A 72,089-nucleotide genomic window follows, 5' to 3' on the forward strand; every position below is an offset into this window, starting at 1 on the left:
TGGAAAAATCTCGGGATATAAAATAAATACTGATAAGTCAGAAGCCCTGAATCTAAGCCTGCCAGAGCCAGAGGTGCAACTCCTCAAACTAAATTTTAACTACCGTTGGAGCTCCTCTTGTATCAAATATTTGGGAGTCAAGATATCGAGGACCTACCAAACATTGTACCAGCATAACTATCCGGCGTTGTTCCAAAAAATAAAGCAAGACCTAGGGAAATGGGGAGGATACCAAATATCATGGATCGGGAGGATGATCTCAGTTAAAATGAATATTCTCCCTAGATTGTTATACTATTTCCAGACCCTCCCGGTCCACATCCCTGGCTCAGAATTGAAAAACATCCAAAAAATAATCTTCCAATTCATTTGGCAGGGTAAAAAACCCAGAGTCCCGAGAACAGTCCTCCTGGCTCCAAGGAGGAGAGGAGGAATGGGTGTCCCGGACATCACAAAGTACTATCTAGCCGCCCAATTGCGACAGGTGGTAGTCTGGAACGCGAGCCCACACCAATATGGCTGGCTAGACATAGAGACACAATATGCCGGGACGCCTTCACTGCCGGCCTGCCTTTGGTCACTGAGTAGAGAGGACATGCAGAATAGCAAATTCAAATTAGGCCCGATGAGACACACCTGGGAGACCTGGGCGAAATGCAAACTCAAATTTAAGCTCACCACACCCCAATCTCAACTAATACAAATTCACGAAAATCCAAAATTTCCTCCTGGATGTGAGCCCAGGCAATTCGACCAATTCAAAACCAAAAACATCAGGGCGGTAGCCGACCTCCTGAGCTTTGGGAAGTTCCTGAGATATGAAATGGTAGGATTAAATGTTTTTAAGTACCTACAAATTCGGCACTTTATCCAAACATTGTCCCCAACGTTGGAATTTCCCCCTCTCGAGGTCTAATAACACAAATTTGTATAGAACTGGAAAGGGCCACAGATCCCCCCACTCATGATTATATGCAGCATTGGGCTGCAGAATTGGATATAGTTATAGACCGAGAGGACTGGGAAAGTATTTGGGAAAATGCTCCAGGAACTTCCATATGTACTACAATCAAAGAAAATATATATAAAATACTGTTCCGCTGGTATCTTACTCCAGTTAGAATAAATCAAATCTACCCACTGGCATCCGACCTATGTTGGAGAGGCTGCGGTCAAAAGGGGGACATGGCCCACATATGGTGGTCATGTCCGGAAATTCAGAAATTCTGGGAAACAACACAAAAACTAATAGAGGAGGTCACAGACCTCACAATACCTATTGACCCGCTGACCTACTTGTTGGCCAGGCCCTTAGACTACCTGGACCGGCCAACGAGAAAATTAGTCTCCTTCATCCTAACGGCGGCTAGATGTGCGGTGGCTGCGGCCTGGAAGAAGGTGTCTCCTCCCTCAAAACAAATAATAATACAAAGAGTACAAACAGTAAAGGACATGGAAAGACTGTCAGCCTTCCTGAAAAGGTCTTCCTTCACATTTAATAAAATCTGGGACCCATGGGAAACCCATATGACTCTTTTACGTCGAACTCACCCATAATAACCCAGAAGTAGATAAAATGCCACGACACAGCCAAGATCCGACAAGGAGTAGGAGAGTAAGACCTGTCTTGGTCGTACCCCTTCCCCCCCCCCCTCCCCTCCCCTCCCCATCCCCTTTTTCTGTTTCTACACTCACGCCGCCCCGATGGACCAACTAAGGCCAGGGGGGACGTTGAGCCTTTCTTCTTTCCCTTCAGTTAAAAAAAGAAAAAAGATGTATTAGGCCCATACTCTGCATTACTGTATTGTCAACACTCTGTAAAAATATGATTGCCTAATAAAAAAAAAATTAAAAAAAAAAAAAAGATACATTTACTCTTCACAACACTGAAACCAAAGTCTAGAGATTGACCCCCACACGAACCTTAAGTGGATGCTTACGTAAAGGTTTCAGGGATAAACATTTTTTTTTAATGCCATAGTGGACAATCATTCCCGGGCAACAAATGTTTCCTCAGAAAATATGCAAAAGTAAAGACAGATGCTGCACACCATAAAAAAGAAAATAACAGCAAACGTTCCGACCTATAGGTCTTTCTCAAGTTAAAAAAAGTGGAATACTGTGATTGTCCAATAACGTCCTTCTTATAGCCCCCACCTTCCCATAGTGCCTTTTGTTGATTATACATGATCTTCTACACCTGTGCTAATGTAACTATAGTTCACCTATGTTATTCTCCTTCCGTGATTGGTACACGCAGCGTCATGCGTTGTCTCCTTGACACCCGACACATCACGCAATCCGAAGTCATCACGCATTTCCCACATGATGCCACTTTTTTCACTTAAGAAAGACCATAGGTCAAAATGTTGTGTATTGGCTGTAATAAATTAGATTAAGTAATCCATGCACATGCTTGGTCAAGTCTTTTTAATCTTGTTAACATCCCATATCATAGGATATGCTCTGCAATAATAAAAAAAGGATTAGAACGGAAACATGGTACAGTACCATATTCATGTATGCTTACTTGGCATGTGCAGAAACAAACTGTACAAAACAGAAGCTTTTCCTCCCACATCTAAAGGTCCAAAAGGTCTAAATTGGATCAACATTGGTCTGATATTAGATTCAGACACTTGTGATCCTGCTTGTGATTCAGACTATTCCTAAACTCTGCAACAGATCGTTCATCAATTTACATGCGAATCTCTTCCACCATCCGAATTATCTCACTGGGAAAATACAAAATGATAAAGATTAAAAAAAAAGAGTACAGAAGTATCTTGTGCTGTAGTGCTGTATGACAAACATACCAGATGAACAACAGTATATAGTAGTGTACTTACTTAGTTCTGACCTTACGGACCATCCTACAAACCTTTGTCTTCCCTTGGCCATGACACCTAATGCAGAGTAATATCACCTGGATGCCCCCTTGCCGCAGCCACTGTTGAATTATCATGTGGATTGTATAGTATGTCTTTATTTATATAGTGCCATTAATGTACATAGCGCTTCACAGTAGTAATACATGTGGTAATCAAATAAATAACAGATAATATTAATAACAGATCATGGGAATAAGTGCTTCAGACATAAAAGTAAAATTAAGGAAGAGGAGTCCCTGCTCAGAGGAGCTTACAGTCTAATTGGTTGGCAGGGAGAACGTACAGAGACAGTAGGAGGGAGTTCTGGTAAGTGCGTCTGCAGGGGGCTAAGCTTTATATCATGTGTCCAGTATTATCCACAGTGCTATTCATATGCTTGTTTAAGCAAGTGTACCTTAAGGTGGGTCTTAAAGGTGGATAGAGTGGGTGCTAGTCAGGTATTGAAGGGAAGGGCATTCCAGAGGTGTGGGGCAGTCAGTGAAAAAGGTTTAAGGCGGGAGAGGGCTTTAGATACAAAGGGAGTAGAAAGAAGACATCCTTGAGAAGAACGCAAGAGTCGGGATGGTGTATAACGAGAAATTAGGGCTGAGATGTAAGGCGGGGCAGAAGAGTGTAAAGCTTTGAAAGTGAGGAGGAGATTCGAGTGTGAGATGCGGGATTTGATCGGAACCCAGGAGAGGGATTTCAGGAGGTGAGACGCGGAGACAGATTTAGGAAAGAGCAGAACGATTCTGGCAGCAGCGTTTAGGATAGATTGTAGGGGAGACAGGTGAGAGGCAGGAAGGCCGGACAGCGGGAGGTTACAGTCATCAAGACGGGAGAGAATGAGGGCCTGAGTCAGAGTTTTAGCAGTCGAGCAACAGAGGAACGAGTGTATCTTAGTGATATTGCGGAGGAAAAAGCGACAGGGTTTAGAAACGTTTTGAATGTGAGAGGAGAATGGAAGAGAGGAGTCCAGTATGACACCTAAGCAGCGTTCTTGGGCTACTGGGAAATTGATCGTACTTCCAACAGTAATGTGGAAGGAGGTAGTAGGGCCAGATTTGGGAGGAAGTATGAGGAGTTCTGTTTTTGCCATGTTGAGTTTAATTCAACGGGGGGCCATCCAGGATGATATAGCAGAGAGACATTCAGAAACTTTGGTTTGTACCGCAGGTGTAAGGTCAGGTGTTGAAAAGTAAATTTGTGTGTCGTCAGCGTAGAGGTGATATTTAAACCCAAGAGATGTTATTACGTCACCTAGAGAGAGTGTGTACAGAGAAAAGAGAAGAGGTCCCAGGACAGAGCCCTGGGGTACCCCCACAGAGAGATCAATAGAGGAGGAGGTGGTGTTAGCAGAAGAGACACTGAAAGTACGATCGGAGAGGTAGGGTGAGATCCAGGATAGAGCTTTGTTCCGAATACCAAGAGTATGGAGACTGTGAAGGAGAAGAGGGTGGTCCACGGTGTCAAATACTGTGGAGAGGTCGAGTAATATGAGCAGAGTGTAATGACCTCTGTTTTTGGCAGCATGGAGGTCATCAGTTATTTTAGTGAGGGCTGTTTCCGTGGAGTGAGCAGTGCGGAAGCCAAATTGCAGAGGGTCTAGGACAGAATAGGTGTTGAGAAAATGAAGCAAGCGAAAGAATACAAGACGTTCAAAGAGTTTAGAGGCAAAAGGCAGGAGGGAGACAGATCGATAGTTAGACGGACAGGTAGGGTCAAGCTTGCTGTTTTTGAGTAATGGTATAATTGTTGCATGTTTGAAGAAGGAGGGAAAGGTACCAGAGTAGAGGGAGGAGTTAAAAATGTGTGTGAGCGTAGGGATTATAGTAGGAGCAAGAGGTTTTAGGATTTGGGAGGGAATGGGGTCAAGAGGGCAAGTGGTAGATGGAGAAGAGGAGAACAGGAGTGCTACATCCTCCTCTGTGATAGCGGAAAAAGAGTCAAGGAAGGCAGGAGGAGATTTAGGAAGAGGTGTAGGATCAGAGGAGGAAACAGGTGGGATGTTCTGATGTATGGATTTCACCTTTTCCTTAAAATAGTCAGCAAAGTCCTGAGCGTAGATGGAGGAAGAAGAGGCAGCTGAGGGTGGTTTGAGTAGAGCGTCAAAGACAGAGAAGAGTCGGCGTGGGTTAGACTTGTGCGTGTTGATTAGTGAAGAAAAGTAGGCTTGTTTAGCTTGCGAGAGGGCAGAGTTGAGACAGGATAGCATAAATTTGTAGTGAAGGAAGTCTGCGAGAGTGTGAGATTTCCTCCAGAGGAACGTAGCATGCGCATGTGGGAATTTAGCCAGGGTCTGGGGTTAGAAGGGCGAGGACGGCAAAGAGAAAGCGGGGCATGTAGATCAAGAGAGGAGGATAAGGCAGAGTTGTAGTTCCTGACCAGGTTGTCAGGGTCTGTAGAAGAGCTGGGAGAGGAGAGGGAGGAGCGTAAAGTGGACTCAAAGTCAGGTAGGTACAGGTTTCTGCAGAACCGGGGGGTAGATAAAGTTGGAGAAGGGGAGAAGCGAGAGAGAGAATGAGATGAGGTGATGGTCAGAGAGAGGAAAGGGGGAAATGGAGAAATCAGAGAGAGAGAAGTTTTTAGTGAAAACCAGGTCGAGGTAGTGGCCATCCTTGTGGGTGCTGGCTGCAGTCCACAGTTGAAGGCCAAAAGAAGAGGTTAGAGAGAGAAAGCGGGAAGCCCAAGGGAGAGAGGGGTCATCAATGTGGCAATTGAAGTCCCCAAGGAGAAGAACAGGGGAGTCAGCGGAGAGAAAAAAAGAGAGCCAGGATTCAAAGTGAGAGAGAAAGGCAGAAGGGGAATGAGTATAGGAAGGTGGGCGATAGATGACTGCCACGTGGACAGGGAGAGGAGAGAAGATCTGGACAATGTGAGCCTCAAAGGAGGGAAAAGCAAGAGAGGGAGGAATAGGAAGGGTTCGGTAATGGCAGAGAGAGGAGTGCAGGAGCCCCACACCTCCACCCCTGCCATCAGGGCGGGGAGTGTGGGAGAAAGAAAGGCCACCATAAGAGAGGTCAGCTTCCAGAGCAGAGCCAAACTGAGTGAGCCAGGTCTCAGTTATAGCAAATAGGAGCAGAGAGTGAGAGAGAAAGAAGTCATGCACAGAGAGGAACTTGTTAGAAAGGGAGCATGCATTCCAAAGAGCACAGGAGAAAGGGAGAGAGGAGGGAGGGTGGCAGGGGATGGGTATGAGGTTTGAGGGGTTGACACCAGGAGTAGAGGTTGCATTTGGCAGCCGAGGACGAGAGCATGTAGGAATAAGGCAGGGACCAGGATTGGGAGAAATATCCCCAGAAGCAAGGAGGAGAAGTATGGATAGAAAGAGAATGTGTGAAGATGATTTGTAGGGGTGTGATTTAGTGCAGGCAATATAGCTATGCAGTGTCAAAGGGCGCAGGTAAGAAAGGAGTTCATGTGAACTCAGAAGTGGTGAAGAAAGGAGAGATGGAGATATATGAATAGAGTTAGAGACATAATGAGCCTGGTAGAAGGAAGTGTATAATTTGAGAAGAAGTGAGGCCACAGCAAAAATAAATGGTAAAGGCAGCATCACAGCAATAGTTAAGTTCTGGGAAGTGCAGTTTGGGATAGATAATATCCTCCTTTCCAGCGTTGTTCAAATACAGGAATCAGGGCCAATAGGTGTTGTCCACTTCTTCTTCACTTCTTTTGTCCTTCCTTTTAAACTTCAGTTGTCCAGTCCTGCTACTTACAGTCGCGGCCCCTTTTATTCTCCAACATCACCGCATTTTTCCGGGATTTTTTTCAAATGCCACGCACTTCACCGCATTCATGCCGCATTCTGACCGCATTCATACCGCATTCATGTTGCAGATAATAACCGCAAAGGTAATTAAGGGGTTAAGCCACACTGGCCCGATGCCCACCCTTCACCCATGAATTTGTACAGTGGCTTCATCATGCAACTACAGTATATATACAGTATATATATATATATATACAGTGCTTGACAAATCACCCAAAAATCTACTCGCCGAACCAAAAAATCTACTCGCCACCTAGTCCCGCCCCTAGTCCCGCCCCCAACCCCGCCTCTAGTCCCGCCCCCTGCCACGCATTTTAAAAAAAGCCATAAATTAAATAAATTGAATAAATTCCTAGTAAGAACATTCGTTTTTGATATTAGTTTATTTATTGTATTACATTATACTACAATTAGTCCTTGGTGTGTGTGTGTGTGTGTGTGTGTGTGTGTGTGTGTGTGTGTGTGTGTGTGTGTGTGTGTGTGTGTGTGTGTGTGTGTGTGTGTGTGTGTGTGTGTGTGTGTGTGTGTGTGTGTGTGTGTGTGTGTGTATAAATGTCGAATCTAGAGAAAAAAAAGCCAGATGTGAATGACTACTGTAGTTTCCTGCACCCCTTAACTAGTGTCTGGATGCCCCCGCTTCACAATATTTAAAGCAGCAATCCCGTCTGGGATCTTACCTGATCCGCAGACCCTCAAAGTCCAGGTACCCTCATTCCCGCAATGTTATACATTGGAGGGGAGGTGTTCGTTACCTGTCTTCTGGGTTAGGGGGGGTCCGATGTCTTCCGTGTGAAGCTTGAGTCAGATCTGGAAGTAAGCAGTATAGGTTATTTCAGTGTAGTATAGGGCAGTTAAGATATCCTGATCCAGAGTGTGAGAGTGTGTGGGGGAGAGAGTGTGTGGGGGAGAGAGAGAGAGAGAGAGAGAGAGAGAGAGAGAGAGAGAGAGAGAGAGAGAGAGAGAGAGAGAGAGAGAGAGAGTGGGAGAGAGAGAGTGGGAGAAAGAGAGAGTGGGAGAGAGAGAGAGTGGGAGAGAGAGAGTGGGAGAGAGAGTGGGAGAGAGAGAGAGAGAGTGGGAGAGAGAGAGAGTGGGAGAGAGAGAGAGTGGGAGAGAGAGAGAGTGGGAGAGAGAGAGAGAGAGTGGGAGAGAGAGAGAGTGGGAGAGAGAGAGAGTGGGAGAGAGAGAGAGTGGGAGAGAGAGAGAGTGGGAGAGAGAGAGAGTGGGAGAGAGAGAGAGTGGGAGAGTGAGAGAGTGGAAGAGTGAGAGAGTGGGAGAGAGAGTGGAAGAGTGAGAGAGTGGGAGAGTGAGTGGGAGAGAGAGAGTGGGAGAGACAGAGAGAGAGTGGGAGAGACAGAGAGAGAGTGGGAGAGACAGAGAGAGACAGTGGGAGAGACAGAGAGAGAGTGGGAGAGACAGAGAAAGAGAGAGAGACAGAGAGAGAGACAGAGAGAGAGACAGAGACAGATAAAGAGACGTCAAGGCGCCGTGACGTTGACGCTGCTCCGCGCTGATTGGATGTTTTCAGCCGACAGTGCTCTGAAAAACAGCTTGGCTGTCGGCTGAAAAATCCAGCGCCTCAGCACGCCTGCGGACGCTCGCGTGAGCCCCCTCTCAAGGCATCCTCATTGAATATGCAGGGGCTCAGCGCGGCCTGTCCTTCTATGGACTCGGCCAGAGAGACAGATAGAGAAAGACAGATAGAGAGAGACAGATAGAGAGAGACAGATAGAGAGAGACAGATAGAGAGAGACAGACAGAGAGAGACAGATAGAGAGAGACAGACACACAGAAAAAGAGAGACACACACAGAAAAAGAGAGACACACACAGAAAAAGAGAGACACACAGAAAAAGAGAGACACACAGAAAAAGAGAGACACACAGAAAAAGAGAGACACACAGAAAAAGAGAGACACACACAGAAAAAGAGAGACACACACAGAAAAAGAGAGACACACAGAAAAAGAGAGACACACAGAAAAAGAGAGACACACAAAAATAGAGACACACAAAAATAGAGAGACACACAAAAATGAGAGACACACAAAAATGAGAGACACACAAAAATGAGACACACAAAAATGAGAGACACACAAAAATGAGAGACACACAAAAATGAGAGACAAAAAAAGAGAGACACAGAACACACACAGAGAGAATGAGAGACAAAGACAGAGAGAGGGCGAGGGCGACACAGGGAGAGGGCGACAGGGAGAAGGTGAGGGCGACACAGGGAGAGGGTGACACTCACAGACACACACTCACTCTCACTCACTCAGACACTCACAGACACGCAGAGACACACTCACGCACACACTCACGCAGACACTCACGCAGAGACACACTCACGCAGAAGACTCACAGACACACACTCAGAGACACTCACACACACACACACACACACAGACAGGCACACAGACACACAGACAGGCACACACACAGACACACAGACAGGCACACACACAGGCACACTGACAGGCACACTGACAGGCACACAGGCACACTGACAGACACACAGGCACACTCACAGACACACTGACAGACACACAGGCACACTGACAGACACACAGGCACACTCACAGACACACAGGCACACTCACAGACACACAGGCACACTCACAGACACACAGGCACACTCACAGACACACAGGCACACTGACAGACACACAGGCACACTGACAGACACACAGGCACACTGACAGACACACAGGCACACTGACAGACACACGGGCACACTGACAGACACACAGGCACACTCAGCCACACAGGCACACTCACAGACACACAGGCACACTCACAGACACACAGGCACACTCACAGACACACAGGCACACTGACAGACACACAGGCACACTGACAGACACACAGGCACACTGACAGACACACAGGCACACTGACAGACACACAGGCACACTGACAGACACACAGGCACACTGACAGACACACAGACACACAGGCACACTCACAGACACACAGGCACACTCACAGACACACAGGCACACTCACAGACACACAGGCACACTGACAGACACACAGGCACACTCACAGACACACAGGCACACTCACAGACAGACACACAGGCACACAGACAGACACATACACACAGGCACACTGACAGACACACAGGAACACTCACAGACACACAGGCACACTCACAGACAGACACACAGGCACACAGACAGACACACAGGCACACTGACAGACACACAGGCACATTGGCACACTGACACACTCACAGGCACACTCACAGACACACAGGCACACTCACAGACACACAGGCACACTCACAGACACTCAGTCTGTCACTCACACACTCACCGGGTCACACGTGGCAGCAGTGGGGTCTCCGCACGGCAGTGGGCCCTCCACATGGCTGGGGTGCCTCTCCAAGACATGGGACACACAGCGCAGCGTGGGCCTCAGCAGCAGCAGCAGCAGGTCCCCCCCCCCTCCGTCCCACGTGGGGAGCGGAGGGTGCGGGGGGGCTGGATCGCGCGCTTGTTTTGGGCTTCCCCCTCCGTCCCACGTGGGGAGCGGAGGGGGGAGGGTGTGGGGGGGGGGGGTGGCTGGATCGCGCGCTGCGCTTGTTTTGGGCTTCCCCCTCCGTCCCACGTGGGGAGCGGAGGGGGGGGGCTGGGTTGCGCGCGGGGCTTGGTTTGGGCTTCCCCCTCCGTCCCACGTGGGGAGCGGAGGGGGGGGGGCTGGGTTGCGCGCGGGGCTTGGTTTGGGCTTCCCCCTCCGTCCCACGTGGGGAGCGGAGGGGGGGGCTGGGTTGCGCGCGGGGCTTGGTTTGGGCTTCCCCCTCCGTCCCACGTGGGGAGTGGGGGGGGGAGGGATGCGGGGGATTCTGGGTTGCTGGGGGGAACAGGCAGCGCAAATGGCAGGACACTCTGCTTGCCCTGTGCACGCGCGCCGGGACCACAGGATTTGCCGCCATTTTTTTTAACTTTTTTTTTTAACCCAATCAGGGAGGGGGATTATTTATTTATTTAAAAAAAAAAAAAAATTGGCACGAGCAGGGGAATTCATTGAGCTGCAGCACGGGTCGCCAGCTGCCTAAATCCACATGCAACGGGCGACTGGTTATCATTATTTGTCGAGCACTGTATATATATATATATATATATATATACTTGTATATATATATATATATATATATATATATATATATACTTGTATATATATATATATATATATACTTGTATATATATATATATATATATATATATACAGAGATATATATATAAACAACAAGAAAAGAAAGCGCCCTATTCTAGTGCAACATGAAAAAAACACTTTTAATAAAATCAATTAGGTCCAACAAAAATACACTCACAAACAAATAAAAGGTAAAAGCATGTTATGAGTATACTCATTCGCCTCCACGTGCTGCTGTGGCTCCGTTTGTACACTGCTCCCTCTTGGGTGAAGTACCAGCTTCTCCAGCAATCTTTCAATCGGTGCAGGAACTGTGACAGCCTCTGGGACTCTGACCCGGAAGTCCAATAGGCCCCGTAGTATGAACCGGATGCCAGGTGGTGGGTATGCAACCCCGTTATTCGATATTGAACCGGCAATATTTCAGAGTCCTAAGAGTGTCCACATACAGAATTGACAGGCCGCTGTAGCTCCACTAGCAAACTGCTCTCCTCCTGGGTGAAGCACCGGCCTCTCCCGCAGTCCTCCGATAGGTATAGGAGTTGGGACAGCCTCTCGCACTCTGACCCGGAAGTCTAATCGCCCCCTCAGTGCGAACCGGATGCCAGGTAGTGGGTGTGCGACCCCGTTGTTGGATTATTTGGACCGGCACAGTATTAAAGTCCTAGTAATGTCCATAAGCAAAATGTAAAAGGCAGCGAACGAATATGTGTTCAATCTGGTCTGGATACCAAAAATAAATCCTCCCTACGCGTTTCTTCACTCTTAGGGTGATTTCATCAGGGGTTTTATGACGGAAGTGCGTCATGCTATTTATACATATGTGTGTCAATCAAATAATTAAATGCTTCTAATACAACACATGATTATATTTAATTGCTATTGCAAAGAGAAGGCATCAGTGGTCTAGATTATATATAGAGATTAAAACCATTTTTGAATTATAAATAATTATAAATTCATTACAGATATTATATTAAATCTCAAATGACATCTAATGATAGTATTTATCCATGTTTGCTTCGGATGGATTTACCTATGTTTACAATGTGTTAAATGAATACTAGATTATATTACTTTACTTATTTCCCATGTGTCTTTAATTAACTAATAGTACTGGGATATAAGTTGGTATTTTGTCCTTGCAGACCTGGATAAAGTTCATGTATGAATAACCACTAGTGAGGGTTAATGGTTGGAGGATGGGCGACAAAGGTGACCATTAAATTATGAAATTAATATATTTTGTTCATTAATGAATGAATGTAAAATCAATTTGGATCCTTAATGTCTGGGCAATGTTCCATCTAATATAGATGGTCATATGTACCCAAACATGGGCTATTTGGATCTAACAGTATGAATATATTCTGTCATAAATTGTAAGGAAGAAAAGGAAAAAGGATATACCCTTTAATGGTAATTAACCTTAAGATGTTATGATTAATTTTGTATTTGGATAAATGAGACACTGTTAGTAAAAAGGAGGAGATTGTATATTATATAGTGTGTAGTTGTTTTTAACCCTATGTCTCTTAATATTACAGGAAAGAACCGAAGACAGTAGCTCGCTTTAACTTTGTATCCCAAAGTCAACTTGTAAAACAAAATGAAAAGTAAATGCACCAACGGCCATGTGTCAACTACTGGAAAAGGAGTTCATTGTGATTTTTCTATAGTGTATTTTAATTTTATCAATAGTGATATTAAATATTTGTATTATTAATGCAAGTAATGTGTGAAAAATGTGTATTTTGTGACAGTTTTGTGTACTTGTATTTATTGTGCATTGGTGTGAAAAATAAAGTGATATTTAGAAGTTATATAAATTAATAAACATAAATATGATTCTAATTTAATTTGAAACATCTATAATTTAAATAATGTGTTTAGACTATATATAGTGTTATTATATGTGATATATATAAATGGTGATTATTAGTAAGATACAACTAAATATATATAAAGTAATTGTAAATGATCAATTAGAAAGGAACAGACTTAAGAGGACACCACTTTGGACAGATATAGAGGGAACAAGCCAAGCATGTTCTACCCAGACCTCTATATCGGAGCTTTTTGAAGTGTTTTTATATGACCGTACTAATATCTATGCAGTCATTTAATCCGGACGGACTTAGAGTATTTAAAACATAGATCCAGTAGGTTTCACGTAGGTTTAGGCTTTTATGCCTGTCACCACTCAATAGGGTAGAATTTATATGTTCTATGCCCATTATTTTAAGTGTTTTTGGATCTTGATTATGTTTTAGTTGGTAGTGTCGTGACAGACTATGAGTTTGTAGCCCATGTATGATATTCCTACGATGCTCCAGAAACCTAGTGCTCAAAGCTCTAGCTGTCCGGCCAATGTATTGTAGCCCACATGGGCATGTGATGGCATAAACCACAAAGCTGGTTAGACAATTTATATTACCCTGCACCGAGTGGATAAGTCCATTTGAAGCCGATGTGATGGAATTGGATGCATTGAGATGTTTACAAGTGATGCATCTGCTACGCTTACACTGAAAATTACCGTTTGAATGATTTTTATGCTCACTGGTAGTTTCTATGCTTTTTAATCTACTGGAAAGGTATAGAGGCTATTAACAAAGTCCTAGAGACAGACACCAAGTTAGATTATACACAAAGAGAGTTCATTCTGAAAGTCATCAGATTCATTTTAGAACACAATTATTTTTTATTTGAAGATCGATACTATCTGCAGATCTGTGGAACGGCCATGGGCACGAAGTTTGCCCCCAGTTACGCAAACCTATACATGGGGCTGTGGGAGAGCATCCATGTGTGGGGGAATGCGAGACTGGGGGCTGGACTCGTGTTCTATGGCCGTTTCATTGATGACCTGCTATTTGTGTGGGACGGTGCAGAACAAGAACTACTGGACATCTTTTCTACATTTAATGACAACAATATGGGTCTAAAATTTACATCTGAAATAAACAACACCACCATCACATTCCTAGATTTGGAACTTAGTGTGGAAAGTGAGAACAAGATCATTACAAAAACATTTTTTTTAAAAGTGGCTGCTAATGGATATATACATACAGTAAGAATAGTAACCATTATGGCAAGTGGCTGGAAAATATCCCCCGTGGCCAGTTTTTAAGGGTCCGAAGAAATTGTTCTTTGGACTCGGACTACCTGACCCAGGGGGATATTCTAGTCAATAAATTTATCAATAAAGGATATGACAAAGATATCATTAATAACACATTTAGACAGGTAGGAACAATAGAGAGAAATACACTACTGGACAAAAGTAAAGCCAAAATAGAGATCAATAAGATAGTAGAAAACAAGAGGGAACATCAATTTGAGGTACCATCATTCATTACTCAATATAATAATTCATTTTCTAAAATAAAATCCATTTTAAACTCTCATTGGAGTATATTGAGAAATGATCCCATAATTGGGAATCAGCTTCCCATGAGGACACCAGTGGTTTTCAAAAAAGCTAGAAACATTAAATCCATTCTAGCACCCAGTAGATTAAAAAGCATAGAAACTACCAGTGAGAATAAAAATCATTCAAACGGTAATTTTCAGTGTAAGCGTAGCAGATGCATCACTTGTAAACATCTCAATGCATCCAATTCCATCACATCGGCTTCAAATGGACTTATCCACTCGGTGCAGGGTAATATAAATTGTCTAACCAGCTTTGTGGTTTATGCCATCACATGCCCATGTGGGCTACAATACATTGGCCGGACAGCTAGAGCTTTGAGCACTAGGTTTCTGGAGCATCGTAGGAATATCATACATGGGCTACAAACTCATAGTCTGTCACGACACTACCAACTAAAACATAATCAAAATCCAAAAACACTTAAAATAATGGGCATAGAACATATAAATTCTACCCTATTGAGTGGTGACAGGCATAAAAGCCTAAACCTACGTGAAACCTACTGGATCTATGTTTTAAATACTCTAAGTCCGTCCGGATTAAATGACTGCATAGATATTAGTACGGTCATATAAAAACACTTCAAAAAGCTCCGATATAGAGGTCTGGGTAGAACATGCTTGGCTTGTTCCCTCTATATCTGTCCAAAGTGGTGTCCTCTTAAGTCTGTTCCTTTCTAATTGATCATTTACAATTACTTTATATATATTTAGTTGTATCTTACTAATAATCACCATTTATATATATATATCACATATAATAACACTATATATAGTCTAAACACATTATTTAAATTATAGATGTTTCAAATTAAATTAGAATCATATTTATGTTTATTAATTTATATAACTTCTAAATATCACTTTATTTTTCACACCAATGCACAATAAATACAAGTACACAAAACTGTCACAAAAGACACATTTTTTACACATTACTTGCATTAATAATACAAATATTTAATATCACTATTGATAAAATTAAAATACACTATAGAAAAATCACAATGAACTCCTTTTCCAGTAGTTGACACATGGCCGATGGTGCATTTACTTTTCATTTTGTTTTACAAGTTGACTTTGGGATACAAAGTTAAAGCGAGCTACTGTCTTCGGTTCTTTCCTGTAATATTAAGAGACATAGGGTTAAAAACAACTACACACTATATAATATACAATCTCCTCCTTTTTACTAACAGTGTCTCATTTATCCAAATACAAAATTAATCATAACATCTTAAGGTTAATTACCATGAAAGGGTATATCCTTTTTCCTTTTCTTCCTTACAATTTATGACAGAATATATTCATACTGTTAGATCCAAATAGCCCATGTTTGGGTACATATGACCATCTATATTAGATGGAACATTGCCCAGACATTAAGGATCCAAATTGATTTTACATTAATTCATTAATGAACAAAATATATTAATTTCATAATTTAATGGTCACCTTTGTCGCCCATCCTCCAACCATTAACCCTCACTAGTGGTTATTCATACATGACTTTTATCCAGGTCTGCAAGGACAAAATACCAATTTATATCCCAGTACTATTAGTTAATTAAAGACACATGGGAAATAAGTAAAGTAATATAATCTAGTATTCATTTAACACATTGTAAACATAGGTAAATCCATCCGAAGCAAACATGGATAAATACTATCATTAGATGTCATTTGAGATTTAATATAATATCTGTAATGAATTTATAATTATTTATAATTCAAAAATGGTTTTAATCTCTATATATAATCTAGACCACTGATGCCTTCTCTTTGCAATAGCAATTAAATATAATCATGTGTTGTATTAGAAGCATTTAATTATTTGATTGACACACATATGTATAAAAAGCATGACGCACTTCCGTCATATATCCCCTGATGAAATCACCCTAAGAGTGAAGAAACGCGTAGGGAGGATTTATTTTTGGTATCCAGACCAGATTGAACACATATTCGTTCGCTGACTTTTACATTTTGCTTATGGACATTACTAGGACTTTAATACTGTGCCGGTCCAAATAATCCAACAACGGGTTCGCACACCCACTACTTGGCATCCGGTTCGCACTGAGGGGGCGATTAGACTTCCGGGTCAGAGTGCGACAGGCTGTCCCAACTCCTATACCTATCGGAGCACTGCGGGAGAGGACGGTGCTTCACCCAGGAGGAGTGCAGTTTGCTAGTGGAGCTACAGCGGCCTGTCAATTCTGTATGTGGACACTCTTAGGACTCTGAAATATTGCCGGTTCAATATCGAATAACGGGGTTGCATACCCACCACCTGGCATCCGGTTCATACTACGGGGCCTATTGGACTTCCGGGTCAGAGTCCCAGAGGCTGTCACAGTTCCTGCACCGATTGAAAGATTGCTGGAGAAGCTGGTACTTCACCCAAGAGGGAGCAGTGTACAAACGGAGCCACAGCAGCACGTGGAGGCGAATGAGTATACTCATAACATGCTTTTACCTTTTATTTGTTTGTGAGTGTATTTTTGTTGGACCTAATTGATTTTATTAAAAGTGTTTTTTTCATGTTGCACTAGGATAGGGCGCTTTCTTTTCTTGTTGTTTGCAGATTCTTGGGAGGTCGTTGGTCCTTGTGGAGAGCTGCCAGATCCTATTTTTGAACCCTTTTTCATTTTTCATTTTTATTTTTATTTTTTATTTTGTATTTTTATATTTTTTCAACATTTTTCATTATATATGTATTTACATTTTTGATTTAGGGTTTTTAGCATTTTTAGCTTAATAATATACTGGTCCACAATTTACACCATTTTTTACATATGTTTAGCATGTACATAGATAACCAAAAATATATCAGCTATTGAATTATATTATTTAATATTTTTAGTTTGTAGTCGATCATTTATGCTAATCAATACTGTTTATAATATAGTACAACAATATTTTAGATTTCTAGGTACCTGATAGGCGCAGTCTTTTCTTTGTTTGTAAAGATATATATATATATATATATATATATATATATATAAATATATATATATATATATATATATATATATATATATATATATATATATATACAGTATATATACACACATGATGAACCAATATACAAATAAATGTAGAAGGGTTATCAAAACCATACTGTCCTACAAATAACACTTCTCCATACAGACACACTACATTACAATGAATTTCCTTTAATAATCCTAACTGATCTTACAATCTAAATCATCACATGACAATGAAACACCTCACATTCCAATCAATACATTGCATTTACATTGTATAAATGATGCATAAAATCTATGCACCATATACATTCTGCAAATGAATGTTAACAATATCATTGCAAGCTAAATACAAACACTTCCAAACAAGTCAACTATTTTAACCAATCAAGTAAACAAAAATCAATTAGCAATCATTATTTACATCCCTAAACAATTGACAGTCCATCCCGAACAATGAAACAATTAACTAATTCACGCCTCGAGCAGAACAATTCAGCATGTTAAAAAAATATACAAAGAGCCAACCGGAATACAAACTTTAAAACCAAGGCTAGCCCTGACCTCCCTAAAACACACAATACAGTACAATATCAACAATGACATCTATCTAATTTTAAAATACTTTAAACACACATTTAAGCATAGCTGCATAGTCAAATTAATTTAAAACACATCAAATCAAGCTTTTAAAACAACATAATTTCTTACCCTGTATGTATAAATCTCTCTAGACATATATACATACATACATACAGTGGCAAGAAATGATATACCACAAAAAAAAATACACATGTTAAAAAAGCTTTAAAAAAAATGAACAAGTTAAATAAAATACATTTCTTTAGTTCACTTACCATTACTTGCCCCCACCGACTCCCGTTGATCAGCTTACTCACGAACCAATCCACAAACAGGAACCCATAAAATAAAAAACCATAAAATAATAAAAATTAAACTAAAAATCCAAATCAATCCACGGGTCTTCTACTTGTAATCCATCTTTATCTTCATTTGTATTCTTCTTTCTTCTATCTTCTTCCGGGCGGGGCGGGGTCTTCTTTCTATCTGCGGCCACGCCCTGGTCTTCTTTCTTCCCCGGAGGTCCTTCCTCCGCGGCGTCTGGCTTCAAAATGAGACGACATAGGCTTTTAAAGGCCTATGACGTCACATTTTCGTCATATGGTTCCCACGGCCCTGATTGGGCCGTAAAAACCATGTGTTTTGGCCGATAAAAATAAAAATGATGACGTCACTTAAAGGCAATGAAAGCACAGCCAATCAGAATGGCTTTGCTTCAATTGCCTTTAAGATGACGTCATGAAAAGACACATGGCCGCCCTCACATGGTATGGTAGCCAATCAGAGCGTGGGCACTCCATCCTTACTCTGATTAGCTCTAGTATACCATGTGACAGAGGCTTGGGGGGGAAAAGGATGTGACGTACTACAGCCAATCAGAGTAGGGATGGAGTTCCCACGCTCTGATTGGCTCTAGTACCATGTGACAAGCTTTCAATGACGTCACATCCAACCGCTATGGTGATTAAGGGGTTAGGGGACATTACTTTGGATGTTTTAATTTTTGTGTCTGTTTTGCAGAAGCAGAGGGGCCATGGCCAGGATAGGGGGGTAACGGTATGTGGGTAGGGGGTGAGGGTGGTTAGACCTCACAGTATGCACATTGGGTCCACCCCCCCTCCCCACATTTACATACACTGCACTCACAGCAATACCGGCAGAGAGATTTAACATTAGGGGGGAGGGGGCTTTAAACAGATTACACTCAAGGCAGAGAGATTTAACAGAAACATTAGGGGGGAGGGGCTTTAAACAGATTACACTCAAGGCAGGGAGATACAGGGGATGTAATGTACTGTATGTTGTTTATTGCAATGCTTCAATGTGTGTACAGTATAATGTTTTTTACAATTAGATAGATGTAATCCTTGGTATTGTAAGGGTTAGCTTTGGTTTTAAATTGTGTTTTCTGGTTGGTACTTATATATTGATTTTTGTTTACTTGATTGGTTAAAATAGTTGAATTGTTTGGAGTTATTGTATTTGTATTTTGCTTGCAATGATATGTTCACATTCATTTGCAGAATGTATATCGTGCATAGATTTTATGCATCATAAATACAATGTAAATGCAATGTATGGATTGGAATGTGAGGTGTTTCTTTGTCATTTGATAATTTAGATTGTAAGATCAGTTAGGATTATTAAAGGAAATTCATTGTAATGTAGTGTGTCTGTATGGAGAAGTGTTATTTGTAGGACAGTATGGTTCATCATGTATGTGTATATACTGTATATATATATATTATATATATATATATATATATATATATATATATATATATATATATATATATATATATAGGGATTGTTGATATATATATATATATATATATACAGTATATATATATATATATATATATATATATATATATATATATATATATATATATACAGTATATATATATATATATATATTGTGACAGAAACTAGGGGATGGTAATAAATTCCGTATATAGGGCTCCCAGGATACTAGACAGTTTCTATCCTGTTTGGCCTGGGAGTGCAGCCTTATAATACATACACTCCATCCCACAGTTTGGCAAGCGCTGGAACTGAGGGATGAGAGATCCAGACCAGAGTTTGTCTGCTGCTTGATTTCTGTCACCTGTCATGCTAATTAGGAATCAGGTATGAAAGACTGATTTCCTGTTTGCTCTGGTCTCCCCACAAGAGCCAGGAGGCTGGAAGGCTGCTGAACTACAGAGGGGAGAAGCCTCTTCCCCAAACAGGTTCAATCTTTCTGTTCATTTGTGTAAGACTGCAAAAGTACCGTGTTTTGATGTTGGAAGTGGAAAAGCCACTTCCAACCCTGAGTCGGGGATATCTAAGTTAAGTTATCGCTCAGGTGAGCAGCTTTTGTTTTGATCTGTTTTCTGTTGTATGCACTGTGGCAGTCTCAGTGCCTGGGACTGAATAAACCAGGCATAGCCTGTTTAAAGGAACAGTACGTGACGCCTCATCATTTAACCTACCCTAAAAGACCGTGTTCTAAACAGTCCCGGACAAACGACGGAGCCCCGGAGTAAGCCGTTTGTCACATATGGTGGAGAATGCGGGCAGAGCACTAGGGGGTCTGCGGGTTGAAGAACTTTGAAAAAAAAAAAAAAAGTTTTTTTCATCCTCTGCAAACAAGATGGAAGACGTGGTGGGTGCGCTGGTACGCAATGTCGCTGCCCAGAAAGACGTGAATGAAACCCAGCAACAGCTGTTAATAGCCCAGCAAGAAACTAATGCAAACCAGCAGCAGACGAATGCAGCCCAGCAACAGCTGCTAATAGCCCAGCAAGAGATTAATGCCAACCAGCAACAGGCGAATGCCAACCAGCAACAGGCGAATGCAAACCAGCAACAGACGAATGAAGCCCTGCAAAACGCGAATGCAAACCAGCAAGAGACAAACCGCTTGCTGAGAGAGGAGCAACAGCGGTTCGCTCAGGGCTTACAGCAGGAACTCGAGATCCTGAGGGGGACTATCAGTAACCTTCCACTGGCAGCGGCAGCCCCAGTTCCGAAAATGACCAGGGCAAGCCACTACCTTCAGAAGATGGGACCCTCGGATGATGTGGAAGCCTATCTTCTCACGTTTGAACGCACGGCACAGAGAGAGGGATGGCCAGAAGCTGAGTGGGCTGGTCTAATCGCACCCTTCCTAAGCGGCGAACCCCAGAAGGCTTACTTTGATCTAGAGCCAGCCGAAGCTAACGTCTATGCAAAATTGAAGTTCGAGATCCTCGCCCGCCTCGGCGTAACCACGGCTGTTCGCGCCCAAAGGTTTCACGCATGGTCCTTCACGATGGATAAAGCCACCCGAAGCCAGATGTATGACCTCATCCACCTCGCCCGGAAGTGGCTACAACCCGAGATCAACTCAGCCAGCCACATCGTGGAACGGTTGGTCATGGACCAGTTCTTGAGGAAACTTCCCTCTGCCTTACGCCGTTGGGTCAGTCGGAGTGACCCCCACAATGCGGATGAGCTTGTGGCCCTCGTAGAAAGGTACAATGCAGCAGAAGAGCACCCGCAACCCACAGTCGTGGAGCAACCCCACTACCCGAGGTTCCAGGACTCTTCCAGAGACGGTAAAAGGGTACCGGGGTTAAGGGGCGCTGAAGAGCGGCGACCACCTTCACGCAGCACCAGCAACAGTGGTTCGCACACTAAGGGCAATAGCCAACATGGGGAGCCGGGAAAAGGCTCTAAGTGGGACACAGACTATGTACCTAAATGTGTAAATTGTCATGAGAGGGGCCACACAGCAAAAATCTGCCCACTAAATGATGAGCCCATGCAATGCAACAGCGTGGAACCTTATTCGCTGTTGTCCCAATGTATGGGCCCTAGCCCAGAGGACCCCTTGAATAACCATCTGTGGGCATTTGTAAAGGTTAATGGTAAGAGGGTTCGGGCACTTCTTGACTCTGGGAGCATGGTCACACTAGTGTCCGAATACCTCTTGCCCATTAAGAAGAAACAGGGAAACAGTTCACAAAGAGTGGCAATTTGTTGTATACATGGGGATAATCATGAATATTCCACTGTTGATGTTTTTTTTGAAACAGAGTTTGGTTCTTTAGATTTCAAGGTGGGTATTGTACCCAAACTGGCACATGATGTGTTAATAGGGACCGACTTTCCCCATTTTCTAAAAATGTGGTCCCCCGCTCAGAATAGCGCCCAGAGTTCAATAGCGGACCATAACGAAGTATTAGAAGAAACAAATCCTTTCCCTTTTTCAGAAATGGAGGTTGACGAGGGCCCAAATAAGAAGGGGGAAAAGGAGGAGTGCTGTAAAATTCCCTTCCCCATCACTACTTTGGTAGGGAATACCCCAAATCAAGATGTTGAGCAGACACTTACCACCCCAGAACCGGATAAGACCCTCGCTGACCTAGAGGTCAGTCCTGGGAGTTTTAAGAAGGCCCAGTGGGAGGACCCCACATTAGCGGTAGCAAGGGGAAATATACGGGACCAGAATAGTACTCCTGGCCAACCAGATAGGTCACTTGCTTACCCCTACTTCGAGGTAGAGAACGACCTAGTATATCGGGTTGATAAAAGGAAATCAGTTACAACTAAACAATTGTTGGTACCACGGACATTCCGTAACGTAGTATTACACCTCGCACATAGTCATCCATTGGGGGGACACCTAGGGGTGGAAAAGACAAAAGAAAAGGTTCTCCGAAGCTTCTATTGGCCTGGGGTTCTGGCAGAAATTACGAATTATTGTTCCTCATGCCCAGAATGTCAGATCACCGCCCCGTTCAAGACGTACCGCAGCCCATTGGTACCCCTTCCCATAATAGAGGTACCATTTGACCGGATTGCTATGGATCTAGTAGGACCCCTAATAAAGTCTGCTAGGGGACATCAGCATATATTGGTAATATTAGATTATGCCACCCGATATCCGGAGGCAGTTCCCCTACGTAGCACCTCAGCTAAAAACATAGCAAAAGAGTTAGTAGTTCTGTTTTCCCGGGTCGGGATTCCTAAGGAGATTCTATCTGACCAGGGAACACCATTTATGTCCCAAGTAACGAAAGAGCTATGTAAACTCCTAAAAATCAAGCATCTCAGAACCTCAGTCTATCATCCACAAACAGATGGTTTAGTGGAAAGGTTCAATAAAACCTTAAAGAGCATGTTACGGCGGGCGGTTGATAAAGATGGGAAAAACTGGGATTGTTTGTTACCGTACCTGTTATTTGCCATTAGGGAAGTTCCCCAATCATCCACAGGCTTCTCCCCGTTTGAACTATTGTATGGCCGACACCCAAGGGGCTTACTGGATATAGCCAAAGAGACTTGGGAACACGAGGTTACCCCTTACAGAAGTGTAATAGAGCATGTTGCCCAGATGCAGGACCGCATTGCTGCAGTCCTACCCATAGTGAGGGAACACATGGAGAAAGCTCAAGAAGCACAGAGGAATACATATAATAAGGGTGCTAGGGTCAGAATTTTTTCTCCAGGTGATAGGGTACTAGTTCTGGTTCCCACCGTGGAGAGTAAATTCCTTGCTAAATGGCATGGGCCATATGAGGTCTTGGAAAGAGTGGGAGAAGTAAATTATAAGGTAAGACAGCCAGGTAGGAGGAAACCTGAGCAAATTTACCATATAAACCTACTCAAGCCCTGGAAAGATAGAGAAGTCTTGTTAACCCTAGTACCCCCAGGTCCGTCAGAGAATCAAGAAACTGACCCAGAGGTTAGCATAGCTGAAACCCTGTCTGTTCATCAGAAACGAGAGGTTCAGAATTTAGTGAAAAGAAACAAAGAAATCTTCTCTATACGGCCAGGTAGAACTAGCGTAATTGAACATGACCTAGTCTCTGAACCGGGGGTCCGAGTTAACCTTAAACCGTACCGAATCCCAGAGGCCAAAAGAAAGGCTATAAGTTTAGAGGTTAAAAAAATGCTAAAACTAGGTGTAATTGAGGAATCCCAAAGTGGGTGGAACAGCCCTATAGTCTTAGTCCCAAAGCCAGATGGTACAACAAGGTTTTGTAATGACTACCGGAAACTAAACGCGGTGTCAAAATTTGATACTTATCCTATGCCCAGGGTAGATGAACTTGTAGAGAGACTGGGCAAAGCCCGATATCTCACAACCCTAGACCTAACAAAAGGGTACTGGCAGGTTCCCCTCACAGAAAGGGCAAAAGAAAAGACAGCCTTCTCAACCCCAGACGGCCTCTTTCAGTATAAGGTGTTGCCTTTTGGCTTACATGGAGCTCCCGCCACATTCCAAAGAATGATGGATAAAATTTTAAAACCACATGCTCGGTATGCTGCCGCCTACCTGGATGATGTGGTAATCCATAGTGAAGATTGGCAATCCCACCTTCCAAAGGTCCAAGCTGTGCTTGACGCAGTCCGGTCTGCTGGACTAACTGCTAACCCCGCTAAATGCACTATTGGTCTGGAGGAGGCCAAGTATCTGGGATATTCTATTGGCAGAGGTTTACTCAAACCCCAAACACTCAAAGTGGAGGCGATACAAAATTGGCCAAGGCCAGTTACAAAAAAACAAGTAAGGACCTTTTTGGGGTTAATTGGGTACTATAGAAGGTTTATTCCCAATTTTGCAACTAAGGCAACCCCACTAACTGACCTCACAAAAGCAAGAGGACCGCTAATGGTAAAGTGGTCCCCCGAAACCGAACAGGCCTTTAGATGCCTGAAAGAAGCTCTCTGTGCCCAACTAGTGTTGGTCACACCTGACTTCTCCAAAGAGTTCGTAGTCCAAACCGACGCATCTGAGGTAGGGCTGGGGGCGGTACTCTCCCAGGAGTCTCAAGGTGAGGAGCACCCCATCCTTTATTTAAGTAGGAAACTAAATCCCCAGGAGAAAAATTACTCCATAGTAGAGAAAGAGTGTCTCGCAATAAAGTGGGCTGTAGAGACGCTCAAATACTACCTGTTGGGGAGAAAATTCCGGTTGGTCACAGATCATGCACCCCTTACCTGGATGTGTCAAAACAGGGAAAAGAATGCTAGAGTGACCAGGTGGTTCCTAAGCCTACAACCCTTTAAATTTTCTGTGGAACACAGGTCAGGGCACAAACATGGCAATGCTGACGGGTTGTCAAGGATGCACTCCCTAATATCCATGGTCGCTCATCCCTCGAGGTCTGAGCTGGGGGGGAGGATATGTGACAGAAACCAGGGGATGGTAATAAATTCCGTATATAGGGCTCCCAGGATACTAGACAGTTTCTATCCTGTTTGGCCTGGGAGTGCAGCCTTATAATACATACACTCCATCCCACAGTTTGGCAAGCGCTGGAACTGAGGGATGAGAGATCCAGACCAGAGTTTGTCTGCTGCCTGATTTCTGCCACCTGTCATGCTAATTAGGAATCAGGTATGAAAGACTGATTTCCTGTTTGCTCTGGTCTCCCCACAAGAGCCAGGAGGCTGGAAGGCTGCTGAACTACAGAGGGGAGAAGCCTCTTCCCCAAACAGGTTCAATCTTTCTGTTCATTTGTGTAAGACTGCAAAAGTACCGTGTTTTGATGTTGGAAGTGGAAAAGCCACTTCCAACCCTGAGTCAGGGATATCTAAGTTAAGTTATCGCTCAGGTGAGCAGCTTTTGTTTTGATCTGTTTTCTGTTGTATGCACTGTGGCAGTCTCAGTGCCTGGGACTGAATAAACCAGGCATAGCCTGTTTAAAGGAACAGTACGTGACGCCTCATCATTTAACCTACCCTAAAAGACCGTGTTCTAAACAGTCCCGGACAAACGACGGAGCCCCGGAGTAAGCCGTTTGTCACAATATATATATATATATATATATATATATATATATATATATATATATATATATATATATATATATATATATATATATATATTTGTTTATCTTCATGTATTTATTTATTTATTTAGATTTATTTATTTACTGTGCTGCTGCTGTGTGTGAATTTTTTTCGTAGTGGGTAGTGGGTGTGGGTGTGGTTATTTACACGGGATCCCCCTCCCCACATTTACATACAGTACACTGCACTCAGAAACACAGGCAGGGAGATTTAACCGACACAATAGGGGGAGGGGGGCTTACGCAGATTAGTCAAAGCAGGGAAGTTTAGCAGACACAATAGAGGGAGGGGTTTTTACATAGATTACAGTCAAGGCAGGGAAGTTTAACACACACAATACGGGGGAGGGGGTTTTACATAGATTAGTCAAGGCAGGGAAGTTTAATACACACAATAGGGGGAGGGGGTCTTACACAGGTTACAGTCAAGGCAGGGAGGTTTAACACACACATTAAAAATATGTATTTAATGTATTTATTGTTTATTCTGCCATAACCCTTCATTGCCTTAGCGGCTATCAGCTATGGTAACGAAGCAGCATTTCTGTATTTTTAATAATATTGTGCAGGAGCAGGGGGTCCCCTGAGCATTAACCAACGCGGTTCAGCTCTGGAGACCCCCTGCACATGTACTCTATGTACACTATGAATAAAAATGTATTTTAAATGTATTTATTTATATTAATTTATTTATTTAGATTTATTTATTTATTTTTTGGGCGGCTGCTGTGTGTGAGTTTTTTTTATTGTGGGTTGTGGGGGTGGGTGAAGGGGGTATTAGCCCCAACGTTGGTTGTTTAGGGCTAGCGGGGGTCTAGCGGGAGGCCTTAACCCCTTCATGACCGTAGCGGTATTAACTGCTACGGCCGGGAAGGGGTTAAGTGCACCCGCAACCCCCCCGCAAGTCCTAAACTCACACCAAGGGCCAAATACCCCCTTCACCCACCCCTGCTACCCACAATAAAGCGGGCACGGTGGGTTAACCCCTTCATTGCCTTAGCGGCTATCAGCTATGGTAACGAAGCAGCATTTCTGTATTTTTAATAATATTGTGCAGGAGCAGGGGGTCCCCTGAGCATTAATTTCTGGCTCAGGGAACCCCCTGCTCACTGTACAATATTATTAAAAATACAGAAATGCTGCTTCGTTACCATAGCACATAGCCGCAAAGGTAAAGAACGATTCTTTATTGATGTGTGTGTTTTATTTATACTGTACATGTGCAGAGTGTCTCCGGAGCAGAAACGTTTTTGTTTTAAGTCCGGGGACCCCCTGCTTCCCGAGATACAGGCCCCTTTAGGGGGTGCCGGTATCCCTCTGCTTTGTTTACATGCCGCGGTCACGTGATCCGGACCTTTAAATGCAGAGGGATAACGGCACCTCGTAAAGGGGCCTGTATCTTGGGGAGCAGGGGGTCCCCGGACCTGAAACCAATGCAGTTCAGCTCCGGAGACCCCCTGCACATCTACACTATGAATAAAAATGTATTTTAAATAATTTTTAATGTGCCGATGTTTGCGCTGAGAGAGCAGCGGTTCTCTCTCTGCTGCAAACACATCTTGCCAGGGGACGGCCTATAGTATCATTGATGTGCATATACAGTACTGTATGTGTATGTTAGGGGTTATAGGGGTTGTTGTTATACAGTATATACTGTATATATACAGTATATACTGCATCACAATTCATGAATTTCTCTGCTTCAAAGACAACAGCTCGCAAACGCCCCCATGCGTTTTTACACGGCATTGCAGTATTGCAGCCAGCGGGAATAAACTGCTTAAATCACGGGCGCGATATAACGCTATATACCCCGGGAGAAAACGACACAAAACCGCAGATAACCGGGATACTCCGAAATTCGCGGAGCTAGCCAAGTAAGAATAAAGTTGGTCGGTAGTGTATATTGTTTATATTGCTGCATATTAATAGAACAATATATTGTGTAGATCTATCTCATTTTATAGTTATTTCGGTATATTTATATAACAACAGTATATATATTGTTTATATTGCTGCATATTAATAGAACAATATATTGTGTATATCTACTGTATCTAATTTTATAGTTATTTCGGTATATTTATATAACAACAGTATATATATTGTTTATATTGCTGCATATTAATAGAACAATATATTGTGTAGATCTCTCTAATTGTATACTATTTTTTACTGCAAATGATGTGCTGTGCTTGTGGCCTACTGCACTGTAACTTACCGGATTGTTGATTTTCTGTACATTGTAGGGAGACAACTCTTCTGGTCGAAAAAATAAGTGAAGAGAATGATGAGAAGAGTGCATTAAGGGTCAAATACACTCTGCAGCAAAATCACAATCTCACTGTATCCGAGACCAGCATAAAGAGGGTGAGACGCAGAATTGGATGGAAATATGGACGTGTGAGGTTAGTACTGGACAGTACAGGAGGTAAAAGTGTTGTTTAAGAAATTGTACTGTACCTCTAAAATTATTTATTCCTTGTCATTACAGAGCGTACCCTATGATAAGGGACGTTAACAAAATCAAGAGAGTGGTCCAGACCCAGGCATGGATCAACAGTGGAGAAACTTTCAAGGATTGCATCTTCACTGACGAGTCTACTGTTTCGCTGGAGAGATTTGCCACCTTTGCATTCCACAAAAAAGGTTGCATATCTATGAAGCCGCGTCCAAAACACCCAGTGAAGATGCATGTGTGGGGTGCCATCTCTAGGCGTGGACCAGGCGTGGATCGTCATCTTTGAAGGTACAGTAAAATGTATGTCACACGCTTTTGCCTTACGCACTGTACTGTACTAGTGTGCAGTTTATTGAGCACTTTTCTTTTCTTGTTATAGGAATCATGAATAAAGCTTTCTTCCAAGACAAAATTGTGCCTGAGATTGTGGAATACATCACACGTGAGTTCCCGGATGATTACCGTTTCTACCAGGACAAAGACCCGAAGCACACCGCGTCAACAGCGCATATCCTTGAGCGCGGTATCAACTGGGTGAAGACGCCAGCGGAGTAAGTGCGGTAACCGTGTCTCATTTTTTAGCACTGTTTTTACTGTGTACTGTATCTCTTAAACTAATTGTCCTTTTTTCCCCCCTCCAATGACAGATCGCCAGACTTCAATCCTATCGAAATGGTCTGGCATCAGCTGAAGGACCATACCCGAAAAGTCGTGAAACCCTCCAAAAAGGATGAGTTGGCGCAAGGCATACTGAGATTTGGGAACGATGTACTCACCGTGGAACGATGCAATAAATATATTGACCACATTGCGACTGTGTTGCCCATTGTGATCGCGCGTAATGGGCAAGCATCAGGAAAGTAGTATATATATTATTACAGTATATATTATATATTATTAATTAATATTATTATCAATGTGCATTATTCATGATTATCCACCGGCCGGCCCTCAATTTCCATCTGACAGAAGAATTTAATAAAGACTGCATTATGTATTATTCATGATTATTTTTATATATTTTTTTTGTTCCTGATAAAATAAAATAAATATATATTTACATTCATGATACACACACACACACCTACACCAAAGAAAAAGAAAGAATGACAAAAAGTGGTAATTTACTGCATCAACAACATGAATCAGTTAATGTTTTTTTTAACTCATAGAGAGGTGATGCTCGGCTAGGGACGGATTAAAAACACAATGGCAAGCGTTTTATATTTGTTTTTTTTGTTCCTGATAAAATAAAATAAATATTTATTTACACTGGCGACACACTTTATTGAAGTGTGGCCAGTTCCGCAAGCCGGGAGATTTCCCGGCTTGCAAGTGGCATCCCCTCGGCGTGCCGCGCGTCACCGATGCGTGGTCACGCGTCATCGGGTGCCTGCGCCCCCTGCACGCGCGTCCAGGGCTCCCCGAGGGAGCCCTGGTGTCCCGCGATGTGGGGGACGGCGGCAGGGGGTTCCGGGGGACCCGGCGGACCCGGAGAGGAGAGGGGGAAGCCGCGATCGGCGGGCCTCTCCTCCGCTGCTTCGGCGCGCGCCCGGCACCCTCCGGCGCGCGCCAGGTAACTGCTACGGCCGAGAACGGGCAAATGCTCGAATAAACTCGGCCGCAGCAGTACATACATGATAATCATAATCATTGACAACAACCCCCCCCCCCCACACCTACTGTACACCAAAGAAAAAGAAAGAATGACAAAATAACATGAATCAGTTAATGGTTTTTTTTACTCTCAATTCTCACAGTGCTGTGCAAATCAGATTTAGATATCAAATTCGAGAAGGGATTTTCCAAAGCGTTACCGTAAACAAAGCCTCAAAGGGTTGGGGGGGGGGTTGGGTGGGTCATGCGCAGTAATCAGCTAGCTCCCATCTCAAAGAGGATTACACGCAAGCGCATAGAGATGTGATGCTCGGCTAGGGACGGATTAAAAACACAATGACAAGCTTCAGAAAGTGAATGACTCTGTAGATAAGAGTTTCAAATCCTTGAGCGAACCTTGTGTGTGTGCGTGGGGGAGGGGGGTACAGGATACAGCAGCATGAATGATTAGCTCTACTGCAGTTCAAAGAAATTGCATATTTTCAAAAGGCAGGTCATCATAATAATTTGATCCCTACACCCCCAAATACAGTACATAAAAAGCACACAAATCAACCATGTGCAGTCATACGCATAGTGTCGCAGTCAAAAGCTACAGCACAGATTGAATATCGTAATATCAAGATGGTTTATGCAGGCTTGTGGAGAAAATAAAAATAAAAAATGAGGAGAAAAAAAAAATATTTTTTTTTGGTCACTCACTCAAGCAAGCAGTGGTGAACTTTCAGACGCATGCGCAATAATCATCAGCTATCAAGCAGGAATGTGATTGAAACCAGAAAGACACACATTCAAAGGAATGGTGTGGGAGAGGTGTACTGTACTGTAGATAAGAAGTTGAAATACTGCAGTGCAGTAAATTATCCTGTGTGTGTGCGGGGGCGAGCGAGGGGAGAGCGCTGTACTGTATATGCCGAAATGTGACACTGTTACAGCACACACCACACGCCTATGCGTTTCAACAATTTTCAAATGAGATATACAGCACTGCACATGCATGTATAAATATGCAAATTTACAATTACTGCGCGCGCACATGCAGACTGTGTACTGACGTAGGTTGAACTGCTAAAGTACTGTATTAGACTTCCAAGACAACAGCTCGCGAATGCCCCCCTGGGTTTTTAGACGGTATTGCAGTATTGCAGACAGCGATAATAAAATGCTAATACTACGAGCGCTAAAATAACGCAATTCACTCAGGAACAAAAAAAAACGCATCTGCCCGCGATTATCAGAGCGCCGCGGATCCGGCCGCATTAGGATAAAGGCGGCCGCCACTGTACAATGTGCCACTTTGACATGTGCTGCAAGCAGACTAAAGCTGTTCTGACTGGGTTTATATGGGCCTAAAAAGTCACCTGACAGTTTGGTTCTGTCTACTTAATTAGCACATCTGTGGCAAATTAAAACAGATAGTTTTCTACCCAGGGTGTTCCCTGCCTAGGTGTGAAAGCTTAATTCAATTAAGAGTTGAAGGAGACAGGATTCAGATGTGGGATATTACCTAAGATTGTTTCAGTTGCATATACTAACATACACACAGCAAAGGGTTGAAGGAGACAGGATTCAGATGTGGGATATTACCTAAGATTGTTTCAGTTGCATATACTAACATACACACAGCAAAGGGTTGAAGGAGACAGGATTCAGATGTGGGATATTACCTAAGATTGTTTCAGTTGCATATACTAACATATGCAGAGCAAAGGGTTGAAGGAGACAGGATTCAGATGTGGGATATTACCTGAGGAGAGAAAATGATCTTGTTAGGATAAGAGGTCCTTCCTTTTAAACTTCAGTTGTCCAGTCCTGCCACTTACAATGTGCCACTTGGACATGTGCTGCAGGCACATGTGGATTATGTTAATACTAGTTTCTTTCTTTTTTTATTTATTTTTTGGGTGGGTGGAGCTTAGTTCCTATTCAGAATGTACTATTGAATATAGCTTTGTTATACAGGTTTTATACCATTATGCAAGTAAGTGTGCTGTAGCAGTAAAGAAAAAAAGGTTATATCTGTTGCGCTTGGCCCCAAGGTAAATATATAAAAAAAATAGTATACAACCGGATGGAAGGTGGTGTCCACTTGGGCTCTCCTCATGAAGACAATCAATCATGTAAAAAATATAAAAGCAAACATAGGGCCTCATGCAGTAAGCGTCGATTAAGTGAAATCGGCAAGCTTACCGATTAGTCATGTTAATGGCGATTTTTCCTCTCCGTATGCAGTAAGTGCCGAATACATTCAAAATCAACCCGAAAACAAATCCGCCCACTCTCACGATGATTAGCCGATCACACACAGGTGTATCGGCGTGCGTGGCGGGGTGCTGATAGGTTGCCCAATCACAAATCTTGCTGAATCAGGCGAAACAAGCATGTATTGGATTGCGCGCCATATTTAAAGGCAACGTGTACTGCTAATCATTCTCTGTGTTGTTGGGAGTGAGAGAGAGACGCACAGAGCTGGCTGATTGAACATTTGCATATTGACGGAGATACTTGTTGTGTATTGGGTGAGCTTTGTCCATTGTTGTTTTGTTTACATCTTTGTCTTGTTTTATATGTGGAAGTGTTTCGTGTGATTGGCTGTACATTAGTTGTCTGTTTTTTGTGAGTGCTGGAAGTATGCCCGCAAAGCGTGGGAAGAGTGATGCTGGTGGGAGTGGGAGTGCTACTCGTGCGAGTACGCGTCGGAGTGAACGTACTGTTCAGGGGAGTGATGTTGCTGGTGCACCGAGTGGTGTTGCTGGGAGTGGGAGTGCTGGTGCTGGGAGTGGGAGTGTTGTTGCTGGGAGTGGGAGTGCTGTTGCTGTGAGTGGGAGTGCTGTTGCTGTGAGTGGGAGTGTTGTTGCTGGGAGTGGGAGTGCTGTTGCTGGGAGTGGGAGTGCTGTTGCTGGGAGTGGGAGTGCTGGTGCTAGGAGTGGGAGTGCTGGTGCTAGGAGTGGGAGTGCTGGTGCTAGGAGTGGGAGTGCTGGTGCTGTGAGTGCTGCTGGTGGCGCAGTTGCTGATGGGGTGTCTGGTGGTGGCGTGCTTGCTGGTGGGCAGCTTTTGGAGGCTCTTCCATTGGAAGAAGGAGAGTCCAGTCAGCACCAGCCAAGCTCTGACCCTAAACCTGCTCGGAAGAAACGTGTGGAGAAGCCACGTAATCCTCGCTTCAATGACCAGGAAAATACAGCTCTTGTCACTGGCATTCTGGAGCACTATGACAGTATATATGGACATTTACTAGGTAAGTGTACCTTTACATTTATTATTCAAATACATGTGATCCTAGGTCATCTGAGTTTTGTTCATATGCAAATATGGGTTCAGAATATCTTTCTATGTTAATTAGTCTGGAAACACAGCTTTTTATCATGCCTTACAAGGACAACTAAACACAGGCGGTCAATTTGCCATAACTGCATACAATATGAATGCAACCTTGCTTACATGTATAGGTTTAGTAGTGAATGCTCATGTGCTTCACATATTACACATAAAACAGCATGTTTGCTATCTCTTGGAACAGCTAGCAGTGTAGGAAACTGGTGCTTCTATTATTAATCATTTACCTCATATATTTTATATGTTTTTCAAGGGCGGACAAGTTCAGCAAGCAGAAAAGAAATGTGGGACACAATAGTCATTGGTGTCAATGCGTGTGGGAATCATGTGAGGGACAAGCGGAATTGTCACAAGAGATTTGATGATATTAGGTCCAAATTGAAAAAGAAAATACAACACCAACGCGTGCATGCTACTGGCACTGGAGGTGGGCCCACACCACAACGTCTCATATTAAGTCCATTGGAGGAGCTGCTTCGGGCAAAATTACTTCCCGTCGTCGTGGAAGGCTTACCTGGTGACCGTGATATAGGAATTTACCCCTCACAATTTCCACCAGGTGAGAAATATTACTGTACTAGGCGTGTCGTTGCTTACAGTTATTTTGCATAGTTACACTGCTTTTTATACTGTCTTCACAATATAAGCATACCTGCATCTATGTATGTATATGTCTGATTCTGTATATATATATATCTCAAAATAGACATATATGTTGTAGTCCTACTAAAAGCAGTAACTAATATAGCACGTGCCATTGCGTGCTCATTTACATGTGAATTCCCAAAATGCATTGCTGCAGTGGAAGCAATTGATGGTGGGCGAAGATGGGGAACAACAGGGTAGTACACATGTGTAACACATGTTAATGAGAAATTATTAGTAGCTACAGGTACAGAACAGAAATATGTATAATATTATTGTGTATTTTATTTATTTTACTCCGACAAACATGACATTACTGCCTATTTTAAGCATGCATCAAATATATTGCATGCAACGGCCTACAAACATCACTTGCACTAACACATCTATAGTTGTTTATGAAAAGGTCCATTTTTGCTTTAAGTCATATACAGACAGCATAATGAGGCACACGTATCATATTTTATGTCATTGTTTTCATAACTTCAAAACTGCACACGACTATTTAGCTCATCTACCATTGTGTTAAAGCAGCTGCAATTAATATCTCATCACAGCATACACTTCAACAGAGGGGGTGGGGTTCAGCACACACACTAATTACAGCCTCATTTTAGGGTCAACTTAGTTCACACCATTTTCACCTGTTTCAAGTAATTGAAAGGTGTGGCTGATTAGGCTTTTTGGGGAAGGGAATACCGTTCTTACAACCTGACTAGCACAACTGAAGTTAATCACACTCATTTGAAAGCTTCACTTTAGCTACTAAATGCCCCAACAACTCATTACTTATCAAAGCGTACGTCACACATTAGTTCACTCATATCTATAGTTGAACTACTATCAACGACACATTATCACACACTGCATGTGTTGTCTTGTTGAGTCACAGCCACATTCAGGTGTGCCACATCTTATATTAATGTACCACACATATCCTCTACCAAAAACAACACTTTTTGCAATATGACCACCTTCATGATAACCATTGTGAATGGTCATCTCATGATAGTTATGTACATTATGATACTGATATCACTACACAACATATGATTTTTATGTACAAATTTTATCTATTTATCCTCACGCATTACTGCAGGAACATAGTATGTTTTATGTTAGGGAACTCAAAAGTTCTAAGTACACAGGCATGCACATTGTTATTACAACTATTTATGTTCACTTTCACACACACATTTTGGGTTAAGGAAATGATGCTGTTAGGTACTCATAAATACAGAACATACAATAACTGTTTGTTCAATATTTACACATGTAAATGTAAAACTTATGTTATTGTTATATATAGTTGCCCCTGAAGGACATGTGTCACCTGAGACTGAACAAGTGTCTTCACCTGGGTCAGCCAGCTCAACACACCTAGAAGGTGAGTGTATCAGTTGGTGGCCATATAATATGTGCTCTTCTATACAGTATGTTATGTTGTCATGTTCATTATTTGTTTTGCACATCTTCTTTAAATAGGATTACTTAGTGTCAGTGAAAATGAAGTGTAAGGCAACTTGTATTGTGTTAGTGATGTTAACTATCATGTAGGAGTTGTGAGTTTACAGCAAGTTTTCATTCACTCATATTTCATACTGAGTCCAAACATTATTCTTAAGTCAAGGTAGTTTTTAATGTGAGGTTATAAAACGTATGGAAACATGTTAGTTGTTACTTATGACACAGTACAATTACATAGTAACACAGCAGAGATTAACATGCCATTTAATAATGTGTACATTTATTTGTAGAACATGATGAAGAGGATTTTGATGATGATGATGATGATGATGATGATGATGATGATGATGCCGCCGCCGCCGCCATAGACACACAAATACAAGCAAGTGACCATGAAGAGGTTCCAATTGAAACTGTTTTACCGCCAAAACGTCCAGCAAATACCACATATGATGCAATTGTAGCTTCTGAGGGAAAAATTGTGGAAGCAGAAAATCGTCGCCATTCTGACCTGATGACAGTGCTGGAAAGGATGATTGCACTGCAGGAAGAAACAGTTTCACAATTGGCACATCTCCACAGAGTCTTCATTGAAGTGCCTAAACAGTTGCAAAAAATCAACACCTCATTCGAAGCATTAGTTGTTCAGCAAACACAAGCTAATTACTGGAGAATGACTAATGTACCACAATTCAACACCTCCCAGCCAGGATCTGTTCATGCAGGTCAGTTTTCACCACATTCATCTGATATTCATTCACCAGGCCCAAATGTTACCGGTCAAGTAGCAGACATTGCTGTGCAGGTTCCTGATGACATCCTACCGCTGCCATCTGTACAAATTCAGCAGCAGACACCTACAAAGGAGGCGACAAAAACAAAACAAGACACACATGAAACAGACCAACCATCACTTGTGCAGTGTCTACCAACTTGCTCACATGTGTCAGTGGGCACAAGCCCTGTCCGTGAACAGTCACTACCCAAAAGCCCTGTAGGTGAGTCACTGCCCAAAAGCCCTGTAGGTGAATCGCTGCCCAAAAGCCCTGTAGGTGAATCGCTGCCCAAAAGCCCTGTAGGTGAATCGCTGCCCAAAAGCCCTGTAGGTGAGTCACTGGCCACAAGCCCTGTAGGTGAACAGTCACTACCCAAAAGCCCTGTAGGTGAGTCACTGCCCAAAAGCCCTGTAGGTGAATCACTGCCCAAAAGCCCTGTAGGTGAGTCACTGGCCACAAGCCCTGCCCGTGAAGTGCCAGAGGCCACTCAAAGTGGCTCTGTTGTGCCTAAAGTTGGTGGCAAAAGGAAAATTCAAGAGACAACAAGCAGGCCTGTTACTCGCTCGCAAAAGGAACAAAAAAAATAAATGTTATAATTCAGAAAATATGTCTTTGGCCTTGTTTTGTTGACTTCAGATTATCTAATTACTATTGTATGTATGCTGAAGACTGTGTTGTTTCCAAACTTTCAAGTATGTTCTTGTACACGTGAAGTTTTGGAAATGTTAACACTCCTAATTAATGAATAGTGTTATAAATATTTATGTTTTAATCGTCTGTTCAGTAATGGTCCACCAGGAGCCAGTTGCTAAGTTTAGAGAAGCTGCCATTGACTTTGCAGCAAAACATTGCATTTGGGTGTGTTAATTGATGTAATCATTGCATGTGCATATTATTTTCATGCAATTATAAAAGCACCTATTTAACTGCAAACATCTTTCTTGTACGTGTACAGCAGGATTTTGTGTTAAATATTACTTACCTTTGGTGGCCATTGTAATGTTGTCCTTTAATCATTTATGTGTTCTTGTTTCAAGAACATCTCTGAATTTATACTAAAATATATGTCGTATGTATTGATATATGCACACACACACACAGACACACACTGTGTGTGTGTGTGTGTATATATATAGTACTATCTAAACTGGTATAGATGTATTTACAAAAAACATACACTTCATGCTTCCTTGTGAAAACACACTATTTTAATAATACAGGCCTAATGTTTGACAACTATACTAAGTGTGAGCCTCTAACATTATTGGGTGCAAACAAATGTTTATGACTTAATTCACTCATGTTTATCACCATTTAAATAGGTTTCATACAAGGCCTACTTACTGCCATCAATATGTTGTGTGTACTCCTGCAATATATAAAAAAAAAAAAAAAGATACATTATATATATATATATATATATATATATATATATATATATATTGTGACAGAAACCAGGGGATGGTAATAAATTCCATATATAGGGCTCCCAGGATACTGAACAGTTTCTATCCTGTCTGGCCTGGGAGTGCAGCCTTATAATACATGCACTCCATCCCACAGTTTGGCAAGCGCTGGAACTGAGGGATGAGAGATCCAGACCAGAGTTTGTCTGGCTGCCTGATTTCTGTCACCTGTCATGCTAATTAGAAATCAGGTATGTAAGACTGATTTCCTGGTTGCTCTTGTCTCTTCTCCAGAGCCTGGAAGGCTGCTGAACACAGTGGGGAGAAGCCTCTTCCCCACACAGGTTCAATCGTTCTGTTCATTTGGCTAAGTCTGCAAAAGTACCTTGTTTTGTTGTTGGAAAGTGGAAAAGCCACTTCCACCCTGAGTTAGGGAAATCTAAGTTAAGTTATCGCTCAGGTGAGCAGCTTTTGTTTTGATGTGTTTTGTTGTATGCACTGTGGCAGTCTCAGTGCCTGGGACTGAATAAACCAGGCCCAGCCTGTTTAAAGGAACAGTACGTGACGCCTCCTCATTTTAACCTACCCTAAAAGACCGTGTTCTAACCGTCCCGGACAAGCGGCGGAGCCCCGGAGTAAGCTGTTTGTCACATATGGTGGAGAATGCGGGCAGAACACTAAAAGGTCTGGGGGTTAAAGAACTTTAAAAAAAAAAAAAAAAAAAAAAAGTTTTTTTTCTCTCTCTCCAAACAAGATGGAAGACGTGATGAGTGCGCTGGTACGCAATGTCGCTGTCCAGAAAGATGCGAATGAAGCTCAGCAACAGGTGAGTGAAACTCAGCGACAGCTGTTAATAGCCCAGCAAGAGACTAATACAAACCAGCAAGAGACAAACCGCTTGCTGAGAGAGGAGCAACAGCGGTTCGCTCAGGGCTTACAGCAGGAACTCGAGATCCTGAGGGAGACTATCAGTAACCTTCCACTGGCAGCGGCAGCCCCAGTTCCGAAAATGACCAGGGCAAGCCACTACCTTCAGAAGATGGGACCCTCGGATGATGTGGAAGCCTATCTTCTCACGTTTGAACGCACGGCACAGAGAGAGGGATGGCCAGAAGCTGAGTGGGCTGGTCTAATCGCACCCTTCCTAAGCGGCGAACCCCAGAAGGCTTACTTTGATCTAGAGCCAGCCGAAGCTAACGTCTATGCAAAATTGAAGTTCGAGATCCTCGCCCGCCTCGGCGTAACCACGGCTGTTCGCGCCCAAAGGTTTCACGCATGGTCCTTCACGATGGATAAAGCCACCCGAAGCCAGATGTATGACCTCATCCACCTCGCCCGGAAGTGGCTACAACCCGAGATCAACTCAGCAAGCCACATCGTGGAACGGTTGGTCATGGACCAGTTCTTGAGGAAACTTCCCTCTGCCTTACGCCGTTGGGTCAGTCGGAGTGACCCCCACAATGCGGATGAGCTTGTGGCCCTCGTAGAAAGGTACAATGCAGCAGAAGAGCACCCGCAACCCACAGTCGTGGAGCAACCCCACTACCCGAGGTTCCAGGACTCTTCCAGAGACGGTAAAAGGGTACCGGGGTTAAGGGGAGCTGAGGAGCGGCGACCACCTTCACGCAGCACCAGCAACAGTGGTTCGCACACTAAGGGCAATAGCCAACATGGGGAGCCGGGAAAAGGCTCTAAGTGGGACACAGACTATGTACCTAAATGTGTAAATTGTCATGAGAGGGGCCACACAGCAAAAATCTGCCCACGAAATGATGAGCCCATGCAATGCAACAGCGTGGAACCTTATTCGCTGTTGTCCCAATGTATGCGCCCTAGCCCAGAGGACCCCTTGAATAACCATCTGTGGGCATTTGTAAAGGTTAATGGTAAGAGGGTTCGGGCACTTCTGGACTCTGGGAGCATGGTCACACTAGTGTCCGAATACCTCTTGCCCATTAAGAAGAAACAGGGAAACAGTTCACAAAGAATGGCAATTTGTTGTATACATGGGGATAATCATGAATATTCCACTGTTGATGTTTTTTTTGAAACAGAGTTTGGTTCTTTAGATTTCAAGGTGGGTATTGTACCCAAACTGGCACATGATGTGTTAATAGGGACCGACTTTCCCCATTTTCTAAAAATGTGGTCCCCCGCTCAGAATAGCGGCCAGAGTTCAATAGCGGACCATAACGAAGTATTAGAAGAAATAAATCCTTTCCCGTTTTCAGAAATGGAGGTTGACGAGGGCTCAAATAAGAAGGGGGAAAAGGAGGAGTGCTGTAAAATTCCCTTCCCCATCACTACTTTGGTAGGGAATACCCCAAATCAAGATGTTGATCAGACACTTACCACCCCAGAACAGGATAAGACCCTCGCTGACCTAGAGGTCAGTCCTGGGAGTTTTAAGAAGGCCCAGTGGGAGGACCCCACGTTAGCGGTAGCAAGGGGAAATATACGGGACCTGAATAGTACTCCTGGCCAACCAGATAGGTCACTTGCTTACCCCTACTTCGAGGTAGAGAACGACCTAGTATATCGGGTTGATAAAAGGAAATCAGTTACAACTAAACAATTGTTGGTACCACGGACATTCCGTAACGTAGTATTACACCTCGCACATAGTCATCCATTGGGGGGACACCTAGGGGTGGAAAAGACAAAGGAAAAGGTTCTCCGAAGCTTCTATTGGCCTGGGGTTCTGGCAGAAATTACGAATTATTGTTCCTCATGCCTAGCATGTCAGATCACCGCCCCGTTCAAGGCGTACCGCAGCCCATTGGTACCCCTTCCCATAATAGAGGTACCATTTGACCGGATTGCTATGGATCTAGTAGGACCCCTAATAAAGTCTGCTAGGGGACATCAGCATATATTGGTAATATTAGATTATGCTACCCGATATCCGGAGGCAGTTCCCCTACGTAGCACCTCTGCCAAAAACATAGCAAAAGAGTTGGTAGTTCTGTTTTCCCGGGTTGGAATTCCTAAAGAGATTCTATCTGACCAGGGAACACCATTTATGTCCCAAGTAACAAAAGAGTTATGTAAACTCCTAAAAATCAAGCATCTCAGAACCTCAGTCTATCATCCACAAACAGATGGTTTAGTGGAAAGATTCAATAAAACCTTAAAGAGCATGTTACGCCGGGCGGTCGATAAAGATGGGAAAAACTGGGATTGTTTGTTACCGTACCTGTTATTTGCCATTAGGGAAGTTCCCCAATCATCCACAGGCTTCTCCCCGTTTGAACTATTGTATGGCCGACACCCAAGGGGCTTACTGGATATAGCCAAAGAGACTTGGGAACACGAGGTTACCCCTTACAGAAGTGTAATAGAGCATGTTGCCCAGATGCAGGACCGCATTGCTGCAGTCCTACCCATAGTGAGGGAACACATGGAGAAAGCTCAAGAAGCACAGAGGAATACGTATAATAAGGGTGCTAGGGTCAGAATTTTTTTTCCAGGTGATAGGGTACTAGTTCTGGTTCCCACCGTGGAAAGTAAATTCCTTGCTAAATGGCATGGGCCATATGAGGTCTTGGAAAGAGTGGGAGAAGTAAATTATAAGGTAAGACAGCCAGGTAGGAGGAAACCTGAGCAAATTTACCATATAAACCTACTTAAGCCCTGGAAAGATAGAGAAGTCTTGTCAATCCTAGTAACCCCAGGTCCGTCAGAGAGTCAAGAAACTGACCCAGAGGTTAGCATAGCTGAAACCCTGTCCGTTCATCAGAAACAAGAGGTTCAGAATTTAGTGAGAAGAAACAAAGAAATCTTCTCTACACAGCCAGGTAGAACTAGCGTAATTGAACATGACCTAGTCTCTGAACCGGGGGTCCGAGTTAACCTTAAACCGTACCGAATCCCAGAGGCCAAAAGAGAGGCTATAAGTTTAGAGGTTAAAAAAATGCTAAAACTAGGCGTAATTGAGGAATCCCAAAGTGGGTGGAACAGCCCTATAGTCTTAGTCCCAAAGCCAGATGGTACAACAAGGTTTTGTAATGACTACCGGAAACTAAACGCGGTGTCAAAATTTGATACTTATCCTATGCCCAGGGTAGATGAACTTGTAGAGAGACTGGGCAAAGCCCGATATCTCACAACCCTAGACCTAACAAAAGGGTACTGGCAGGTTCCCCTCACAGAAAGGGCAAAAGAAAAGACAGCCTTCTCAACCCCAGATGGCCTCTTTCAGTATAGGGTGCTGCCTTTTGGCTTACATGGAGCTCCCGCCACATTCCAAAGAATGATGGATAAAATTTTAAAACCACATGCTCGGTATGCTGCTGCCTACCTGGATGATGTGGTAATCCATAGTGAAGATTGGCAATCCCACCTTCCAAAGGTCCAAGCTGTGCTCGACGCAGTTCGGTCTGCTGGACTAACTGCTAACCCCGCTAAATGCACCATTGGTCTGGAGGAGGCCAAGTATCTGGGGTATTCTATTGGCAGAGGTTTACTCAAACCCCAAACACTCAAAGTGGAGGCGATACAAGGTTGGCCAAGGCCAGTTACAAAAAAACAAGTAAGGACCTTTTTGGGGTTAATTGGGTACTATAGAAGGTTTATTCCCAATTTTGCAACTAAGGCAACCCCACTAACCGACCTCACAAAAGCAAGAGGACCGCTTATGGTAAAGTGGTCCCCCGAAACCGAACAGGCCTTTAGAAGCCTGAAAGAAGCTCTCTGTGCCCAACCAGTGTTGGTCACACCTGACTTCTCCAAAGAGTTCGTAGTCCAAACCGACGCATCTGAGGTAGGGCTGGGGGCGGTACTCTCCCAGGAGTCTCAAGGTGAGGAACACCCCATCCTTTATTTAAGTAGGAAACTAAATCCCCAGGAGAAGAATTACTCCATAGTAGAGAAAGAGTGTCTCGCAATAAAGTGGGCTGTAGAGACGCTCAAATACTACCTGTTGGGGAGAAAATTCCGGTTGGTCACAGATCATGCACCCCTTACCTGGATGTGTCAAAACAGGGAGAAGAATGCTAGAGTGACCAGGTGGTTCCTAAGCCTACAACCCTTTAAATTTTCTGTGGAACACAGGTCAGGGCACAAACATGGCAATGCTGACGGGTTGTCAAGGATGCACTCCCTAATATCCATGGTCGCTCATCCCTCGGGGTCTGAGCTGGGGGGGAGGATATGTGACAGAAACCAGGGGATGGTAATAAATTCCATATATAGGGCTCCCAGGATACTGAACAGTTTCTATCCTGTCTGGCCTGGGAGTGCAGCCTTATAATACATGCACTCCATCCCACAGTTTGGCAAGCGCTGGAACTGAGGGATGAGAGATCCAGACCAGAGTTTGTCTGGCTGCCTGATTTCTGTCACCTGTCATGCTAATTAGAAATCAGGTATGTAAGACTGATTTCCTGGTTGCTCTTGTCTCTTCTCCAGAGCCTGGAAGGCTGCTGAACACAGTGGGGAGAAGCCTCTTCCCCACACAGGTTCAATCGTTCTGTTCATTTGGCTAAGTCTGCAAAAGTACCTTGTTTTGTTGTTGGAAAGTGGAAAAGCCACTTCCACCCTGAGTTAGGGAAATCTAAGTTAAGTTATCGCTCAGGTGAGCAGCTTTTGTTTTGATGTGTTTTGTTGTATGCACTGTGGCAGTCTCAGTGCCTGGGACTGAATAAACCAGGCCCAGCCTGTTTAAAGGAACAGTACGTGACGCCTCCTCATTTTAACCTACCCTAAAAGACCGTGTTCTAACCGTCCCGGACAAGCGGCGGAGCCCCGGAGTAAGCTGTTTGTCACAATATATATATATATATATATATATATATACATATATACACACACACACACTATACATATAGTACAATATACACTTTATATATATATATTTTTATGAGAGAGATATATTTATATATATATAGATACACACGTATTTAAACTCATGCAGACAGGTAGTTAACCAGACTTTCAAATACACACAGAAAAGTATGTGGGAAAAAAAAATTCATTTTGCAGGTGTGTGTATTTACTGATATGGCTGTCTAAGCACTATTTTCACACAGTGCTCTTTGTTATTTTTCTAGAAAACTCAATGTTACTGAAATAAGTGTAGGAATGTTTTCACAAACGAGATAAAATAATGATACATGTTTTTCCCACATTCGCCTATCACTAACCACAAAACTTAAACCAATTAAAAGGACACATCCAATTGGCGTTTGAAATAAGGAGTAAAAGTAGTTACTTTTGTTGACCTTGAAAACGAAACACAGGATTTTGTTAGCCATTGAGCAGAATCATTTTGATGAGCAAAGAAGACAGAACTGCACACATCTTTTGTGCTACTCTGACATGGCTGATGAATTCGTTAACAATATGAATCCCCTTTTAGGGTATAAGTACATGGTTTCAGAAGCAATTTTAAACAGTCGCGGTCAAAAAGCAAGCACACGCCAAATCTATGATTTGATTCGAGCAAAATATCCTTATTACCAAGACCGTAGGCATGCGCGGAATTTTAATTCCTCAATAAGATTCACTTTATCAACTAATGACTTTTTTGAACGTGTGCAGGATAAGCTAGAACACACCTATGGTTTCTGGAAGATTGCAAAGGAAAAGCATTTTACCCTGAAAGAGGGCACATATATTGTTGTGAAAGGCATATTTATTCCTAATGCCAATAGCAATGGATCCGCTACTACTGTTCCGTGTGAATCGATACCTGCTGCAATATCTGCACCCTCCATTCCTGAAACCCACATTGTACAACAACAAAAGTACTATGATTATGTACCAAGCCTTTCAGCTGAAAATGCATTGGAATGGGAACCAGAAGAAATGAACCTACCTCCCGACCAATTGTTTGAAGAAAGCAGTGGCGATTCCTATGAGCGCTTCATGGAGGAGATGTGTGTCATACTGGATTCAGCGGGTGGGTCAAGCGTGGATGAAAATGCCTTGCATTTCTGGAGCGACCAGTTGCAGCCAGACGAAGAGTTAATTCTAGAAGAATGGTAAATATAACAACCGTTATGCGTTGACTGTGCGTTTAAATGTTTTTTTTTTTTTTTGTTTTTTTTTAACCACCATTTTCCCTTTCAATGCGTGGATACAGCGTAACATTGCAGACTGCATAACATGTAGCGATCACAAAGAAATTGTTGCCGAATACAATATAGTATAACCTGAAAGAGTAGTACACATTGCTGACGGAATAAATATACGTACTTTCCTATCCCTTTAACCATATTAGCAACATTTTAACATAACTCTAACACATACCTGTTTTGTTATCATGCAACATTTAAAAGCGGGTCCACCACGTATGACGTGGGACCCTTGTCATGGCCCAAGGCATCCTTAAAAAGGATTACGGATGTAAGTCCCGCCCCCAAGCGACGTGCGCGCCTCAAAGCCTATTGGCTGTCATGTTTTGTTATAGTAACGATAACTGCAGTGTGTCATGTGTGCGGCTCAGTGTTTGTAGCCGTAAAGTGGGCGTTAGCCGAATGTTAATTGAGTGGGAGGAGAGTTAGCGTGCGTTTCACGCTGGTTTAACATGACGTCACACGTATTGCATTTGCGCATTGTGTTATCGGCCGTCCTTTCTGTCCAAACACGTCTGTTTAAAAAGAATACAGATGTACTCGTTTAGAACGAATGTAGTTTCGTATTCATTGTATTTGAAATAAAGATTTTATGTTTAATGGTATTTTCAAGATGTATTGAACGCACAACGTACGCTTTGTTTTGCGCATGCGCTAACAGTTAGTGCAGCCAAGCGTGAAGTGCGTGCGCACACTAAGATGTGCGCGCACATTTTTCAGTATACAGGCAACGTTCACATCATATACATAGTTATGCCTGCTACAAATTTAAAGAAACATTACATACTGATGTACACTTGTACTTCTAACATATAAGTGAGTGACGTGTGTATGTACACAATCATATAGAGCTGTGTAATGCGTTGTCACGGATACATATATAGTAAGGTGCCATATTTGACCATCATGTGTTTGCTGTATTTCAGAGATGTCGGGGAAGATACAATCGGATCAATGTATGATTTCAGAAGAGTCTACCTTTATATGAGATGGTTGTGAGGAGGAGCCACCGACTACTATACTACATATGGAACTAATTTTATATTGCTTGCAGCGCTTATTAACAAACAATTAAAAATGTGATACCCTTATGCCTATATTGCATAAGCACTTAATTAACATAATGATGTTGCAAAATAGTGCCTCATGAATTTTTATTGAGTGTTCTTTAATGACTACTATCATTTTATGGCATGGTGTGTTTTATATATAACAACCATTCCCACTCTGCTAACACATTTGTGAATTCTATTGTGTAATGGAACGTATGACTGTCGAAACTATGTAACAATAATAATAATAATAATAATAATATGAGCATGTTCATGTATAGTGCTGCTAGTTGTACACAGCGCTTTACAGACACATTTTTCAGGCTGAGGTCCCTGGCCCGTGGAACTTACAATTTATTTTTTGCCGCCTGAGGCACAGGGAGATAAAGTGACTTGCCCAAGGTCACAAGGAGCCGACACCGGGAATTGAACCAGACTCCCCTGCTTCAAAATCTCAGTGCCAGTGTGTGTCTTTACTCACTGAGCCACTCCTTCTCCCAATGTAAAGGACACTTACAACCAACTAGCCATTTCTTGTTAAAAATCTCTTGTTACATGGGTATGTTGATAAAATGGTTTGGGACTGTAGCAAATAATGTTATTGGCCAGATGTTGTGGTCCCCTACAATGCATGATGTTCTGATTATGACATCAACATCATGTAATGAAGTACGTTTCTGTGTATATTTCATTAACCTAACTAACTATAGTTTACTGTGTTTATTAAACGTTCTAAAAATACATAGTATAGTCAATATGATGATATAAGCTACCATAATAAAGCTGGTGTTATCATTTGTCGGTGTTATACATGGATCCTACACAAATTGATACAGACACAAACAGTTGTCTTACAAAGTGTGTCTATGCTAATGTGCACGTGATTGACGTTACAATTGTGACAATACTTGATAATTATCATCATGATAATGATGAAGTGACGTGATTTATATTGCAAAAATATTACCAACATTGTCATATTGGTAAATTAGAAATGCTAAATGACAGTAACATTAGTGACAAATTTGTCTTCTCTGTTAACAGTTTAACACTTGGTACATGTAGGACACATCCACACACGTGTGACTTATACATACACATGTCACAAATGTAAATTAATGTTGACTATTAATTCCTAGCATTACAAAACACCAACATTGCTAAATATAAGATGTAGTACGCATTGTTGTGATTGCAGGCATTCATGCAAGGAGTTTTATGATCAGTCAATTTCATCCGTGATGAATGATGTCCCGTAAGTAAAGAAATAAGTACAGTTATCCCCTTGTCTCCAAACACCTCTATATTACATTAATGGAATTTATAAGGAAACATACATAAAATGTGATGAAATGGGAGTAATCATTTTCTAATACAATGCACATGAAAGCTCAAGAGTAGCTAAATGCATATACATGATACAGAAAGTACATATATGTAACATTTGTGTTTAAACCAATATGTTGGGTTTTGACTTCAAATAATTATAGGAAGATTGATGTAGGCACATCTTATGAGAGATGTCAGCAAATATACATACCATGATCAGTCATACTGGAGATATACCTATAATGCAAAGGAACAATATATAAATTGCAAACATTGACATGCCATCTTCAGTACCGTAAACAACACAGCAAAGTGTGTATTTGGTGTTAAATGTGCAACACCATGTATATTTCATGACATTCAAAATGTAAATCAGGCTGGTGTACACATCATATGGATGTACATGTTACACTGCACCAATAACATTGTATGTAAGCATACTAGAAGCATGAATGAGTATGGGCATAATATGTGTATTGTGTTAGCATAAGGAACAACACAATGCTAAAATATTAGTGCTTTGTTACCCCAGTTGTATTCACATACACACAACTAAAGTACAATTGAAGAGGGATTATATAACCTGTGCAACAATAACATACCGGTGCCACATCCCTTTGTGCACACAGCAGAGAAAAGAAAGGTGTGCAACCCATATTCATCTGTGTCCTACCAGAAGGGTATATAAAAAAACATTATTGTTAAGATAACATAATGTAAGTATAAAAGTATAACTTGGAACATATATGTTTTTACTTACAAGAAAAAAATGAATTGATGAGATTCTGGCGTGTCTGGCCACCACTGGCTGTTTGTTCATTTTCAGCAGCTACATGGGTGGGATGCTCGTCTACCAAAGGCTCAGCTAGGTCTGATTGTACATTGTGCCTGAGTGCAACATTGTGCAAAATGCAACAGGCAAGGATAATATCAGACACTTTTTGAGGCTTGTATAGAAGAGCCCCACCAGTTCTGTCCAGACACCTAAATCTGGTCTTGAGTAGGCCAAATGTCCTCTCTATAACAGATCTTGTAGATATATGGGCTGCATTGTACCTGTCCTCTGCTTCAGTTTGAGGGTTTAGCACCGGAGTCAAGAGCCATGGCCTAATTCCGTATCCTGAGTCACCTATAATGAATGTAGCACACATAAGCTGACATTAGTGATCAAATTGTACAATGCCAACATTCCTAAATAAAAATGTGTTTTGTGTTAGAACATGTAAATGTGTACTCACCCAGCAGCCAACCATGTTCAAAATGTCCCTCTTCGAACGCATGGAAGACTGAAGAGTTCCTCAGGATAGAGGAATCGTGACTGGAACCAGGGAATTTGGGTACCACATGCATTATCCTCATCGTCGCATCACATACCACCTGTACATTGAGTGAATGGTAGTGCTTACGATTGCGGTACACATGCTCACTCTGACTAGGTGCAATCAAAGCAACATGTGTGCAATCGATTGCACCCAGCACACATGGTATTCCTGCTATATTATAAAAGCCAGTCCTGACTTCCAGCCACTCTGTCGCCTCTGTAGGAAAATGAATATAATTCCTAGCGCGTCTATTGAGTGCATAGAGAAACTGGGTCAAGGCCCGCGAGAATGTAGATTGCGAGACCCCGCCCACTATGCCCACAGTTGTCTGGTATGACGCGGAAGCAAGATAATGTAATGAGCACAGCATTTTAACAAGCCCAGGGACTGCACGACCTCTGGCTGTGAAAAAATCTAAATCTCCCCTTATCTCCTGATAAAAAGATAAGATTGCTGCTGAACTCAAACGATAGCGACTTACAATCTCCTCCTCACTCATCCCATCTAACAGGGTTCTCTCCCTGTACAGACGCGGACGAGGCACAACTTGTCTCCTCTGTCTTCTCCTCTGATCTCCTGTCCCTCTCCCTGTCTCTGTCGTATCCGCGTGACTGTCCCTGTCACTGTCCCTCGGTGTGTCCCTCCCTTGCCCTATATGATTGTCTTCATCATCAAGCATGTCATAGAAAAGAATGTTCCTCCGTCTCCTAAACAATCTCAACATTTTGAAATGAGTAGCTGTGAATGATCAGGTAATGGGCGTCCTTTAAATAGGTATGTGATGATGTCAGGTGACATAGTAAAATGCAAGGTGTTACATTAACATAATAAAGTACTTCTGTGGCAAGCTGTGTGCAGTTCTTGTTATAAGTATTTGTTGTGTGTATTCTGCAGGGAATGATGATATTTGGCAATGATGTGACGTGAACCTTTGTAGAAACATTGCTTGCAAATAAATAGTTGCATGTGCAATGCATGTAACACTTGTGAACGCAACAGTCAGTCATGTAATTAGGCAAAAAGGTTGAGATTGACGTGGGAAAAGTTTTGTGTAACATGTGTAATTAGGCATGTTATTGTGACATGTTGACAACAATGAATAGTCGTGTGCATATGCATGCATTTGTGTAATGAGGATAGTTGGTATAGAATGAGTTAACAAGGTGTCCCAATGCTGAATTACTGTACATGTGTGTATAAGTTAGGTTGAAGTGCTTGTAATGCTACGGTTACAATGTAAACATGCAATGTGATTGAGCGTCCAATAAGTGACGTCATGAAAATAGGGAGGACCCAAAACTATATGTAAACATGAGAAGACAGATGTACATGAACGTTTAAAGATGCGTGTCACATTACAAGCATTGTGTAATGTAAAGGAAGATGAATATACTGTGTATGTGTGACATGTGTGACATGTGTAACATCATGTAAATAATTGTCGCTCAGTTCATTAAAATGTGTGATATGATGTGAGGTTCTCCTTAAAGAGTTGAGTATAGTATTTTCCCTTGGCACATCATCACATGATGAGTAATGTGACCCGCAAATGCTGCAAACATGTAAAAGTATAATGTTATGCAAATAATACACGTCAGCTGTGACACAATGCAGGGAATGCCCCCACACTGTAATGCAAATGACGTTTGTATTGTGAGCAATGAAACGTAAACAGTACTATACTGTTATACGTCCCCGCTCCATTGACTCCATTGATGTACAGAAGTTTTTTTTTTCTAAGTGCCGTTGCGGCAGCCTTAGCGATCGTTCTCCCCTCCAAACTGCCAACTTTAGTTGGCGGGAGAAATTGGCCATAACATCTCAATTTCGTAGTGCCGATCAGGCCCGATAAGCTGTTTTTTTTTGTTGAATCCAGCCGATTTAAAAAAGTGGCGATCAGTGGCGAAAACAGGCTTATCGGCAGCCGACTGGCCATAACAAAATAATCGGCTCCGAAACATGGCGATATCAAGCACTTATCGGCGCTTACTGAATCTCAAACCCAATTTTGGCTATAAAATGGCGATAATTCCCTTATCAACGCTTACTGCATGAGGCCCATAGTGTGATACAGTAACTAAAAAACATGCAACAACACTAACACATACAAGACAACGAATGCTGAGACAATCAAATGACTGTTTTTAAATAAAAAAACATTTAATACAACAACTCAATGTATACAATTAAAACACTAAAAAGAATAGGTCACATGTGCACTCCAACACTAACTAGGCTGGCCGCTTACCAGACATTGAAAAGTAGAAAAGAATAGAGGCTGGGGCGCTCCCTTATTTATTAGGCTAGTTGTATGGCCTATTTTTAATGTATAACCAAAATAAGGGGTAGTGTATACTTGCCCTTGTTGTTTTCTGCAGCTGGACCTGTAGAGAAGATAAAGCCCGGAATCTTCTTGAAATGGCAGTAGAATCGATGGATCGGTCAGCGCATGGATTTTTTTGCTCACAGGATGAAAAGAGAAAAATGGGGGACACGTGATTAGTGTTTAAATAGACAAAACATTTAACCAATAATATAATGTGGTTGTCTAAAATAGATCTTGTTTAAAATAAAATAAAATAAAAAATAAAAAACAAAAAATAAAATAGATAAAAAATATATATATAAAAAATATATGTATATATATATATATATAATGGAGAGGGAAAATGTATATACCTTGGTTAAAAGCCTGAATTTGGGCTTGGATGGAAAGGTCTGAATAAAAACCACTTCATAAATTTAAAAAGTTTTTAAATGGAATTCTGTTGTTAATGGTGGGATGAGGGATGTTAAATAAAAGCTGTAAGAACGGTGGGGGCAGGTAATTGGCGCGCTCTTGCGCAGCCTGCTGCCAAACAGGGACGGTTGATGCTGTTAGTGCAGTACTATGCAGCCTACTGTCTGGCTAAAAATAGTGATGCTGGTTTGGCAGTGTTCGTTGTATTTAAATGTTGCCTGAAGCAGTAGCTTCCTCCTCCTTCTACTTGGGGTGGTATGCGGTGCTAGTTTAGTAAAAGATTATAGCAAGATAAAATAGAGTTTCTGGTGTGGGGGTGACTGCCTACTCCTCCTAATGGAGGCGGTTCGCAAGTGACTTCTCTCCCGGGTGCCCGATTCAAAGGAAGGAAGGGCCAAAACCGGTGAGTGGATGAAAAATAAGTTTATTAGGTGCATAAACAGCAAACAGGAAAAACACTTACAATACAGCTTAGGCAACAGCCCAGCCTCAGCTCGATCGTCCGATGGCGCTCCTCCGACCGGTGTATCCCCCGTGATCGCGTCCGATGGCGGGAACCAGAAGGGGAGGGCTTACCGGATGTCAACAGGCTGGCTGGGTCCTTCAGGTAATGGGCTCCGGCAGGGAACTACGCGTTTCGCAGTGATGCTTCGTCAGGTTCCTGCCGGATGCCCTGGATCTTCCCTTTTTATAGGTTTAAAGAAGCTGCTTGATTGATTGATTACAATCAGTAAATGATCTATGTAATTACACTATTAAAACAGCTTATACATCAAATGGTGGTCTTATTTATTATGTACATTGACTGTAATGGGCGAATGGAGGAGAGACAAGGTAAATGCAATGTGAATATAAAATTTATACAGTCATAAAATTTTTTTTTTTTGATGGTGCATTAAGTTACTTCATACATCTCTTCACTAGAGCTTTGAATTTAAAATGTTTCACAGCGTTCTAAAAATGAAATAGTAGGATATAAAATATATACTTTAAAAATAATATATATCAAATGAATATATATCAAAAAATGTAAGGAGTTACGGGTTTAAAACAATAATAATAATAATCAAACATAATTATGTGTTTTAATTGTGGATAGTATGAAGATTCAGTATTTAAGTCATCTGTCATCATGATTCAGACTTGAGTGTTCTTGTATGTGATTTATCGGGGATTCGATTCCAGGGTCATAGTCACTCTATGTCTTGTGTGCTTAGTGGGTTAGGCTACATAGATGCTGATATTCAAAACCATGTTTGCTGGTACATTTGGAGGTTAGTCGTCATAAGTGTTGGTGGATCCTCGTAGTTGCGCCGGTACTAGGGCAAAGGGAGGTAGAGAATGGGGGGGGGGGTGCAGGGTGAAGATAGAAAGAAGAGAGATAAGATATGGAAAAGGGAGGGGAAAAAAGGGGGAAGGGGGAGGCAGAAAAAAGGAAGGGAGAAAGAAAGGGAAAAAAAGGGTGGGAAAAGGGAAAACATGATTAGTACAGTGTATCTTGAATGGAACGCAATCTTTATTCTAGGAATGCCCCAATATCTATGTCGATGTTGAGTCCTAGGGGTGCTAGCGTTTTCAATTTGTAGATCCATAGGGTTTCCTTCTTGGCTAGTTTAGTTAGTCTATCGCCTCCTCGCCAGAGGGGTGGGATCTGTTCTATGGCTCTATAGGTGAGGCCGGAGGGGTCTCCTTGATGTTTTATTGAGAAATGCTTGGACACGCTGTGGGTCAGAAGCTGTCGTCGAATGTTCCCAATGTGCTCTAATATGCGAACCTTTAATGGTCGGCTTGTACGGCCGACATACTGTAGTCCACATGGGCAGTTTAATAGATAAACTACGTAATCGCTCTTGCAGTTGATGAACTGTGCAGTTTTAAATTCTTCGCCTGTTACTTTGGATGAGAATTTTATTTTGTCGCTGGAGCCCTGTTTGCAGGCTTTGCAGGTGCTGCACTTGAAAAAACCTTTTGCTGTTGCTAGCCAATTGCTCTCCTTCTTTGTGTTGTCTGTTCTAAACAGACTTGGCGCTAGCTTTGTTTTTAGATTGTGAGCTCCTTTAAAAATGACCCTTGGTTTTTCTGGGAGGTAATTCTTTAGAGTGTCATCCCCTAGTAAAAGGTGCCAGTGTTTGTTTAGTATTTGTTGAATTTTGCCCGAATCCTGGCTGTATTGGGTTAAGAATGGAGCATTGAAGTCTTCTCTTTGTTGTTTGTGTGATGGTTTAAGAATGTCAGTTCTTTGCAGGAGGCTTGTTTTATTAATGGATTCTTCTAACGTATTTTCATTGTACCCTTTATTGATGAACCTATCCTTTAGGATACCTGCTTGTTCTCTAAAGACGTTATTGTCACTGCAATTTCGCCTAATTCGGCGGAATTGGCCTGGGGGTATGTTGGATAGCCACTTTCTGTGGTGGCAGCTTGTTTTTAGTAGGTAGTTGTTGCAATCTACTTTTTTGAAGAATGTTTTAGTTTTGAGTATGTTATTCTCAACATAGATGGTGAGATCTAAGAAGTCTATTGAGATTTGGTTTGTGCAGGCTGTGAATTTTAGATTAAGTTCATTGGTGTTGATATATTCCAGAAAACGTTTCAAATCTACTTCGCTCCCTTGCCAGATGAAGAAGACGTCATCTATATATCTTCGCCATAGCGCTAGATCTGCGCTGAATTCATGTGGTGACCAGATAGTGTCTTGTTCCCAGATATCCATAAAAAGATTAGCGTAGCTGGGTGCAAATTTTGTACCCATTGCCGTGCCGCATTTTTGAAGGAAATGTTTCCCATCGAAGTTAAAAAGGTTATGTTTTAAAATAAAGTTAATGCTTTCTAAGATAAATGTTTTTTGTTCTATGTGCATGTTTGGGTCGTTGCTGAGTGTCCTATCTATAGCTGAGATGCCGTCTTCGTGATTGATTGATGTATATAAGGATGTTACATCACATGTGCAAAGTATGAAATCTGAGCTCCATGTTACTTGTTCTATCAATTTGATAGTTTGTGTTGTATCTCTAAGATATGACTTCATCTCCACAACATAAGGTTGTAGGGAGATGTCTATGTATTCTGAAAGTCGTGAAGTGAGAGAGCCTATCCCCGAGATGATTGGTCTCCCTGGAGGCGCTGTCAGGCTTTTGTGTATTTTGGGTAGGAAGTAGAAGATTGGCATCACGGGGAATTTTACATTTAGATATTGATATTCTTTATCGTTAATAACCCCTATTGTTTTACCCTTATCAATGTGATTTAAGTATTCTGTGCAGAAGTTTTTGTGGGGAGCAAAAGGGAGCGAAGTAGATTTGAAACGTTTTCTGGAATATATCAACACCAATGAACTTAATCTAAAATTCACAGCCTGCACAAACCAAATCTCAATAGACTTCTTAGATCTCACCATCTATGTTGAGAATAACATACTCAAAACTAAAACATTCTTCAAAAAAGTAGATTGCAACAACTACCTACTAAAAACAAGCTGCCACCACAGAAAGTGGCTATCCAACATACCCCCAGGCCAATTCCGCCGAATTAGGCGAAATTGCAGTGACAATAACGTCTTTAGAGAACAAGCAGGTATCCTAAAGGATAGGTTCATCAATAAAGGGTACAATGAAAATACGTTAGAAGAATCCCTTAATAAAACAAGCCTCCTGCAAAGAACTGACATTCTTAAACCATCACACAAACAACAAAGAGAAGACTTCAATGCTCCATTCTTAACCCATTACAGCCAGGATTCGGGCAAAATTCAACAAATACTAAACAAACACTGGCACCTTTTACTAGGGGATGACACTCTAAAGAATTACCTCCCAGAAAAACCAAGGGTCATTTTTAAACGAGCTGACAATCTAAAAACAAAGCTAGCGCCAAGTCTGTTTAGAACAGACAACACAAAGAAGGAGAGCAATTGGCTAGCAACAGCAAAAGGTTTTTTCAAGTGCAGCACCTGCAAAGCCTGCAAACAGGGCTCCAGCGACAAAATAAAATTCTCATCCAAAGTAACAGGCGAAGAATTTAAAACTGCACAGTTCATCAACTGCAAGAGCGATTACGTAGTTTATCTATTAAACTGCCCATGTGGACTACAGTATGTCGGCCGTACAAGCCGACCATTAAAGGTTCGCATATTAGAGCACATTGGGAACATTCGACGACAGCTTCTGACCCACAGCGTGTCCAAGCATTTCTCAATAAAACATCAAGGAGACCCCTCCGGCCTCACCTATAGAGCCATAGAACAGATCCCACCCCTCTGGCGAGGAGGCGATAGACTAACTAAACTAGCCAAGAAGGAAACCCTATGGATCTACAAATTGAAAACGCTAGCACCCCTAGGACTCAACATCGACATAGATATTGGGGCATTCCTAGAATAAAGATTGCGTTCCATTCAAGATACACTGTACTAATCATGTTTTCCCTTTCCCTTTTCCCACCCTTTTTTTCCCTTTCTTTCTCCCTTCCTTTTTTCTGCCTCCCCCTTCCCCCTTTTTTCCCCTCCCTTTTCCATATCTTATCTCTCTTCATTCTATCTTCACCCTGCACCCCCCCCCCATTCTCTACCTCCCTTTGCACTAGTACCGGCGCAACTACGAGGATCCACCAACACTTATGACGACTAACCTCCAAATGTACCAGCAAACATGGTTTTGAATATCAGCATCTATGTAGCCTAACCCACTAAGCACACAAGACATAGAGTGACTATGACCCTGGAATCGAATCCCCGATAAATCACATACAAGAACACTCAAGTCTGAATCATGATGACAGATGACTTAAATACTGAATCTTCATACTATCCACAATTAAAACACATAATTATGTTTGATTATTATTATTATTGTTTTAAACCCGTAACTCCTTACATTTTTTGATATATATTCATTTGATATATATTATTTTTAAAGTATATATTTTATATCCTACTATTTCATTTTTAGAACGCTGTGAAACATTTTAAATTCAAAGCTCTAGTGAAGAGATGTATGAAGTAACTTAATGCACCATCAAAAAAAAAAAAAAAAATTTTGTATGAGATTATATACTGTTTTTCAGACATATATATTTTTTCTATCCCCCTGACTACCAAACTATCTTCTACCAAAGCATAGAGCTATGTGAACCTACATGGGGATTCAAGTGCAAGGTTTTAGTACAATACAATTCATTTACAGCACTCATTTTAAAGGAACCTGTATAAATATGTATATTTTTCCTTATATATTTTTTCTTTTAAGTTCTCTCATGTTTTTTTCTTAGAATTTCTCTCATGTTTTTTTTCTATGTATTCCTTATGCATTTTGTATTATCTACTAATTGGCACACTCATATATGAGACAATCAAGCTCCATACGAAGGAGTGATATCACATGTGCACAATTAAATGCTTGACCCAATTTTATGACTGTATAAATTTTATATTCACATTGCATTTACCTTGTCTCTCCTCCATTCGCCCATTACAGTCAATGTACATAATAAATAAGACCACCATTTGATGTATAAGCTGTTTTAATAGTGTAATTACATAGATCATTTACTGATTGTAATCAATCAATCAAGCAGCTTCTTTAAACCTATAAAAAGGGAAGATCCAGGGCATCCGGCAGGAACCTGACGAAGCATCACTGCGAAACGCGTAGTTCCCTGCCGGAGCCCATTACCTGAAGGACCCAGCCAGCCTGTTGACATCCGGTAAGCCCTCCCCTTCCGGTTCCCGCCATCGGACGCGATCACGGGGGATACACCGGTCGGAGGAGCGCCATCGGACGATCGAGCTGAGGCTGGGCTGTTGCCTAAGCTGTATTGTAAGTGTTTTTCCTGTTTGCTGTTTATGCACCTAATAAACTTATTTTTCATCCACTCACCGGTTTTGGCCCTTCCTTCCTTTGAATCGGGCACCCGGGAGAGAAGTCACTTGCGAACCGCCTCCATTAGGAGGAGTAGGCAGTCACCCCCACACCAGAAACTCTATTTTATCTTGCTATAATCTTTTACTAAACTAGCACCGCATACCACCCCAAGTAGAAGGAGGAGGAAGCTACTGCTTCAGGCAACATTTAAATACAACGAACACTGCCAAACCAGCATCACTATTTTTAGCCAGACAGTAGGCTGCATAGTACTGCACTAACAGCATCAACCGTCCCTGTTTGGCAGCAGGCTGCGCAAGAGCGCGCCAATCACCTGCCCCCACCGTTCTTACAGCTTTTATTTAACATCCCTCATCCCACCATTAACAACAGAATTCCATTTAAAAACTTTTTAAATTTATGAAGTGGTTTTTATTCAGACCTTTCCATCCAAGCCCAAATTCAGGCTTTTAACCAAGGTATATACATTTTCCCTCTCCATTATATATATATACACTGGCGACACACTTTATTCGAGCTCGGCTAGTCCCACGAATTCGGGTATACCCGGGTGTATTGAGGTTTGTGACTGTTTTCTGCCCGAGTGCATTGAGGTATTTTCCAGGCAGGGATTGAAGCATTTTATTCCCACTGGCTGCAATACTGCACAGTATATATATATACTTCATTACAATTCATGAATTTATGCCATCTGGTAGACACACGAAGCATTGCAGCCTATTAAATCCTAATCATTATCATTTAACAGATCAGCCGCCCGTCAGCCAGGCATGAACCCAGGCTGGGAAGGCAAACGCAACGGGGCTTGTCAGAGGTGAGGAGCGGCGCATTCCAGGTATCTGCCAGGTACATACTGGGTATTTGCTCGAATAAAGTGTGTCGGTGCAGTATATATACATATATTTTTTATATATATATTTTTTATCTATTTTATTTTTTGTTTTTTATTTTTTATTTTATTTTATTTTAAACAAGATCTATTTTAGACAACCACATTATATTATTGGTTAAATGTTTTGTCTATTTAAACACTAATCACGTGTCCCCCATTTTTCTCTTTTCATCCTGTGAGCAAAAAAATCCATGCGCTGACCGATCCATCGATTCTATTGAAAAGTAGAAGGCAGTGGATAAATCTGAGAGTATCCCCTCTCGTGATTGCAGGTTTCAGCTCCCAAACGTCTCACACGATCAGCAGGGGCTTTCGAGGGGGACCCTCCTTTCCTTCCACATCACAGACCTCCGCTGGGCAGACGAACCGGGCAGCGTGTCGCAGGAACAAGCGTCACCACGTGCGCAACAGCAGCGCAGGATGCAAGCCAGCAGCAACAAGCCTGCGGAATCATCAGTGCCCAGCTCAACAGAAGATCAACCGTGGACAGCACAATGGCTGGGAATAGTCCGTGGAGATGATAATACAAGTGTGGTGGGTACTGTAACAACAGCAGTGCACACGTAGACCACCCTACGCGTTTCGGAAGACTGCGCTTCCTTCCTCAGGGGTGAAAAAGTAGTGCCTCAGTCAAGCAATGTCTGTTAGTGTTTAATTGTATACATTGAGTTGTTGTATTAAATGTTTTTTATTTAAAATCAGTCATTTGATTGTCTCAGCATTCGTTGTCTTGTATGTGTTAGTGTTGTTGCATGTTTTTTAGTTACTGTATCACACTATGTTTGCTTTTATATTTTTTACATGATTGATCGTCTTCATGAGGAGAGCCCAAGTGGACACCACCTTCCATATGGTTGTATACTATTTTTTTATATATTTACCTTGGGGCCAAGCACCACAGATATAACCTTTTTTTCTTTGCTCTATATCTGACCTAAGGTGTCAGAGTTATATCATAGGCTGCTGGCCATTTTTCAGTAGTTTTCTATTAGCGCTGCCTTTTTTGTTGTTTACTGTAGCAGTAAAGCTACAGGTATAGTCCTACTTTTGGCACTGATCAATGAGAAATTACCAACTTTTGACACTGTGACAGGGCCTTAACCACTTTCTAAATAGGGCTCCCAGTATAAAGCCTGTATCTGGTTGATGAGTCCAACAGGGAGTTGGTTAATTGCAGCTACAGACAATTAGCCTGGCTAATCAGTCAGGTATAAAATCCTCATGCTTGATCTGCAGGGGATCTCTCTAGCACTAAGGAAGTGTGTGCTTCAAGAGAGGGATCCCAGGGAACCAGACACTCTATTCCAGGATTCAGCAGACCCTGGAGCCTGCCAGATGGTGCAGCCCATGGCTACCAACCCAGACTGAGGGAAAGAGCCACTGATAACAGGTACACTGGCGACACACTTTATTCGAGCTCGGCTAGTCCCACGAATTCGGGTATACCCGGGTGTATTGAGGTTTGTGACTGTTTTCTGCCCGAGTGCATTGAGTTATTTTCCAGCCAGGGATTGAAGCATTTTATTCCCGCTGACTGCAATACTGCACAGTATATATATATATACTGCATTACAATTCATGAATTTATGCCATCTGGTAGACACGCGAAACATTGCAGCCTATTAAATCCTAATCATTATCATTTAACAGATCAGCCGCCCATCAGCCAGGCATGAACCCAGGCTGGGAAGGCAAACGCAACGGGGCTTGTCAGAGGTGAGGAGCGGCGCATTCCAGGTATCTGCCAGGTACATACCGGGTATTTGCTCGAATAAAGTGTGTCGGTGCAGTACCTCTTTGGACTTGGGGTCAGAGGTTGTAAGAGGCCTATCCTCCCAGCCCTGCAGATAGGGACTGGGAAGTCAAAGGGATAGGCCGTTTGGTTTATTTGTGCTGCCTTAAATCTGTGTTGTTTTTAAGCTACGGGCTAAATAAAAGCCAAAGTTTATGTCCCCAAAATCTAGGTCTCCTTGGTAATACCACTGCACTCGTATCCTACAGACACCTTAACAGAATAGAAGACAGCTGTACTGTATATAAGGTCACACATAAATGAAATTGACAAACAGATAACAAAGGTGCTCTTGTACTGAGTTGCTTGGTGAGTAGCACGTAAGAAAATAAAATAGATCAGAACTCTTCTGCTGCAACTCTCTTCTCCATATTTTGCTTCAAAAACATTTGGCATATATTTGATATGTTGCATATAGACAAATGGAATACATACATTTTCTTTAAACCGCAGTGAAACTGGTCACACCCAACATTGGAGAACCTGGCTACCCTTAAGTAGTAGTGATACGGGTCAGGCTTTTTTTTTTTTCTCAACTTCAAATTTTTTATTGGAGTTACATATTCATACAATATATCACAGCCCATTGTATTAAGCCTCCAATCTTTTTTATTTTAACAGACATATGCAACATTTCTACTTTGCAGATACTAGTTGCTACCACAGACAATGACAATACAGACAAGACAAACAAGACGGCGGACAGAAGGGGGGGTAGGGACGGAGAGAGGGGGGGAGATGGGGAGGGCCAAACGGCACCGGAACGCTGTGTTCCCGTGTGGTCTAGAAACCTCTGACTGTCCTGTAACCTTATATTGCTTACTTCCTCCTCGGGTCCCTCGTGACTTCCTTAGTAGCTGAGAGGCTGTCTATAGTTGGAGCTGTCGTCTACCTGCACGTCTCTAAATGTTGTCAGGTCTCTGACCCCCAAAGGAGAACGCATCTATAGCTATTAAAGAAAAATTGCAGTAGCATCCACCCCTGGGATATCTGTCTGTGCCAACCAAGGCGCCCAGACCTTTAGGAAATTTGGGCCGGTGTCATTAACTAGACTTGTTAATTGTTCCATCCGACATACGTGCCAAATTCTATTTCTGATCTTGGGGATAATTGGAACTTCTGGATGCTTCCATAATGCTGCGATCTCGCATCTTGTGGCTGTTGCAAAATGCGCGATCAATTTATGCGTCGCATTTGACAAACCCTGGATCCTTCTGCCCAAAAGGTACACCCACTGGTCCAGGGGGATCTCCCAACCGAGAATCCGCTATAACCAGTCTCTAATCTGTTCCCAAATCGGGACCACTTTTGAGCAAGACCATAGCATGTGTCTCAAGTCTGCCACCTTACCGCATTGCTTTGGGCAGAGCGGAGAGTAGCCCCTAACAAATTTAGCTAAACGAGCTGGAGTGTAGTACCACCGCATAAGGACCTTATATGCGTTCTCCTTTAGTGTGGTGCAGATTGAACTTTTTGCTGCTGCTTGGATAATCCTCTCCCATTCTTCGTCCTCTAACGTTTCCCTTAGATCCGTCTCCCACTGTCTGATGTAGCGCCGTCTGTTCTCACTTGGCGTCTCTGGACAGATCACTTCCCTGTACATTCTAGATGTAAGTCCCCTCGTGTCCGTACCTCTGGAACACAGCTGCTCGAAATTTGTCCTCGCTGGCCTGATTGGGGTTTTGTTATAAAAGTCTCTAATCTGGAGGTATCTAAAGAATTCTTTATTTGGGATAGCCTTTGTAGACTTAATTTGCTCAAATGTTTGTATGTATTTCCTACCCTCCAGATCTTTGAGGCGGGTAATTCCTGACTGTATCCAATATAATAGGTTATTACTATTCAACCCTGGAGCGAAATCTGGATTGCCGGTGATTGGCGTCATGAGTGATTCTTTGGTAGTCAAGTTACAGCTGAATTTAGTGGCCTCCCAAACTCGTAGTGAGCTGGCAATGGTCTGGAGCGGTATTCCTATCTTGCTTACCCCTCTTTTGGGTAGCCAGATCAGATTTTGGAGTTCAATCGGTGCACAACATGTTTTCTCCAACTCCACCAATCTCCTTAAGCTTGGGTCCGTGTGCCATTGGAGAATTTGAGCCAATTGAGCCGCTTTATAGTAAGCTAACAAACAAGGCACCGCCAAACCTCCTCTTACGGTGGGTCTCTTTAGGATACTGTAGGAGGACATGTGCAGAGGTACATACTGGAGACTGTTTTAAGGTGAAATTAAAACAAGGCTTTATTGTGCCTGTCGCTTTAAACACAGCAAAAAATCAACATCAGAGAAATAGTGAGCCCAATAAAACTTGCTCCACTTTGGCATATATGTATCCTTCTATTCCAGCCCCTTTTAACTGGGTGGCTACCCAGGCTATTCATCAGCCCAAGTTATATATATATATATATATATATATATATATATATATATATATATATATATATATATATATATATATATATATATATATATATATATATATAACTTGGGCTGATGAATAGCCTGGGTAGCCACCCAGTTAAAAGGGGCTGGAATAGAAGGATACATATATGCCAAAGTGGAGCAAGTTTTATTGGGCTCACTATTTCTCTGATGTTGATTTTTTGCTGTGTTTAAAGCGACAGGCACAATAAAGCCTTGTTTTAATTTCACCTTAAAACAGTCTCCAGTATGTACCTCTGCACATGATATATATATATTGTGACAGAAACCAGGGGATGGTAATAAATTCCATATATAGGGCTCCCAGGATACTGAACAGTTTCTATCCTGTCTGGCCTGGGAGTGCAGCCTTATAATAAATGCACTCCATCCCACAGTTTTGGCAAGCGCTGGAACTGAGGGATTTCTGTCACCTGTCATGCTAATTAGAGATGAGGTATGTAAGACTGATTTCCTGTTTGCTCTTGTCTCTTCTCCAGAGCCTGGAAGGCTGCTGAACACAGTGGGGAGAAGCCCCTTCCCCACACAGGTTCAAGTGTTCTATTCATTTGGCTAAGTCTGCAAAAGTACCTTGTTTTGTTGTTGGAAAGTGGAAAAGCCACTTCCACCCTGAGTTAGGGAAATCTAAGTTAAGTTATCGCTCAGGTGAGCAGCTTTTGTTTTGATGTGTTTTGTTGTATGCACTGTGGCAGTCTCAGTGCCTGGGACTGAATAAACCAGGCACAGCCTGTTTAAAGGAACAGTACGTGACGCCTCCTCATTTAACCTACCCCAAAAGACCGTGTTCTAACCGTCCCGGACAAGCGGCGGAGCCCCGGAGTAAGCTGTTTGTCACAATATATATATATATATATATATATATATATATATATATATATATATATATACTGTATATATAGACAACAGACAATGGAAAATAAAGTCTTATCTGTTTCCAGGGTTGCTGCCTTTTCTCCGGATTATCAGCATCCAGGTTTAGAAGTCTTATTTGTCATCTCCAGAGATCTGTGTTTTCTTGGTCAGTCTCTCCTGGGAGACTCAAGAACCTCTGCTCTGTTTCCTTGTTCAGCTCACACGTGAGCTAAGGAGTCTCTCTTCCTGTCTCAAAGGCAGGTTTTTTCTACCACCTGCAATCAGCCAGGTGGTGTTAGTTAATTGCCTACCAGCAGTTAACCACCACACTGCTGGATTAGAGTCACATTTGTGAACAGGGATAAGTCCCCTGTTACATACCTCCCCTGTTTGTGGGAAGCTCGGGCTTACCACGGCCATCCTTCCACTCTCATTGGAGATCTTTCTGTGACTTGAATGAGAGTGGATGGAGGAAGAGAACCCTCTGTCCCGCTGGGATTGGAGCCCTTTCTCCAGTTTATTTTTGTCTCTTCCCGAAGGTGCTTGAGATCAGCACTCCTCAGTCGCTCGAGGAGGACTTTTTCCACAACTTGAGGTGTTACCCAATTTTGGACAGATTGGGAATACTGGAACATGGGGTCCTTATTCCAAAGAATTTTGCAATTATTTGTTCATTAATTATCATAGGTTTAATATGTTTTATTACATTAATTTTTTTATAATTGTTTATTTTTAATATATACTTTTATTTTTATATACATATTTTCTAATGGTTAATTTTATTAGTATCTGTTTATAATGTATTTTTATTGTTGTTGTATCTTGCGTAGTGCAGCTCTGTGGTTAATGTTTCTAGGCCACAGATGCACTGCATTTGCATGATTATGGACTGAATAGTGACTTGGTAACTAACGAGTTAAGCTGCTACCAACATTGGATGCTATAAAAGGGAGTACAAATCTTGTCTAACGCCATAACCCGAATAGTTGTGAAATGTGTAGGGTTAATCAGCTACTGCAATTCGAGACCGGAGCACACAGGGATGCTAGCCTGACAATCAGCTGCTTCGTAGTGACATCATCATTGTGGGAGGCATGTCCAGGACTCGAAGAAGGTGACCAACTCCTTACCGACATCCAGAAGCATGAAAAAGCCAGAACACCCACGTCGGATCTCCAGCTTACTCAGCCCTGGTGACTGCGGGACCTGCAGTTGCTCTTATCTATACCGAGGAATTCTGTCCAATTTAAATGTAATACATTTTTATATCAGGATCACGCTATGTATATTCTCTTTTCTCCCGTATTACAGATTCTGACTGTCTTTGACCCACTACTGAATAAGAGAACTTCTGATTAACTCCTTGAGCATCATTGAACAACACACCATTTCTAGAATGTAAGTGTCGCTGATACCTCTTCAGCTTATTTTAGTATTATTGGTGTTTTCACATTGTATTATACACCATTTTCTCTTTGTTTCGTATATTTTTCACCATGGACAACTACTTGTGAGGAACGGTGCCAAAGAGAACTATTTTGTTAACATTCTTTATTGTGCGTTGGTAATAAACATTTTAACATTTCCTACCATTTGAATTTTTTGGAAAATCACAACTTTTTTCCTGTACCAGCCTTTTTCTTATCAATTCAAGTCTGGTAGCATCTTCAATTATAAGTAGTCATTTCTAAGGATCTTCATCCAGAATACCCAATATTTCTTCAATACATTCTGACTCTGCAAGTCTCCTCTATACTTAGTCGCGTCATCATCATTGACATCGGCAGGCGATGTTAATTCACCAACAGATTCTCTTTCTTCATATTCATATTCTATGGACAGAGAGGTAGGTGAAGGTGACTGATAAAGTAGATTGCAAATACTCTGCATTTGGATTAATTGTATCCGACATGCTTTGGCTTGCTGTTATTATAAAATATTTTGAAAGACTGCCTTTTTGACTGAACTATATATAGCCTTCTTAGCTCCTGCTTTTTTTCTGTATGCTGCTCCAGACAACCATTTACGGGAACTCCATTTTTTGGCCTTAAAATAAATCATCTGAATCCCTTGCCTTTCTAACACTCAACAACTAAACAACAACTTGCATGTGAGGCATCACGTCATGTGTAGCAACCATGGGGATCATGCTACACTGCACAGTGATCCCAGCGTTTAAAGAGGATAATCAACGAAAAACAAGGCTATGTTCTCCATTCACACATAGGAGGTAGGATTGTAGAAAATCCTATCCCCACAAGATTCCCTCACAATTGCACTCATGTGATGTAATTATTGCTAGGATAACAGTGAGGCAGGATAGTATCCTTTATAACCAGTCATAGTGAGTAGAAAAAACAAAAAATCATTTATTAATATCTGCAAAAAATATATATATTACTAATTTGGTTTTCACATTCACTTATTCTATTTACTTTCACTGTATCACATGCTGCTTCACATAATCTTTTATTATACATTTTTATATATATATTTTTTATTAACACAACATCACAATCTACACATAGACCTATTTTTCATGTCAAATGTATCCAAGTCTCAATCAAGAGAGATATGTGTACATTATTATATATTTCTCTATATTGATATAAACAACTTCTCTCCCCTGATTCCTTCCCATGTCTTTGGTCCTCTGCACCTAAATAAACATCATATAAATGTTCTTTATCCATTCTAATATTGAAAATTACCACTACCTATGAACTAGAGTGCCTTGCTAATTTGCTAGATCTGTACTGTGTCTGCATTTAGATTGCAACCTCTGATTCTGATAAACCTAAATTACAAACAGCATATAATTGATGCTTCTGATATTTCTACATACATGTGTTCAAAACTTAGTGCTGACACATAATCTTGTGAACAGAGTTAACCCACCAGGTGCATTTGAAACAGCGTAGTGGTTGATGCGCGCATATAATCAATTTCATGAGGTAAGTCACGGCAAAATATCATAAGTACATATATGTGGTCTCTCTCAGCAACTGGCTCAGCTCTGAGCACCAATCGTGTTGCGTTCGGTATGACTCACGGTTCTGTAGTAAGTGCTGCCGTGTCTCAATCCTCCGAATGTTCAAAATTGCACCGCCAACCCTCTCGCAACTGCACCGTCACGTAGGGCGGTCACATGACAGGCGGTGATGTCATCAAGGAAGGCAGCAACCACCCGGCATGCTGTCCGGCAGGAAAAGGTAGAAAGCTCCTCCAACAGGAGGCTAGAACGGAGCACAGCCGTGAAGCAGGCAAGGGTAACGGTGGTGGTGACTAAAAACTTTATTTAGACAAAAGTGTACAGCTGATGGATCCTCTGACGCGTTTCAGCCCTCAGGCCTTTGTCAAAGAGCTGAAACGCGTCAGAGGATCCATCAGCTGTACACTTTTGTCTAAATAAAGTTTTTAGTCACTACCACCGTTACCCTTGCCTGCTTCACGGCTGTGCTCCGTTCTAGCCTCCTGTTGGAGGAGCTTTCTATCTGACACATAATCTTAACCAGGGATTAAGAGATGGGAGTAACTTTTTAATTGGCAAGCACTTAATGTGCATATAGACTGTAATCATTGGATAGCTGAGTGATTGGCTATTATATACTTGATCACAGGGTATAAATACTATACCTGTAGGAGAGCAAAATGACTCCTCCCACCCTGATGAAGTGTGGATCTCACGCAAAACGGTCCGTCGGATTTTAGTGACGTCATCCTGGCGTCGGCTTTGGAGTTGTAGTGCGGGAAATAAGACGCTACACATTTGGATATCTGGTTGTATACTGATTTATTTCATACATATTCCTGTTATTATGTGTGTGCAGTTCATTGGTTCAACGGTGACTATTTACTTATAAGTTCATTTTGCTTGGAACCGGTCGAATACACCTATAGGTATTGTTAGGTATTAGTATTTGGGAATAGCTGTAGGATGTAAAGATTGCTACTATATGCTACATCTATATTAAAATTGGCTATATTCCACTTTTACATCTGCAGTAACCAGGGTGTTATATGCTATCGATTCTGACCGGAGTGCAATGCTGCAATTTCTGTACTTTGTAGTCACAATCTGAAAGATTTAATTAGACTTCCACACTGTGTCTTTTTGCATAGGGATTTAGCAATAGGCTCATGTGTTATTTTGTAACCTTGTCAAGAACTATCCCAATAAGACATTGTAGGGGCTATGTACTAAGCTCCGATAAATCGTTTTAAGAGCGCAAAGTGCTCTTAGAACGTGATGTTCCGCCAAACACGATTAACTAAGCCACGCAAACAGGCACTTTGCGCTCTTAAAGTGACTTTTTCTTGGAAATTTTTCAAAGTCCAACTTTGCTCGTACGATAACCTGTTTGCATTCAATTCTGCCCTTCTCCGGGATTCACTAAGCTACGCAAAATTATCGTACGCGAAAGTTGCGTTCAAAAAAGATCGCCAGCTCAAGGCAGGTGCTAAAAAAGCTAGACTTTGAAAATTTTCTTTGTTTACATTTTTGCATGCGCAAAACCCATACAACAGGCCGGCGGGTGTCCCCGGCTGACCCCACGGGGGTCCCCGAGGGAGTCCGGTGGTCCCTGCAGCCGTCCCGTGGTCACCGCGGGAGTCCCGAGATACCCACAGGCATGCGGTACCAATGTTGTGCCTACAAAAATACTAAACAATATTTCTAACTAAATACACCCTCCTAACACATACAATACAGTAATGGGCAAAAATACTATTATCCACATATGGATAATAATGCATTTGCCCATTTTAAATACATATAAATTACAATAAATACAGTAAATACAGTAAATACATATTACACTTACCTTTTCCAAGCACCCACGATGAAGGCCGTCTTCATCCTCATCTTCATCCTGCCCATGTCCCTCCAGTGCTGCAAAACATACACAACAATCAAAATAGCCAATGTAATGTCCCCTAACCCCTTAATCACCTTAGCGGTCATTAACCGCTACAGTCATTAAGGGGTTAACCCACCCTCACCCACCACTCGGGTGGCCTAAATACCCTCCCCCACTACCCATCCCGTGAGGCCTAACCACCCTCACCCACTACCCAGCCAGGAGGCCTACCCACATACCCTTGGAGCCAATACCCCCTTCCCCCACCCCCAGTACCCACAAGAAAAACAATACACAGCCCCACAATAAACATCATTATATTTATTCAATACATAACCCACCCCCTGTGCCCCCCCATAAATACATGATTTATTATTTTACATACAGGGTTAATACCCCAGGCCCACGGGAGTCCCAGGTGGCCCTGACAGGTGTCTGTAGACCTCACAGTAGCCCAGCACCATGTTTCAAACGGTCTGGAGGCCTAAGGGTTGTCCCCGCCAGGCGCCGTGGGCCACAATGGGGTCTTCATGGATAGGCCCGTGACTGTCAGGGGGGCCCCAGGTCAGACCCACAGGTGTTTGAGGGGCCTCAAGTGGTTCCCACAGGGGTCTGTGGGCCCACGGGTGGTCCCTACGGGTCAACAGTGCTCCCAACAGACGTGGGGCCACCGGTTCTTCCCCGCAGGTATCCTCTGTGGACACCTCTAGCCTGGTACCCGTGGAAAGCCCGAGAAAGCCCAATCAGGGCCGTGGGAACCATTTGACGAAAATGTGATGTCATAGGCCTATAAAAGCCTGTGTCGTCTCAATTTGAAGCCAGACGCCGAGGAGGACGGACCTCCTACAGATAGAAGAGGACCAGGGCGTGGCGCTAGAAGAGAAGAAGACCCAAAAGAAGACAGAAAACAGAAGAAAGAAGAATACAGATGAAGCCCCCCTTTGACGACATGGATTACAAATAGAAGACAGAAGACACACGTGGATTGTAAGGGTTTATTATTTTATGGTTACCTTTGGATTGGTTCGAGAGCTTCTGGTTCCCCTGGATTTCGGTGAGTGGGCATCTAATGGTAAGTAAACAAAAGAAAAGTTTATTATTTTAACTTTTACAGGTTTTTTTGATTTTTTATTCATGTGTTCCTCCCCCCCCCCCCATTTAATGCCCCTGAATTGATCTATGTCCCTATGGTTAAACATACATTCAGGGAAACTGAATGGGTGTATTATATGTGATTTGTGGATGTAAATGCATTGTTTTTTATGCTCTTTAATTTCCCCTGTATGGTATGTATATCTAGATGGATATACATACAGGGATAATAAATGATTGTTTTGCTAATGTTTATGTATCTCATGTATTTCTAATGTATTTAGCAGCTTTATTTATACATTGGTGTGTGTAATGTAATTTTTATTTTGTTACATGTTATTTTTAATGGCTTATTTCTGGTAGTTAGAATTGAATGATGGTGGTTACTTTCAATTAGAATTATTTTGGCAATGGTTTGGCTTTAGGAATTGAATAGGGAATTGTATAATTGATTTGGATTGGATTGTAATTGGTTTAGGAAATTGATTGATTGATGGTAAATTTATTTATGTTGCTTACTTTCTATTTGATTTTGTGGATTGCATTGCTGGTTAGGGGACGTTGTTCATAAAGTATTTTATTTTGAAATTTATTTTGCATAGTGTTACATGATGCACAGATTAATTGCATCATGTACACACTCAATGCAATTGTGTGACATTTGATACACATTTGTCTAGCTGCTGGTTTAATTGTAAGATGCAATGTGGTGATTTTCAGATAAAAATTTCATGTTTTTATTTATGCATGTTTTATGTGTTTCATAATGGGCAAATAATCTATTATCCATATCTGGATAATAGTAATTTTGCCCATTACTTTATTGTATGTGTTAGGGGGTGGGGGGATGTGTTTTGTATATTGCTATGTTTATTGGGGGCAATTGTCCCCAATAAACATGCTATTGTGCCTTAACCCCTTCATTGCCTTCGCAAATAGCCGCTAAGGTAATGAAGCTGCTTTAATGTATTTTTATTAATAGTGTGCGGGAGCAGGGGGTCCCCTGAGCTGAACCGCATTTATTTCTGCCTCAGGGACCCCCTGCTTCCCGAGTTACAGGCCCCGGTTTGGGGCATCGGTACCAGTGTCGCCGCCATCTTTATAGAGCCCACGTCGCGTCTTGGACGCTATAAAGATGGCAGCGACACTTGCACCCGATGCCCCATACCGGGGCCTGTAACTCGGGAAGCAGGGGGTCTCTGAGGCAGAAATCAATGCGGTTCAGCTCAGGGGACCCCCTGCTCTCGCACACTATTATTAAAATGTACATTAATGCAGCTTCATTACCATAGCAGATAGCCGCTAAGGTAAGGAATTATTGTTTATTGATATGTGTGTTTTGACAGTAGTGTAGATATCCCCTGAAGTAGGGGGTCCCCGGACCTGAAACCAATGCGGTTCAGCTCCGTAGTCCCCCTGCTCATGTACACTATTATTAAAATGTATTTGTTTTGTGTACGATTGCCTATAACAGCCTTGCATGGAGATGGCAAATCTCCATGCAAATGTTACATGCGGCTTTTTTTTCTACCAGCTAGCGTACGTAAAGTTTAAGAACACTAGCAGGGTGAAAAAGCTTGCACGTACGATAAGCCAGTTTTTGGCCCGTCCGAGAGAAAATGGGCTCAAGGCCTTAGTGAATCGTGTCTCCGGCTTCACTTTGTATCGGATGTGATTTTTAATTTCAACCAGACGCAAAAGCTCAGAGCTTAGTGCATAGCCCCCTATGTGTTAACTTATGGGGATTCAATATTGAATAGCTGTATCTCCATAATATATCATTCACTTCAAACCTTTTGTGACCAATATCCAGTGTTGTCATTCAATTGTGTTGGCAAGTTTCATACTGAGAGACACTAGTTCAGTCTATAATTGTGTCCTTACTGAAGGGATATAGTGACAGATTATTTGCTGTTTCATTACCTCTCTTAGGACTGCGTATCTAAGACATATTGGAGGAATATATAGGGTTACACTTTTGATATTTACATATCCCCAATATATCATATAGAGTACAAGTGTCTCTCTCAATTATCTACATTTAGTGGGTATTAACCCTCACTTATCATCCAGTAGATAAACTTGCACAGTCTAGCTCCCTGTACTGTGATTAATTGTGGTGGAGTTTCTTTACTCAGGGAGTATTAACCCCTATGTAGGGAATAAGATTATCTCCTCACATATGAGTACTCCCCTGTTTTTAGTCACACTCCACTGCCAATATTTTAATTCCCTTGTATATATTCCACACCCAGTGTGTTATTTTGCAGATATTAATAAAAAAAAAAATTTTCTACTCACTGACTGGTTATATAGGATACTATCCTGGATCACTGTTATCCTAGCAATAATTACATGAGTGCAATTGTGAGGGATTCTTGTGGGGATAGGATTTTCTACAATCCTACCTCCTATGTGTGTATATAGTATTCAATCATTCCCTTGTGCACCTGTGATATCTTTTCTTTACTAAGTTGTTATAATAGGAGAGCGGTGGATCTTGTTATATTTTGATATGTTCTCCATTTGTCTGCCAGTAAAACGTTGGCCTCGCCAGTGTAACGCTTGCGCTGCCCACGAGCAAGACAGGACTCCGGTACTGAGGTGGGAAGTATGGAACCACACACCCACAGCAACGGAAGCGTACCTGGTGTAAGGAATCCACACCTCAGTTTACTGTTTACCTTGCCTTACAGACCTGTGCAGTCCTGGAACACTTCCCCTGATATTTACTGCAGCCTGGATTCACTCATTAAAGCAATACTGTCACACGCCCCTTCTGCTATTGGTTCACTGACCTTTAAGTACTGCCTTCCCCACAATGCTCCCTGCCGAGCATAGTCCTTCCTGGATGTCACCGAGTGTTCTGCCACAAGCCCCTGGCTTGTTATCTCGTTACTACTCTGTTTTGTCCTAGTTCTCGTTCCGGTGCTGAAGCGGAGTACTCTCCTTGTTGACTTCAGCTCTTTGTTTCCTGAGACCGTCTACTTGTGTCACGCAGCGGTCTGTTCCTGTCTCCTGTGCTGTAGCGGAGTACTCTCCTTGTTGACTTCAGCTCCTTGTTTCCTGAGACCGGCTGCTAGTGTCACGCAGCGGTCTGTTCCTGTCTCCTGTGCTGAAGCGGAGGTTTCCCCAGTGTTGTCTTCAGCTCCCTGGTTCCTGGGGCCTGCTGCTCATTCTCTATTGCAGAGGCCGTGTCCTGGTTCCTGCGCTGAAGCGGAGGATTCTCCAGCCCGCTCAGGACTCTTGTGCTGAGGCACTGATCTACCACTGCTGCCAGGCGGTGTGCCCTCTCTGGTCTACCTATCACTTCCTGAGACCAGTACCATGGGCCATGGTCGCCGCACGCGCAAAGTCCACTCCTGCGCTCCTAAGCTGAAGCGGGGAACTCCTGACTACCTGTTGCCGAACTCCTGCTTGA

The 72,089-nt window shown here is 42.3% G+C and overlaps 1 protein-coding gene across 1 annotated transcript; it reads left to right on the top strand.

The window, feature by feature from the left end:
* The first annotated feature begins 625 nt into the window (after positions 1-625).
* On the top strand, positions 626-36,524 carry LOC142488226 (uncharacterized). Its single transcript, XM_075588600.1, has 4 exons — positions 626-826; positions 33,404-33,608; positions 35,004-35,081; positions 35,452-36,524. The coding sequence occupies exons 1-4, from the start codon at positions 626-628 to the stop codon at positions 36,522-36,524; spliced, it is 1,557 nt and encodes a 518-aa protein (XP_075444715.1).
* Positions 36,525-72,089: the final 35,565 nt, after the last annotated feature.

This window comes from Ascaphus truei, chromosome 2, assembly GCF_040206685.1.
Source record: "Ascaphus truei isolate aAscTru1 chromosome 2, aAscTru1.hap1, whole genome shotgun sequence".
In the NCBI taxonomy this organism is placed as follows: domain Eukaryota; kingdom Metazoa; phylum Chordata; class Amphibia; order Anura; family Ascaphidae; genus Ascaphus; species Ascaphus truei.

What these genes read in the sequence shown, in the direction of transcription:
- LOC142488226 (XM_075588600.1), top strand. Translation starts at nt 626, where the DNA reads ATGAGACACACCTGGGAGACCTGGGCGAAATGCAAACTCAAATTTAAG. An exon ending in AGTTCCTGAGATATGAAATG is followed by an intron (nt 827 to 33,403) that starts GTAGGATTAAAT and finishes AATTGTCACAAG; the next exon opens with AGATTTGATGATATTAGGTC. An exon ending in CAGCTCAACACACCTAGAAG is followed by an intron (nt 35,082 to 35,451) that starts GTGAGTGTATCA and finishes ATTTATTTGTAG; the next exon opens with AACATGATGAAGAGGATTTT.